General features: G+C 35.8%; 1 protein-coding gene across 1 annotated transcript; it reads right to left on the bottom strand.

Annotated features, from left to right (window-relative positions):
• Window positions 1-20267: 20267 nt before the first annotated feature.
• LOC129889330 (probable 1-deoxy-D-xylulose-5-phosphate synthase, chloroplastic) lies at window positions 20268-42530 on the bottom strand. Its single transcript, XM_055964588.1, has 10 exons — window positions 42010-42530; window positions 32828-32947; window positions 32582-32746; window positions 32270-32420; window positions 31736-32004; window positions 25847-26129; window positions 24303-24589; window positions 21872-22150; window positions 21254-21538; window positions 20268-20938 (listed from the first exon to the last, which is right to left on the bottom strand). The coding sequence occupies exons 1-10, from the start codon at window positions 42151-42153 to the stop codon at window positions 20789-20791; spliced, it is 2133 nt and encodes a 710-aa protein (XP_055820563.1). The 5' UTR covers window positions 42154-42530; the 3' UTR covers window positions 20268-20788.
• Window positions 42531-72089: the final 29559 nt, after the last annotated feature.

Below are 72089 nucleotides of genomic sequence, written 5' to 3'. Positions count from 1 at the left end.
ATCATGTTGAGACATTAAATGAAATGAATATTGAATATCTTGGTATTAGGGCTGTTCACAGTTTTGGTTAAAACCAAAACCAAACCGAAAATTTAACCAAACCGAATAAAAAAACCGACATTCAGTTTGGTTTGGTTTGGTTTGGTTTTAAATTTGAATAACCGATAATATTTGGTTTGGTTATGGTTATAGAAAAAAATAACCGAATAAATAACCGAACCAAACCGATAATTATATACTTAAAATTTATAATTATTTATATGTATAATATTAGTTTTTCATAAATAATTAAAGATATTTTATACGTTTTAATTATTAATTTAATATTAATATACTTATTTTTAAGGCCCAACAATCCAAACCCAACTCTCAAACCCAATTATAAATTCTAATAAACACTAAACAGCGGTCCAAGTCCAACAATCCAAGCCTAGGGCTGGGCGTTCGGTATTCGGTTCGGTATTTTCAAAATTTGGATTCGATAATTCGGTAATCGGTAATTCAAAATATATACCAAATACCGAACTTTCAAACTTCGGTTCGGTAATTCGGTAATCGGTAAATCAAAATTCGGTTCGGTACGGTATTCGGTAATACCAAAATTGAGCTTCCATAGTGCAAGATGCAACATACAACAACCTCCAACAACAAATATTGTTAGCTTTAAGTGCTTAATTATCACAAGATGGAACTAATTAAAGCTGCCGCCTACTTTAAAACACAGGCAACAATAATTTTAGAGGGGTTAAAACTTGCTGCTAGCAGTAAGTTTCAAAATTTGAAGCTCAGGAAAATCAATGAAGACAACAATCCAGTAACAGCATAGAAGTATGTATTTCATTCCTAGAAGTAATAACAAAAATGGAGGCACCAAGCTCACATTCCGGTAATAGTTTTTTTCCCGCCACCACCAGCACCAGCTCGAATCACCTTCAAGACATTGAACCACACGGTTTTGGATAAAGGCTTGCACTGTCCAATAGAACATGATCTCCCTCTTTCACACGGAAGCATGGTGATATGTGAGCTGGAATATTAGAGTGCCTCTTCTCGTATCTCTGATACTTCTTGGTACCGAATACCTGCACTTTCCCTTACCGATCTTCTTAGAGCTTAGAAAAACACCTGGCTACTTCAAAAATGCCTTCTCTGTCTGTTCCGCCATGACTTAGGGTTACCAAGGACGCAGAACTCAACGAGGATAGCTTCTCTAAAGCAAAAACCCTATTTCGCAATATATATGTTTACTTAGGGTTAGAAATTTGGGCTGGACAATTTAGGGATTTGGGCTGGACATTTTATTAATATGTTTATGGGCCTTTACTCCTTTAGGCCCTACAGAATTGAGAATACAATGGGCTGGACCAGCTGGTCATTTACCCATTTAATTTCGGTACCGAACGGTATATTTGTAAATACCGAATACCGAAATCGAAATACCAAAATATAAAATTTAGTACCGAATACCGAACCGAATTACCGAATACCGAAATACCGAAATAGCTGGTTCGGTTCGGTAATTCGGTTTTCGGTATTTTATGCCCAGCCCTATCCAAGCACATTAGCCCAACTCTCAAGCCCAATTCTAAATCCTAAATTCTAAATCCTAAATTTCTAATAAGCACTTGAGCAGCAGGCAGCAACATAAAATAAAAGTTAAAACTTTAAAACCCTAGTATCTGTTTTCCTTTTACATTTTTGTTCCTCTCACGTTGGTTTCTCACAAAGTTACAGACTCACAGTCATAGACTAACAATGAAGGCTCAAGAGCAACCTCAACTCCTCAACCCCAAGTATAAGATTGTCAAATTTTGAGAAGGTTTGTAAGGAGTTTTTCAAATTTTAAATTGATTTTAAGTTGTTTTCTTTTTTTTTCAGAATGTTTAAGTTATTTCATTTTCTGTTTTGAACCTCTGTGGGTCGTGAGGAAAAAAGAGCTTCATAAGAATTTGAAGAATGTAGAGAGAGAATATTTGAATTATCTCGGCTAGTCATAAACCGAATAACCGAATCAAACCGAACCAAACCGACAATAACCAAACCCGTGGTTATTATTTTACTTGGTTTGGTTACGGGTTTAGACATTTAATAACCGATTAAATTGGTTTGGTTATGGTTTTAATCAATAACCGACCCAAACCGAACCATGAACACCCCTACTTGGTATAACCAAGAGTGTCTCAGACTAGAGATATATTTTGGAAAAATTATCAACTCTGTCATCTGGCCTATATTATGCAAAAATTAGTGCAATTGAAGCAAATATGATCGTAAACCAGAAGTTTACTGATCCAAATACATTTATGTTATGGCATGATCGAATAGGTCATCCTGGATCAATAATGATGAGATGAATTTTTGAAAATTCAACTGGACATCCGTTAAAGAACCAGAAGATTCTTATAAATGATGAATTTTCATGTGTTGCTTGTTATCAAGACAAATTAATTGCCAGACCATCGACCCTGAAGGTTGGCATCGAATCTATTGGCTTTTTAGAGATTATACATGGAGATATATGTGGACCTATTCATCCACCTAGTGGATTGTTTAGATATTTTACGGTCTTAATAGATGCATCATCTAGATGGTCTCATGTGTGCTAATTATCATCTCGCAACCTGACATTTGCGAAGTTGTTAGCATAAATAATAAAATTGAGAGAGCAATTCCCAGATTATCCAATTAAGGCCATTCGCCTTGATAATCCTGGAGAATTTACATCCCAAGCTTTTAATGATTATTGCTTATCAATTGGGATAAAAATTGAATATTCTGTTGCTCATGTTCATACTCAAAATGGCCTTGCAGAGTCATTTATAAAGCGCCTACAATTGATAGCAAAACATCTACTAATGAAAACAAAATTGTCAATTACTGTTTGGGGTCATGCTATCTTACATGCAGCAGCACTTGTACGTCTCAGACCGACACATTATAATAAATATTCTCCGTCAAAATTAGTATTTGGTCATGAGCCAAATATAGCCCATCTATGAATTTTTGGTTGTGCAGTATATGTGCCTGTAGCACCACCACAACGTACAAAGATGGGCTCTCAACGAAGGTTGGGCATATATGTTGGGTTTGACTCATCCTCCATAATTTGATACCTTGAACCGTTGACTAGAGACTTATTCACTGCTCGATTTGTAGATTGTCGGTTTGATGAAACATTTTTCCTGCCATTAGGGGGAGAGAAAAAGGAACCCGAAAAAAGAAAAAGAAATTGCGTGGAAAGTTTTATCACTATCACATTTTGATCCACGCACCCGCACATGTGAACAAGAGGTCCAAAAGATCATCCACTTGCAGAAAATAGCAAATCAAATGCCAGATGCATTTACTGATTTAAAACGGATAACTAAGTCACATATCCTTGCAGTGAATGTACCTATCCGGATTGATGTCCCAAAAGGACCATCTACAAGTATCATAGCTTCTGAATCCCAAACACGCCAGAAGCGTGGTAGACCGTTGGGTTCAAAGGATAACAATCCTAGAAAGAGAAGAGTGAGAAACAATAAAGATGATACTACAATAGAACCTCCTGAAGAAGGTCAAGATTTGAGTAATCCTGATATTCTTGAAGAAATCAGTGAACCCGAGACTCAAGTGAATGAAGAACTTTCAATAAGTTCTTTCGGTGATGAGATAAAATTAGATCGATCTAAAATCACGGTTGATAATGTTTTTGCATATAATGTTGCACTTAACCTCATGCAAGATAGTGAAAGTCTTGAGCCTAAATCCGTCGAAGAATGTCGACGTAGATGTGATTGGCCAGAATGGCAAAAGGCAATTCAATTAGAATTAGACTCACTTGCTAAATGTGAGGTTTTTGGACCTGTAGTCCAAACCCCTGAAGGTGTAAAACCAGTTGGCTATAAATGGGTTTTTGTTAGAAAACGAAATGAGAGAAATGAAATTGTAAGATATAAGGCACGCCTTGTTGCACAAGGATTCTCTCAAAGATTCGGAGTCAACTATGAAGAAACATATTCACCAGTTATGGATGGAATAACTTTTCGATATCTCATCAGTTTAGCTATACATAAAAATCTTGAAATACATCTAATGGATGTAGTTACAGCTTACCTTTATGGTTCACTTGATAATGAAATTTACATGGAAATTCCAGATGGATTAAAATTGCCTGAAGCATGTAAAAAGTCTCGGGAAATGTACTCAATAAAACTGCAAAGATCATTATATGGTTTAAAACAATCAGGGCGTATGTGGTATAATCGCCTCAGTGAGTACTTGATAAATGAAGGCTATATAAATGATGTCATTTGTCCATGTGTTTTTATTAAGAAAACGAAATCAGAGTTTGTTATACTCGCCGTTTATGTTGATGACATAAATCTCATTGGAACCCCTGAAGAGGTCCAAAAGGCAATTGAATATCTAAAGAAAGAATTTAAAATGAAAGACCTTGGAAAGACAAAACTTTGTTTAGGTCTGCAAATTGAACATTTTGCAGACAGAGTTTTTGTCCATCAATCTGCCTACACTGAGAAAATCTTAAAAAGATTTTACATGGACAAAGCACATCCATTAAGTACTCCAATGGTTGTTCGATCACTTGAAGTGGAAAAGGATCAGTTTCGACCTCCAGAAGAGGATGAAGAAATTCTTGGTCCTGAAGTACCATATCTCAGTGCTATTGGTGCACTTATGTACCTTGCTAACGCAACTAGGCCTGATATAACATTTTCTGTCAATTTGCTAGCAAGGTATAGTTTATCCCCAACACGAAGGCATTAGAACGGTATCAAACATATTTTGCGATACCTGAAGGGTACTATTGATATAGGTTTGTTTTATACTAACAAAGGTTGCGCAGACCTTATTGGTTATGCAGATGTAGGTTATTTATCAGACCCACATAAAGCTCGATCTCAAATAGGTTATCTGTTTACATACGGAGGGACTACTATATCATGGCGATCTACAAAACAGTCCATTGTTGCTACTTCTTCAAATCATGCTGAAATAATAACAATTCATGAAGCAAGTAGAGAATGTGTGTGGTTGAGATCGATGATACAGTTCATCAAAAAAAGATGTGGTCTGGAAAATAATGTTAAAATACCCACAATTATATTCGAAGACAATGTCGCGTGCATAGCTCAATTGAAAGGTGGCTTCATAAAAGGAGACAGAACGAAACACATTTCACCAAAATTATTCTTCACACATGATCTTCAGAAGAATGGTGAAATTGATGTACAACAAGTTCGTTCAAGTGATTATCTTGCAGATTTATTCACAAAGGTATTACCAACATCAACTTTTGAGAAGCTAAGGCATAAGGTTGGAATGCGCCGTCTCCAAAATATCAAATGAAGTTTTCATCAGGGGGAGTAAAATACGCGCTGCACTCTTTTTCCCTTAACCACGGTTTTTGTCCCATTGGGTTTTCCTGGCAAGGTTTTTAATGAGGCAGCAATCAAGGCGTATTACCAGATCTGTGTACTCTTTTTCCTTAATTAGGCTTTTCCCACTGGGTTTTTTCCTAGTAAGGTTTTAACGAGGCACAACATCAGAATAACTATGTATCTTATTTCTTGTAAAGTGTTTTTATAGCGGCACATTACACGTGGACATCCAAGGGGGAGTGTTAAGTAGAATATGTGGAATGTCCACTAAACAAAATTATTTAAATAAGTGGGGCCCACTGAAAATGGGCAGCCCACTAAATTATGCCTATATATAGAGGTCATAATTGATATGGAAGGAACACACAGAAAACATATTAGTACAAAATATACATACGATAATTCTCTTTTGTTCTTTCTTCTCTCAGATTCTCTCCGTCTCAAATTGCTAGATTTAGTTTATTTTATAACAAAATAAATATTATCATTACATTTGTACTCGGCGACTTATCATGCTTTGAAAAAGATCAATGATAACCTTATTAAGTACATAATCAAATACTTCATCCTTTATATAACAAACCGAACAATTATTCAAAAAATCTTCACCAATTCTACTTCGCAAGTCATTTTAAATATATTTTATCAAAGAAAATATATTTTCCTATATTTAAATATAATTAAATGAAAAAATAAAACCCAATAAGTTAACTTCTAAAATAGAATATTGAAAATCAAAGAATCAAACCAACATATATCAATTTAGACCACAAGACGAAATTTTCTTCTCATTCTTATTATGTATCAAAATCATTCAAGAAAGGTAGTGTTAATTTTGTTTTTGTATAATATGTTTATGCATATATGTCACGACCCCAACTTACCGTGATTGGCGCCCACTCTAACTCTCCGGTGGGAGAACCATCCTAAACAGCCCAACAACAATAATCACAAAGTATTCACAATCTTAAAGATGCGAAATCAAGTTTGAATCAAGAATAAATATTGAGTTTCCATAAATTCAGAAAATGCCTAGTTATCAACCCAAAATATGCGGAAGTAATACATCCTAGGAACTGAAAGTCGTCCGTACCAAAACACTAACAAATGTCAATGTAAGAAAAGGGGAACACTTTCAAAAGAAGTCAAAATACTAAACAAAGTCTGAACATCTGAGTCCCAAAAGAAAGACTGAGACTAATGAGGAAGTCTCACGGGAGCATGACAGAATAGCTCACCCTTGGACTTTGAACAAGCTTTTACTCTTCTAACCGAGGTCTCTCCGCAGCCGGCTGAATATGCTTTGTACTCAACAAAATGGCAGAGCAAGAGTAGTATGTTAGCCAGTAAGCGGATCATAGACAAGTAAATTCAACATAATAGACATATATAGAATACGTCAACTAATCTCAAGTTGAACCATATTCATCAGCATCACAACTCAATACCTTTCATATGCTATAACTTCACAGAAGGGTCCTTTAAGGTGACCTACAAGCAATCAACTTTGTGTTGAAACGTGATTCGATCTAATTATGTGTTGGAACGTGACATTCGATCCAATTATGTGTCATAACGTGACACTCGATCCAAACATACTACAATCATAATTACATTCAGTATTTATAGCATTTATATCACCAAGAATAGATTTATCACAAATACAGACCAACAAGTGATCATTTCATACATAATCTAGCATGTTTTCCTATTTATATACACACGCATATCGTGAAGAAATTTAGCAAGTATATAAAATACATACGGAGAACTAGACCATCACCTACCTCAAATTCAAGCTTCAATAATTTTACAATGCAAGAGCCTTCCCTTTTCGAGTTCATTCTTCTCGTTCTTGATCTAGAAAACAGTAAATACTTATAAAGAATCAACACGATGGCCTAACTATCATGAAATATAACACAATTTACACCCTAGGCCAAACCCATGATCCTAACCCCACTCTAGGGTTATTTTCCCACCATTAGTTTTCAGTTCAAACCCTCTCCCAATGATTACCAACCATAATTTCTAGGTTCTAGAAATCTAAGAATGAATTTAGGGAGTAAAATTCTTACCTTACATTCAGTATTTCTAGTATGCCCTAGGTCGACTCCTGAAGCTTTAAGAACAGTTTTTGCAGAAAAAGACCGTTATGGGATTTTACCTCGATTTAAGTCACCTTTGCCCCGCTCTGGAGGGATCCATCAATAGATGAAGAAGTTTGGTTTGAAAAGCTTGAAATTTATGAAAAAGGACTTACCTTGATGAAGAACCTTGAAAGAGAACCCTAACTTGATGTTTTTTTTGAAAATTCTTGAGCGTTAAAGTTAAAGAGTGAATGAGAGGGTTTCTAATGAGGAAAAAGTGATCTTTATATGTGTAGGGACGTTAAAATAACTCCCCAATGTGTTATAGGACAAAAATACCCTTAAAAAATAAAAAGGAGTCGTTTGGCTTAGGTAGTGGAGTTTGCGTCCTCTCCACTTCGCGGAGCCATCGCGTACTTCTACCAAGATGGAGCGTCTCTAGTAAATCATTCATAACTCTTTACTCTAAACTCTAATGAGGCAAACTTGGTGTTGTTGGAAAGAGGACATGCATATATTTAATTTGATAGGTCATACGCCACCTAACTCTTAATATTCTGATAGATATGCTAATTTTAAGTTGACCCTTATAAGATCTTATATAAAAATTTAATCGGTAAAGGATCTGTCAACTCGACTTAGTACTAGAGTGTCCTTATGACCATAATTCACCTCTAATACACTTCAAATACTTAGAAATTGATCCTAACTCATATATATAATTAGAATGCATCAAGTTTGAGTCTACACATATGACGAATGGTTCGAGTTTTGGCGAAAGATTTTGGGGTGTTAGAAAACACCTCACACTTTACGCCTTACATATAATGTCTCCTGATTTTCAGTGCAAACACTACTGCTGCCAACTCTAAGTCATGAGTTTGGTTGTTCCTCTCATGCACCTTCAATTGACGCAAAGCATATGCTATAATATTCTTATCCTGCATCAATACAGCACCCAAACCAGAATGTGAAGCATTACAATAAATAATGAAGTCTTTATCTTCGATCGGCAGGGTCAGAATTGGTGCTGTGGTCAGAAAATTGAGCTTTTGGAAGCTTTCTTCACACTTATCAGTCCATTCGAATGAAACCTCCTTTTTAGTCAGCCTGGTCAAGTGATTAGCAATAGAAGCAAAGTTTTTCACGAACTGGTGATAGTAACTGGCCAGCCCCACAAAACTTCTAACCTCGGTCACAAAACTAGGCCTAGCCCAATTCTCAACTGCCTTAATTTTTTGTGGGTCCACCATTACCCCTTATTTTGAAATAACATAGCCTAAAAATACAACTGAACTGAAGGCAGTCAAAATTCACACTTATATAATTTTGCATATAACTTTGTCTTGCTAAAATACCTAACACAATTCGAACGTGATCTGCATGTTCCTGTTCGCTCTTTGAATACACCAATATATCATCTATAAATATTATCACGAACAAATCCAGAAATGATTTGAACATCTCATTCATTAAACTCATAAAGGCTACAAATGCATTGGTCAATCCAAAGGACATTACTAAAAATTCATAGTGTTCATACCTGGTCTTAAAAACTGTTTTGGGCACATCCTCAGGCTTAAGGTTCAACTGATGATATCCAGACCTGAGATCAATCTTTGAGAAGACTGAATCACCTTGCAACTGGTAAAAAAAGTCATCAATACGAGGTAGAGGGTATTTGTTTCTGATGGTGACCTTATTTAGTTATCGATAGTCAATGTACATTGTCATACTACCATTCTTTTTCTTGACAAACAACACCGAAGTGACCCAAAGGAAAGCACTAGGACGAATGAACCCCTTGTCAAGAAGCTCCTAAATCTGAGCCTTATCTCTCTCAATTCTGCTAGAGCCATACGGTAGGGAGGAATGAAAATTGGATGAGTACGCGGCTCTAGGTCAATGCAAAAATCTATATCGCGGTCATGAGGCAAACCGGACAAGTCTGACGGAAATACTTTCAAAAATTCACACACTACTAGAATAGACTCAATAGTAGGAGATTCTACCTCCATATCTCGAATATGGGCCAAATAAACCAAACAACCCCACCTCATCATTTTTCTAGCCTGGAGAAAGGATGTGACCTTAGTTGGCTCAGGCAACCTTTCCCTCCCCAGGATCTCTAGAGCTTCAGTTTTTGCATTGCAATTAAGTACAACAAAGTAGGAGGACAATCAAGTCATGCCTAAGATCATATCAAAATCTGTCATGTCTAAGATTACTAAGTCAACCCAAGTCTGGTATCCGATAAACACAACAGAACAAGCAAGATACACATGGGTGATTATGACTGACTCTCCAACAAGGGTAGAAATATGTACAGGGGCATTTGATATATCATAGTGCATTAAAATCCAAGGCATATTTTACAGACACATAAGAATAATAGGAACCCAGATCAAATAAAATAGAAGTCATCCAGTCACAGACAACTGGATTAGATGCCTCTGCCTCGGTCTTGCTTGGAAATGCATAAAATTGGGCCCGGTCATCCTTGAAATGATGCTCCCTAACCCTCATAGACCTAATGATGTTGTGGAATACCTAAAAAACTACCAATAGAAGCGGGAAGTGCTGACTGAATTGGTCAGACAACAATCACCGGCCTGCCTGACCCTCTAGAATGGGATCCCTAAAAGTTACCTGCACTCTTGGGCTTCTTAGCCAAAGCTTTGACTTGCCCATCTTTCCTCACACCTTCAATCTTCTTAACAAAGTCTTTGACTTCATTGAAACTTCTGCTAGATGAAATAATATGGACACAAAGTACCTGTAACTCAGGGTTCAACCCCTTCACGAACAACCCGATCCTCTCATTCTCTGTAGTGACCAGCTGGATAGCGTACCTGGACAATGCATGAAACTTGGCTTCATAAGCATCCACTGATAACCCTCCTTTCTCAAGGGCCATAAAATCATCCTTCTTTCTATCCCTCAAAGTACGGGGCACATACTTTTCTAGGAACAAATCATGAAACTGAACCCAAGTGAGTGGGGGCAACACAGGCGAACAGTAATCCACATAAGCCCTCTACCACTACTTGGCCTTATCCTGCAGCTGAAAAGTCACAAACTCCACTCCATACTGATGCACTATACCCAGCTTGTGCAACCTCTCATAGCAATCAAGAATAAATTCATAGGCATTTTCATTTTCTATACCTTGAAAGACTGGAGTTTAAGTTTGAGGAACTTGGTGAGCATGTCATGCTCAGTACCAGTCATCACAGGACCCATTAGTGGACTAAAAAATACATTTGTGCCTACCACCTCATCTGCTGGATGAGCTGCAGCAGCAAACGGATGAGCAACATGAGCAAGTGTTGTAGGCATGGTGGGGATGGCACCAGTGCCAGCCAACCCACTCAGAAAGGCCATGATCTACTGAGCAAATATTGGATCTAGAAGGGGAATATCAGCAGCCCCAGTTTGGTTGTCATCCTCCTGTTTAGCCTACTGCTCTTTTCCAACTTCCACCTCTCTCTCGAACTCATTCTAGGGAGCAAGAGAGGCCTCATCTACAAGCACCTCATTAATGGGGACCTCCACTCTGTCAGGTGCTGCTCTCCCTCTACCCTTACCTCGCCTCCCTCTCCCGCCTCTTCATCTATCACGCCCTCGAACGACTAGCTCTTTTTCTGGATCCACTGTAGCTATGAGCTTGACACCATTATAACGAGTGTTGACCATATGCGGACAAGAGAGTGAAAAAGGTTAGATATCAATTTAGATCGCCAGATACCAATTGGAATTAAGTTATAGCATGAAGGAAAAATGACAATGAAACTTTTTCTCAAATCCTGTAGCCTCTAGGAGAAAAGTACAGACGTCTCCATACAGTTCCGCAAGACTCTACTAGACTCATTTTGGTACTACGAGATCAACGAACCTAGTCTCTGATACCAACTTTGTCACGACCTCAATCCGCTGTGACTGACACCTACTCTAACTCTCCGATGGGAGAATATCCTAAATAGCTCAACAACAATAATCGTGAAGTATACACAGTCTTAAAGATGCGGAAGTAGGTTTAAATCAAAAATAAATTCTGTTTAAATCATTGACTCAGAAAATGCCTAGTTATCAACCTAAAATATGCGAAAGTAAATACATCATAGGAACTGAAAGTCGTTCGTACCAAAACTCTAACAACTATCAATGTAAAAAAAGGAGAACACTTCCAAAAGAAGTCAAAATACTAAATAAAGTCTGAACATCTGAGTCCCGAAAGCAGGACTGAGACTAATGAGGAAGTCTACGACAACATGACATAATAGCTCACTCTTAGACTTTGAACAAGGTTTTACTCTTCTAATCGAGGTCTCTCTGCAGCCGACTGAATATGCCATGTACTCAACAAAATGGAAGAGCAAGAGTAGTATCAGTACACAAAATAATGGTGTATTGGTAGGATCACACGGTTAGCCAGTAAACGGATCATAAACAAGTAAATTCAACATAATAGACATATACATATACAAAATAAGTCAACTAATCTCAAGTTGAACCATATTCAGCAACATCACAACTTAATACCTTCCATATGCTATAACTTCACACAAGGGTCCTCTCAAGGGACCTACAAACAATTAACTTTGTATCAGAATGTGACACCCGATCCAATTATGTGTCAAAATGTGACACCCAATCCAATTACGTGTCAGAACGTGATACCAAATTCAATTATGTATCAAAACGTGACACACAATCCAAACATACCCCAATCATAATTGCATTCAGTATTTACAACATTTATATCACCAAAAATAGGTTCATCAAAAATATAGGTCAGCAAGTGATCATTTCACACATAATCAAACATGTTTTCCTATTCATATACACACGCATATTGTGAAATTTTTTAGCAAGTATATGAAACACATACGGAGAACTAGACCATCATATACCTCAAATTCAAGCTTCAACAATTTTACAATACAAGAGCCTTCCCTTTTCGAGTTCATTCTTCTCGTTCTTGATCTAGAAAAAACAGTAAATACTTATAAAAAATCAACATGATGGCCTAACTATCATGAAATATAACACAATTTACACCTTAGGCCAAACCCATAATTCTAACCCCACCCTAGGGCTATTTCCCCACCATTAGTTTTCAGTTCAAACCCTCTCCCAATGATTACCAACCATAATTTCTAGGTTTTAGGAATCAAAAGATGAATTTAGGGAGTAAAATCCTTACCTTAATCGTGAAAATCCGTGGAAAATTGATAGAATTCGTCCTAGGTCGCCTCCTGAAGCTTTAAGAATAATTTTTGCAAAAAAAGACCGTTCTGGGTTTTTTTCCGACTTAAGTCACGTCTGCCCCTCTCTAGCGGGACTCATCCCGCTCTGGCGGATTTCACTGAAATAGAGAGCTCGGAGTTTGAGCTCCAAGCCCCCATTTCACAACACACTCCCTTCCCAAGTCATATTAAAATATACCCTTCACGCCAAATTCAATTCCGAGAGTTTTACTCACCCAAATGCTATTCCGCGAAGCCGTAAATGTTTCGTATCATCCTGGCTATCAGTATATCCAATTAAATCAGAGATTCACTCTCCCACCATTCACATGATCACCCTAGACTTCACCTGACTCAGAATTCGTCCAAGTCTGGCCAAGGCTAAATCTTTCCAGAGTTACTACCTGAAGTTTTCTGGCCCAAAATTCTTCTCCATTGACCTATTCCTAACGACGGGGTCAATTTGTTACAATATAATACTCACAGAACTATGTAATGTTGGGTTGCTCGTTTGATAGGAGGAATAAGGGAAAATTAATTCTGGAATTAATTTTAGTATCTTATATTTAGTTGAGATAAAATTACGTAATAACTTATCTCGAGATTAGTTATTCCACATTAAGAGTGAAATAATAATCTCAAGATAACTCCCCAACCAAATAAATGTATATTTTTAAGGTCACATGTTCTTATTTTGTGTTGTCCACTAGTTAAAGATAATAGAGTAAAGTGGCAATGACTGTATCCTGCACTATTTGCAGCTCTTTAAATTAAATGGAATTTCAGAACAGAAAATAAACACAAAAATAAGAAAAAAAACAAACAAAAAGAGAATGTGGGAGAAGAACCTGGTGGGACATTGGCTGGAAGAAGAATTAAAGCAACTTTAATTTTTAATCCTATCTTTTTCTTTTTTCTCAATTTTTTGGTTTCAAATTTGATTTGAAATATTGAAATTTGGGTAAAACAATTATTTTATTGGTTGATTTCTTTGCAGTTGAATTTGTTATTATTATTATTTTAAGAAAGGAGAAACTATCGTGAAGCACTGAGGCCAGCTTTTTACTTTTTGGAATTAAAAAAGCGAGTTGAGTATTTTTTTAAAATAATTTTGTTATATACTTAAAATATTTTTCAATATAATGACAAAATAGATCCGCCATTGTATAATATATAGTTGTATAATATAACACATACATTCATATTTGGATGAAAGTTTACTTATGTTTGAAAATTAAATTTCTATTATAGATACCAGATGTACAGTGCTTTCGGGCTAATTGTTTTATTATTTCTGGGAAAAAGGGTTTGATATGCCTCTCAACTTCGTTATTTAGAGCTGATATATCCTTTGTTATAAAAGTAGCTCATATATATAACTATTGTTACTCAGATGGCTCACATATACCCTTTTCGTCTAACGGAAGTAAAAATTTATCATATATGCGTCTAATTTTTTTTTATAGATTCAAAAAATAAATTATAATATATCCATAAAATAATTAGTTTTAAATTTTTTTCCTTACTTTTTTTTTCATTTGCATTTTTTTCCCTCATATTTTTACACTAAAGGATAAAAAAAAAAAATAAGAATAAGAAAAATCATTCAAATAATGATAATTAAAAAAGTCAAAAAAAAATCATGTGTGAAAAGAATCATATATACCCCTACATGTTTTTTTTTAAAAAAATTAAAAATCAAATAAATAAATTTAAAGTTAGTTTTTTTTTACTTCCGTAAGATAAAAGGATATATGTGAGCCACTTTTGTAACGGTAAGGATATATGTGAGTTATTTTGGTAACGATAAAAGTATATGTGAGTTACTTTTATAACGAATGATATATCAACTCTAAATAATAAAGTTGAGAAATATACCATGCCCTTTTTTTCCTTATTTCTATAAGTTTAACTGTGAAAAAAATAAAATAAAGGAAGGAAATGAAGGAGCAGTTGAGTTCCAACAAAAAGAATGAAAACCCTAGGCATCAGACATGAAGTCACGCCCCTCAAACCCCTTATTATGAGCTGGTGGCTTCGCAAGTACCGCACAGAAGCTCACAAACTTATCCTTCACTCCACCCCAATATTTATATGTTGGAATTTGTGGAAGAATAGATGCGCGAGCAAATACGGGGGGAAGAGTTCTAGCTTGGCGAGAGTGAAATTTGCAGTTTTCAAGGACATCTCTAATCTTCTTAGAATCGCATACCCCTATATCCATTGGCCTTCGAACTGGATCCACACTATCTCCTACATAGATAAGTGTAGTCATGAGATGAAGATTACCCAAGTCTCATGGATTAAGCCACAACTCGGTTTCGTTAAGCTAAATACTGACGGTAGCGCGTTGGGTAATCCGGGGGCTATTGGGGGGGGTGGCATTGTAAGAGATCACATGGGTAATTTCCTCTTCGCTTACGCCATACCACTAGGGGAGGGAACCAACAATCAAGCTGAACTAGAGGCGGCTACTTATGGGCTTAGATGGTGCATTCAACAGGGCTTCCATCATGTTATCCTAGAAGTTGACTCGGAGTTGCTCACTAAATGGATCAGTCACCAGATGAAACCTCCGTGGAGCCTTCACCAGGTAACTCATGACCTTGTTGATATTACCAAATTATTTGCCTTCTTTGCTTGCAAACATGTATACAGGGAGGCAAACTTCACTACGGATGCTCTCTCCAAGCACAGTCACACTCTTACCATTCCAGGCCACTACACTACCCTCCAGCAGCTACCTCGTGGTATTCGAGGATACTACATGCTAGATAGAATCGGCCTACCTAGCTTTAGGCGGAGGAAGACCAAACGGATTAAGAAGCCTCCATGATCTACTACTTTGTCTTGCATCCTTGGATTGATCACTCAATTGCAGTGTTTGTGATTCCCCATGTTATAATTTTAGCCATGTTCGTTGATGATTTTCGTTTACGCTAAAATTTTGTTGTATATATAGCTTTTATGAAGATTATCTCCTTTTATATTTAGATTTTTCCTTTACTATGTAAAGGGAGAGTCTCCCTTATTTATGTTTTTTCTAGTTTCTTTGTATCGAGAGGAGTCCTCTCCTTTAGGTGCATAGTTTCTAGGACCCTTTTTTGTGTGCTTGTATCGGGGATGAGCTGATTGACCTTATTAGGAATATCGGCTTATGAACCACCATAGGATTTGAGGTTAGGTTTATGCCCCCCTCCGTGTATCTTTCTATTTTTTATAATACAGCTTGGGGGTGAGCGGCTCAACCCCTGGCCGCGCATGAGAGGTGGGAGCCTCGTGTATGGTCTGTTCCCAAAAAAAAAAAAAAAAAAAAAAAAAAAACAAAAAGAATGAAAAGTAAATAGATAATAGAACATAAAATGTTGATTGTAAACCAAGAAAGGCCTTGTATCAACATGAGTTGTGGTGCAGTAGTGAGACTGATTCATCCTTAATTAGAGGTCTAGGATTCAAGTTCTGAGTATGAAAAAAATTATGTTAAGAGCGCTACTCCAAATGGACCCTGAAATGCGCAATCCGAATTTAGTCAAAGCTCCGAACACCGGGTGGAAAATCCAAAAAGAAAAAAAAAATCCTTGTAAGGGTAATAAAAGAAGTTTGTGTATTCAGATATTTTTGTTGGTGTATAAGTGCATTAAAAAATTAAAATATATGATAATTAGTAGGAATAACGCCGAAAAAAATGGTGTTACTGTTTTTTCTATAACTTATGTAACCATTATGATATGTTCTTCTATTAAATACTCCACTATTCCTCAAATAACTATTCATATTTTTGACATTTATTTGTAGGCGAAATTTTACATCAATATAAATAATGTTTTCTTTCTTGTGTTGTAATAGAGAAAAAATATGAGAAGGGGATGAGTAGTATTATATTGTGTTTATATTTTGAGATTAGTATAGCAAAATAAAGAATTGAGACAAAGAAAATACGCCGAGTCTCCAACTTATTAACTATACAAATAAGAAAGTAATTTACATGTTGATAGAATGTGTTCTTTTAGCGGAGTTTTGGACTCTTCAATTGATTCAGAGTTGTTTGAGTTGTACAATATTATGCAGGAGACAAATCAAAAATTATATTGTTGAATCAATAAATTAAAGATTATACCATAGTAGACTTAAATCTCCTTAAAAAAGTGAAATATTCACGCTCAACTTGAATATTTATATATTAAATTTTATTCTTTTTATTTCAACAGCAATTGTAGTATATACATCAAAATTTCAAGGAAATTCACTTTAGTTACAATTTAAAAAGTTGTAGATATCATGACAAGAATTGGGTCAAAATCATTCTTCCTTCCTAAGTTTGGTTTAAAAATCAAAGTCCCCCCTCCCCCCAAACTTTCAATAATAATCATCCCCTCCACCCCCCATTTCATGAAATATCTATTTTGCCCTTAATTTTTTATCTTCCATCAACTATTTGTACAAATAAAATTAATTGGTAATATAATAGTTTTTAAATATATTTCAAAAATAATACAAAAATATTAATAAAATAAAGGTATATCCTATCAAAAAAAATTAAAAGATTATCTATTTGTATTGTAAGTAATTTTTTATTTTTTTATTTAAAAAACACTTCATTATTGACAAACAAAAATTATTTATTTATTCAGACATTTAAGAATAAGAAAGAATTGAAACATGCATTTATATACATATACTTATTAAATGCATGTAATATTAAAATAATAATCATAAATAATAACATAAATTTTAATGATAAATTGATAAAAAAATTATTCTACTTATAATTTTAATGTGCTTAAATAAAAATCTATAAATACTTAGATTAAGAAAGATAAATAGTATACATTAGAGTTTTGATTATTATTAAAATATTCACCTTTTACTCTACTTATTTATTTCATTATAGAACGTCAATAATTTATATATTCAATTAGAATTTTTTTACTTTAGTTTTTTTCGAATAGAAAAAATAATTTTTGTTTTTAATAGAAAATTTGTTACCTAGAATGAAAAAAAATCATGATTTTAAAGAAGTTGAAAAAAAAGACAAAGATTGATAATACAAAGAATAAAATAGATATTTTGAAAAAATTAATTAGGATAAAGAAGGGGAGGGAGGGGGTGGGGGTGGGCGGAGAATAATTATTGTTGAAAGTTGAGGGAGGGGAGGAATTTGATTTTTAAACCGGGGGAATGATTTTGTCCGGACAAGAATTTCACATCACCCTGCTTTAAATGTTACTAGATCTCTTTTTTGAGAGATGATAGGATAAAATATTTTTTTACTTGCTCAACTCAAGTGGATGAGAGGTAAAAAAATTTACCTAGTATTTTTCATGAATAAGTGATATCACTTTTCATGAGCATTGCCTTTATTAAGTTCTAGAAATAGTGGGATGAAATAAGAAAAAATATTCATTGCGAAAAATGTGATTTATGCATATTTGATAATGCTTTAAATCAAAAGGAGTGTCAAAGAGATATTAATCTTGAGATAAATCACATTTTATTGTTTGTATATGATTTGATAATTTTTTACTCTAATATGATTGTTGTCAAAAAAGCTATGAAAAATAGGTTGAATAGCCATTTTTGCATAATATTTGAGTGACATATATTTCAGTCTTGAAATAAAAAAAGATATCATAAAATATGTGAATTTTTTTTTTCTTGACAAGTCATATTATGTTCAAAAATTGTGAAGTACAACCATTGATTGTATAGGTTTTATAACTCCTTTTAATTTAAATATATGAAAATGGTGTGATAAAAAGATATGCAGTATGTTAGTCCAATGAAAATATGAGATATCTAACTAATTGCATTTAGCCAAATATTGTGTATACTTTAGAAGTACTTAGTATATACAAACAATCAGGTGTATTTACTTGGTAAGTACAAAAATTTATGACTTGTTTTATAAAAGATATCTTATTATACTCAAAGATTTTTTTTTGATGCAGGTAAAAACATTTGGTGTAATATGTTGGAAACAAAATACTATTATTGCTAGCTCTATCTTGGAGGCTGAGTTGTTACTTCAACTTCAGCTAGCAAAGAAGAGGATTTGTTGAAAAATTTATTGTTTCAAAATATCTTATTTTGAAAATTATTTGTTTATATTTTAATTCACTGTCATATTACCAATATTATTGGTAGAGTACGAAATTGCTATTATGATGGTAAATTTAGTTTCATGAGGATAAAAAGTATTATATTGTGATATCATATTTGATAGTTGGTATTCTTAAAGTTAATTATGTCAAATTTTGTGATAATTGCAAACTAACTAAGTTAGGCATTGGCAAAATAAAGGGTCTAAAGTACATCAAGGAGGAATGAATTAAATCTCAAAAAATTTTAAGTCATATATGAGAAAACCCAAACGGTAACTAGAGAACCTATAATAGGTTCAATGGAAACATGAATTATACGATGACTTGTTATGAAATGCACAAATATATTTATTTTATTCTTTTTCTATTATGTGAGTGTATTTATCTCTTATAATGATTTGTGGAGGTTGAGTCTAAGAACTCTTAATGAAAGTTTTTATCTCATATGAGTGGAAAGTTGAAATTAAAGAAACATCCTTAACAAATTTCACCTATGTGAGTGTAAAAGTCGGTTGCTTCTTATATGAGTTAGACTGATTCTCAAAAAAGACTCATGAAATCGAGATAGTACAAGGTTGTAACGTGCTGGCTAGTAAAGCTTATGCCAATACCTTAATTATTGTGTGTAAGCAGTAAAACTTTATTTTCCATAAGCAGTCATAATTCAAGTCTGAGATCACTACTACTCTAGAATAAAGATTATTATTTTACTAAATGAAGGTTCAATGCAGAGCACACCTTCATTATGCCTAATAGTCTCTCTTCAATCAAATTGGTGAATTGATCTCTTATTTAAATATTAAAATTAGTAGGAGAATGTTGGTGTATAATTGCATTTTCATATTAAAGTTAAAATATTATATGTATGATATTAGTAGACATAAAGTAGAGAAAGTAGTGTTATTATATTATATTTTTGTAACTCATGTAACCATTCTCCTACTAATTGCCCTACTTCTCTTCAAATGACTATCTACATTCTTGACATTTATTTGTGCAACAAATTTTACACTTACATAAAGGATGTTTTCTTCTCCTTGTGTTGTAATATGAGAAAAAATAGAGAAGTGAATAAGAAGCATCATATTGTGTTTATATTTTGATGTTAGTATAAAGAATGAGAGAGTTAAGACGAAGGAAAATATTTTAAGTTTTCAACTTATTCACTATACAAAAGAGAGTAATTTTATGTTGTATGAAGGTGTTTTTTAGGTGAAGCTTTAGACTCTTCAGCTAATCCAAAGTTGTTTGAGTTGTAAACATTGTTGGACTATTATATTCTCAAAGGAACAAATCAAGAGTTATAATTTTGGATCAGTGAATATTATATCACAATGAATTTAAATCTTTTTTAAAAAATGAGATATCTACAGGAAATTTATATTTCAAATTCGAACTTATTTGAAATAAATTTGGATGTTAAAAATTTGAAAAACAACATAGTGAAATTTTGAAAATTTTAATTATAAAATTCTTCACATGTACACAAATTTGAGGGCATTGTAGGAGAACTCATACAGTAGCCTAGAAAATTACTTATGACGATTGCTCCAGCATTCTTTTAAATCTCCCAGTGTCTCAGTGACTAACTTTCTCAATAATGACAAACCACAAGAGATTATTGTTATGGCAGTAGCATTGTCAACTTTCTTTTCTTTTCTTTTTTCCATCCTTTCCTGGTATTACAGATATACCAATGGCCAATGGCCATTTGTCACTCAAGAAATGAGGAGTATTATAGTTGGAAGAGTGTGTGGGGGTGGGGGAACTCATACAGTGGATCACATTTTGTCTATGGTACATTGTTGCACCTATTCTCAGAAATAGACTGCTTCTTTCCTGTCACAAACTCTCTCGTCCTGTTTATTTCCTTTCCCCACTTCTTATTTTCCACTTCTACACTTCATAAGTAGGAATAGGAAGGCCTTAAATATTTACACTATAAAAGAACAAAGAAATAGAATTTAGCACATCAAAATAAGAGCTTCTCGAGTACGGCCAAGCAGACTTAGTGCAGTTGCAGCTATGTGATTTCCAGTCAACCCTGCAACAGCAAGCTGCTCTTTTGGTGATGCTTGCTCGATATAGTTGTCAGGTAAAGTGATTGGTCGCCACTAAGAACAGATCATCAAAAAAGAAGTTTAATCTTTAACCTCAGACCATATAATATTTAACATAATATAGAGGAAGCCATGAAGTTCGAAAACAGATTTTGTAATTTGGAAAGAAAGACTCTGCTTGGAAAGAGGGAGAGGGGAAGGAGATATCTAAGCTTAGCATTCTATCAAAAATTTCTAAACCACGAGTCAGAAGAATTAAAGTAAAATAGCTCATACTTCTAATGTGGAAATGTAACTTGTGTTTGAATTGAAGAAAATTCCTACGGCTATCATTGAACAAAATGATTCAGAAACGATTTGAAAGTTTACCTTAATTCCTGCATCAAGCTGCCCATCGAGTGAGAGGAACTGTGCTACATGTGATGCAAATCCTCCTATTGAGCCTTCCTCGACTGTAACTAGAAAGGAATGGTTCTTGCATAAGTGCCTAAGAAGTTTAATGTCAAGAGGCTTGCAGAATCTTGCATCAGCTACTGTCACTTCAACACCGAGCTTTGAAAGAAGCGATTGAGCTCTTAGACAATTCTGTACCATGGATCCATAGCCAAGTAAAGCAACATCTTTACCCTCTGTAAGTATTCTCCCTTTGCCAACCTTCTCCACAACAACAAAATAAAAGAGTATAAATGCAAATTCAAATATGAAGGGGCTTGAATGATTGTGTTATGTAGACCAATCACGTTACTAAACAAGTTATTGTTGGATGGGCGATTTAAATATATCACATCCCTTAAGTAATATATGGGTAATAATTCATAGTATTCTATAAAATAAACGCGGTATGCCAATTATATATTACAAAATTGATTTAGTAAAAGAAACTAATAATATTTGGTGATAATTCAAATCAAACCTGTTCTAAAATATTGAGTTACCAGTATCATGAATACATCAGAACATTTCTAGATTTATTTGCCAAAATATTACCTCAATGGGAATTCCACTACCAAATGAATGTTCCATAACTGAAAGGGCGCCACGAGGGTAGCGGAAGCAAACCGGCCTGTCATCAATAAGGGCGGCAGTTGCAACCATATGAGAAAGCTCAACTTCATCAGAAGGAGCCATCACAATCATGTTTGGCAAACAGGACATAAATGCTATATCAAATGCCCCACAATGTGCAGGACCATCAGATCCTACTAATCCAGCACTTGTAATAATGAAACGCACGGGAACCTTCTGACGATCTACATCATGGATGACCTAAGGAGCCAATAAAACACGAACAGAACTTTAGAAAATTGTGCTTTATCTTAACACTCTGACGCTCAAATTGAAAACATTTCTTTGGAACAAGATATCTTAGAAATCCCAAATAAAAGTCGTCTATTAATGTGCCTGGACAAAATTGAAGTTGGAAGCTATCAACCTGTAGACTCGTACAGAACAGGATCAATTTTGCCAAATTGCAGTGACTATCCATCGCATCGCGGACATTGAAATCTTAATTTATTCATTTGATGTAGTTAAGATACAAATCAACAACAATGACACAAGTTATAGACCAAAAATTTAATCAACACATCAACAATTTAATGTTGATCTCAAATACTTCAACAAGTTGGTCCTATATACTTTATGCCCAATTGACATTGTCAAAGTTATTGAACCACTTCTTTACTTTGTTTTATAAACAGAAGTCCAATTTACTTTGTAAGTTTGAAATAAGTTGGACATCTTGTTTTCCTCCTATTACTTTTCTTTTTTCTCTGGATAAGACCTGTCTTCTTCTTTGAAACGATTATTTGGACCTAAAACAACAAATCCCTAGCAAGTACTGGATTTCAGACTCACTAGCGAGGTTGACTGAAGACAGAGTGACCTACTGTTCAAAATATAACAACAATGAAGTTACTTTTCTGGACATGTTTCCAATACTAACACCTTGTTTGGATGGTTGTTACCCGTTGTATTGTATTGTTTGTTTAAATACAGTGTTTGTTTTTATTGTTACTTAAACTCTATTTTATCGTATCATTTTAATCCATCGTTAGGTAACGACGAAAAGACCCATTTTATGTAATGACCGATTTGGTGTGATCGCGTCGTTACCTTAATATTTTCTTCTCATTTTGTCTTTATTTTTTATTTAATAATTATATTTCATCTTTTATTCTGGAATTTCGACTGCATCTTTGCGTCTGGAATGCCGAATTTGGTAGAGTATCATGGTTTGTTTGCGTGCACGGGGTTCCATATTAATATCGAGCACCCAATCGGAGAATTTTGGGACTTAGCTAAAATTTCATGTGCTGCTGCCGCCGCTTACGTAGCCCTGGCTTCGCTTTAGCGGACCTCTCTTAAGCGACAAGGCAACACTTAAGTGATACCTTTTCATAGAAGCTATAGCTCGTACCTTACTTTTCTTGTAAGTTTATCATTCAAATCATGAATGTGTGACATTATGTAACGACGGAGAACGATACAATCTTTCCAAACACTGTATTCATTAAAACAATACAGTATGATACAATACAACACAATACAACACAATGAAATACATTATGAAACAATACGTAACAACCATCCAAACAAAGTGTAAGGAACATGATGCATGGAAGTCAAAGACACAGGACAAAAAGAACACAACCAATCTGACATATATAAGGAAAAGTAAACTAATCATATTTTTAGATGTTCGGGACTTTTAGGTTGCATTTGCTTGAGATTTCAGAAAACTTGTACAAAATATTTGCAGGCACAACCATCGATCTTGCTTCAGTTGCTCATTTTTTGATCTAAATTGAATTGCTAAGTCGGATAAACGAGGGACCAGAAAGATATCATGAATATTGAAAGAGAATTATAAGGTGAACTGCAACCACCATTAGGAAACCTAAGTATTGCTTACAGTAAAGAAATGTTAACCCTTCCCAGAAGAGGGCATAAACCACCCCCTTCAGTAGTTCAGTATGATATATGTGAAACTTCTAGAAAAATGTCCGAGTGAAATTTTTTCCTATTGACTAGCTTGTTAGTAGAACTTAATTAATTCTCCATCTCCTCTTCCAACAGTACGAAGTCTCAATTAAGATAAAGAAAATGAGAATTGTGAAGTCTATGACTCAATGACTAGACCTACAATTCAATGATTTTCAATCCACTGAACAAATTCTGAACCAACTACTTAGTGTGTTTCTTATATCCATTGATTCTTTACTTGCTACAGTTAAAAGGTGCACAGCTAAATAAAAGTGATAGTTGGTTGTTGATGCATAAGACCCTTCCTCTTATTTTGTGGGAGGTGGGGACAGAACTAGGTCATTTATAAGACATTTGCACTAGCTGCCTTGTGTATTTCTTATCCTCTGTGTCCGTCTCTGTGTGTGTGTGTGTGAGAGAGAGAGAGAGAGACCTGGTCATAGGCTCTTTGCAGGAAAGCTGAAGGAATTATGCAGAACGGCTTCAGCCCTCCACTTGCCAATCCAGCTGCAAATGTCACCGCATGTTGTTCGGCCATCCCAACATCAAAAAACTTCTCTGCAAAGACATTCTTCAGCAAGTGAAGTGATGGCTCCATTCCCATGCCTGCATGAATGGCTACAATATCTTTGTGTCTCTCTGCCTCTGATATTAGGGACTCTACAAAGCAATCACTATATGTTCGAGTGCCACAAGGTATAGTGTCTGAGCTAGATATACCTGCTTTGACCATAAAAAGAAGGTGAACCATTAGTAGCATTTACAGTAATAATACATAGCTTTGCCATTCAGGATAACTTTGCTACTACATTTTTAACACTTCTTGTGTTCCATCTGAAAACTATCAGCTTCCACTCAGACCTGCTTCCTGAGCCAGAAACAGCTTACCACAAATCATCTATACCCAGTTTTTAATTTTTTCATGAACTTCACTCAGGAAAAACTTATTGAAAGGTCAAGGTAGGGCAGCTAGTATTCATTAAGTGCTATAGCATCACCTCGCAATACTCACAACACTTCCAAATATATGGAAAGGTAGAGATTCAAATTACTTTTGATAGAAACAAGGATCAGTTTATCAGGATTAGATCTTACCTGACCTTTAGTAGAAATCTACTCTATAATTGATCTGAATGGTGATGATAATCAGGATTTCATTCAACCCTTATTTGGAAAATCAATTGATCGAAATTAGTTTTCCAAAGCCAGATGGAAAGATGCTTTTAATTATACAAGTATGCCTCAATCCCAAGAAAGTTGGGGTCCGCTATATGAATCCTCACAAACCAAGCCGTTCATTTAAGTTCATCCATGTCTTCTAAATTATTTAGTATTAAAATAGAGCAATATAAGACAATTGATGAATGGGATATACATATGCATATAAAGCCATAAAATATGAAATATAGATGAAGAACTTTTAAGAGCAAACCCAAAACTGAACTTGTTATGAGTACCCTTGGAGCAAAACTTAGTCTAAAAGCTAAGCACCTTTTTGAACAAAATTTATCCAGAAAAAACATGTAACATCCAACTTCAAATGTTATATTAATTTTGCTACTACATCTGCATTAGAGGAGTTCCCCAGCAGGTTTAATATACCCTGTCGTTTGGTAGGATGCATTAGTTTTGTGTATTACTAATACCTTGTCTGATACACTTTTTCAACATATGTATAACTAATGCAAGCATTGTTTATACACTAGATTTGGTATTATGCTATGTATAACTAATACATGACAAGCCATGGTGTTAGCAATGCAAGGGTTTTAAATGCATGTGCATGGTTAAAGACACAATTGCCCCTCAAAACCTTTTCTACATCCTTCCTATTGTATTTTAGGAGGGTATTTTTGTAATTAATACCATCATTACTAATGTTAGGATTACTATTTACTATTAAACACTTTTTTATACAGCCTACCAAAAGGCCTTTAGTGTGAAAGAAAGGAAAAGGATAGGAGATCAGGATTACACCTTCCATAATTTTATTTGCAACTGCATTCATTTGATTGTCTCCTACTTCCATTTCTTCCTTGGTTATAACATGAACTAAAACAGGACCCATTGAATCCAAAGATGCCACTTCATTCAGAACACATACTAGATCTTCAATATTGTGTCCATCAACAGGCCCAATGTAGTAAAGGCCAAGCTCTTCAAAGAGGGTTGATCCTGGTGGGCCAATCATACCACGTGCATACTCATCAACCTTGGCTGCCCATTCATACATGCCTTTCCCGATTTTCTTAGTTAATTCCTATAAAAAGCAGCAGATATTCGGAATATGACAATAGTAGAAATACATGATAAGACAAGAATTTCACCACTATAACTTTACAGAGATAACAAAAATTTATCACTATTTGGTACAATGATGATAATCCATGTCCAAGAGACTTGCCTACATGTTCCTTCTAAAAAAAATAGACTCGTCTACAAGTACTTATCTGGTATATGTGTACGCAACCACACAGGTGCATCTAGTTTTTTGCCAAGTTTTAGTGTACTTCCAAAAATTCCGCACGAAATACTATTGTACAGTTCAATATTGGCACATCAAAAACAAATGAAAAATTCAAGTAACATAGCAATAAACAGAACTATAACGACAACCTGTTAAACACCTCTCAATGAAGTAACATAATTCTGTTTTAAATCATCTCATTAATATACCGCACATAAACAGCTAGCACAAGGGCCCAAAATCCTATCAGACACTTCATAAAAGGTCTTTCACAGTGCGAGTATGGAGACAATTTACATTCAAAAAGAAACTGCAAATGAATTACCATCTTTAAGTTGTTCTAATAAAGTATGTGAGATCATTTACCATCTTTAAGTTACAAAGAGAAAAAGGGAAAACTGAAGAGAATATTCCCAAGAAAATATTGCTGTTGACACAAAGGATTGGCTCCAGATAGATTGCTCGGTCATCAAAAAGAAAAATCCCGAGAAAATGTTCTGTCAGAGAATCAGTAGATCAATATAACTACCATCAACTCTCAGATTTAATGGCACAGAGCTAGGCCACTGGGATTTGACTTGGCCATCGAAGACATTGTGGAAACCATGAGCACCTCCTAAAGTAGCTTGTTTTGGCTGGATTGTAGCTAAAAATGCAAGTTTAACTCGAGATATGTTGCAAAGAAGAGGAATTCCTTTATGCAGTAGATGCTTTTTCTGTGAAAATTCTCAGGAATCTGCAGAGCATCTTTTCTTGAATTGGAATCATACAAAGCAGCTATGGGATCTGTTCCTAATTAACTCTCAGTGTGGTGCAATGGGTGATGCCAAAGAAGGAGAAAGATGTATTAGTTTGCTGGCAGAATGAGAAAGTCAGGAAAAATAAAAAGCAAATCTGAAAAACGATACATCTTTGCATCTTTTGGATCATTTGGTTGGAAAGGAGTACGGCATGTTGAGAATAGATGTCTTCAAAAATTTACTTTTTTTTAGGACAAGGGAAACCGGCAGCCGCTATCCTTTGGGTGCGCACAGGGTAAAACCCTCGCTCCTATGCAATAGCTCGCAAACTACACAGGAGAGGTAACCCACACTAGGCAAGCTCCGTGCGACGAGCTCGACCCAGAAGGCAAACCCTTTGCTTTTGCTGGGAAGGGGTTTCCAGCTTGAGACCTCCAATTTGGAAGTCCCAAGCCCAAACTACTGGGACACCCCTGAAGAGAATATTCCCAAGAAAATATTTACTTTTGGTGAAGGGAAGTATGGCAGAAAATCTAGATCAGTACATGGCTTTTAAAGAAGTTTCGAGAATGCAGATGTTCTGTAATTTGTATGCTATTAGTACCTTCCTAGTACTTTGGTATTGATGAAATTTACAACAACAACAACATACTCGGTGTAATCTCACAAGTAGGGTCTGGAGAGGGTGGTGTTTACACAGCCTTGTCCTTACCTTGTGAAGGTAGAGAGACCATTTCCAATAGACCCTTGACTCAAGTTAATCAGAAAAGAAAATAAAGTAGTGAAGGGACCATATAGAAAATAATGGAGAAAGGAACAGTAGCAGGCAGCAACAAACAGTATGATAACCGAAGCAAAATAAAAAAAAACCAGATAATAGTAAAACCGAAGAATAAGATAGTAGGAAAGTACTTATAATAATACTAGGAAACTAGACCACACTCAATCATTTACTAACCCTCTACTCTAATCTGAGACCTCTGAATCCTCTTATCTAAGGTCATGTCCTCGGTAAGCTGCAAGAGTGTCATGTGTTGTCTAATCACCTCTGGCCATACTTCTTCGGCCTATCTTCTAAGACCCACCATAGTTAACCTCTCACACCTCCTCACTAGGGCATCTGCGCAACTCCTCTTCACATGCACGAACTATAACAGTCTCGCCTCCCTCATCTTATCCACTACAGAACTCCCACCTTAATCTTACTCTCCTAGTATGCCCACACATTCATCTCAACATCCTCATCTCCGCTACTTGCACCTTCAAGACGTGCGAGTTCTTGATCGGCCAACACTCCACTCCATACAGCATATCTGGCCTAACAACCACTTGATAAAACTTACCTTTAAATCTTGGCTCATTCTTATCACACAAAATACCAGATGCAAACCTCTATTTCATCCATTCCACTCCAGTACGATGTGCAATATCATCATCAATCTCCCTATTTCCTTGGATTATTGACCCAAGATACTTGACACTCTCTCTTGGAGATGACTTGTGTATCAACCTTCACTTCCACCTCTGTCTCATGAGTCACGTTATTGAACTTACACTCCAAAAACTTTGTCTTAGTCCTGCTTAACCTGAACCTTTTGGACTCCAAGGACTGTCTCCAAACCTCCAACCTATCGTTAACTCAGTTGTATCCGCATTACAACAAAACAATGCTCTCTAAAGCGATATATTATTCTAAATATGTCTCATCAATCAATACTATGTCATCTACAACTAACATATACCATGACACCTCCCTTTGGATATGCCACATAAGTTCATCCATAACCAAGTCAAATAAAAATGGCCTAAGAGTTGATCCTTGGTGTAACCCATCACAACAGGGAAGTGCTTTGAGTCTCCTCCCACTATTCTCATCCGGGTCTTAGCTCCATCATACATGCCTTCAATCGCCCCAATGTACGCTATAGGTACATTTTTAGCCTTCAAACATCTCCATAGAACTCCTTTAGGAACTTTGTCGTATGTTTTTTCTAGGTTGATGAAAACCATATGTAAGTTTGTCTTTCTCTCCCTATACAACTCCATAAATCTCCATACGAGATGAATGACTTCTGTAGTTGAACACCCCGAAATAAATCCAAATTGGTTCTTGGTAATAGACACACCCCTCCTCACCGCATCTTTACCACCCTCTCCCAAACTTACATAGTGTGGTTTAGAAGCTTGAACCTTATAGTTTTTGCAATTCTAAATATTACTCCTAATTATTGTACAATGGGATCATTGTACTCCACCTAGCGGTGACAATTGGGTGGGATGGATCAATTTTTTTTTTTTTTTGGGGGGGGGGTTCATAATGAGTCAAGACAACAAACAAGTCAAGACCCAACCCAACCCAAGTTTGCATGGGTCAAAATGGGTTGGGTCAAAACGAGTTGAGTAATGGGTTATAGAACGGGTCAAGACCCAACCCAACCAGATTTTTACTTATTTTATTTGTTCTTTTACAATATTTTAGTACTTAATAAAATTATTTTTTTCTTTATTATGGCTATATATAATATATCGAATATTTTTTTAAAAAAAATTAAAAAATATTTTGACAAGATTTCTCTTGAGTCAATTTGAGTTACATATCAACTCAATCTTTAATGGGTTAAGCTAATAAATGGCGGGTCAATAACCTATCCAAACTTAAATGGGTTGGTCGGGTGGAGTTTGATTTTGCCACCCCTAACTCCATCTCTATTCTTCGGGCATTTTTAACATCCTAAAAATGACGTTAAACAACCCAATTAACCACTCCATACTTGCTTGATCCGCACACTTCCAAAATTTCGTCTGGCGCAATCGCCCTCCACTTCTCATCCTACAGATAATCTCCTTAACCTCCTCAAACTTTATATCCCTACAATACTCGAAATCTCGACTACTCTCAAAGTGCTCTAAATTGCCCAACAATATTCATGTCTCCCTCTTTTCAAGAGTTTAGGGAAGCTAAGTTGCTCGGACTCTTACTTTCAGTACCTCACCTGTGTCGACACCACATTGGTGTGGGTGTGCGTGTGGGATCCATACCAGATTTGGTCAACCGATTATGAGTACTTTGACCAAAATCAAAGGAGAAATTCGGGACAAATACAATGATTTTTATAATTAAAACAAAAGCTAAGGTGAAATTGAAGAAAACGGAGTACCTTGTATATAGAAATTTTTATATCAACCTTTTTTCTTTTATTACCTAATGGGATTCTCCTTTTGATCAATATTTTTTCCTCATAATACCTTGTAAGCTTTCCACATAATGTCTCATAATTTAGACATCCTCACACCCACATTCGTATCCTCGAATCTTAAAATTTAGATCATAAAGGATTTGACCTCTAGATCTGTACCCCCATATCGGACACCAGAGTTCGAGCAACTTAGTATAAAAGTAATTTTGTGGTATTTGTCAAACTTGTACCTTTTCCACCAATACTTTGCCTTCCCCGTCTTTGATGCACTTCACTTGGTTTTAGGTCGGGAGCCTTCCTCTCTCTTGCCTTGGAGAGCCTATACAACTTCCTATTCCCACCTTTGTCTTGTAGTTCTTCATACAAGTGTTCAAACACTATTGTTTTAGTCATTGTAACTGCTAACTTCACTACCATCTTCGTCGCCTTATACTTCTCCATATTAGCCCTCTTTTCCTCCTCGACTTTGCTCTCCACCAACTTCATATAAGCAACCTTCTTGGCATCCACTTTCTATTGGACTGCTCCATTCCACAACCAATCACCTTGACGATCACCGGTGTTACCTCTTGAGACCAGTGGCAGATCCAGGATTTGAAGATTATGTGTGCTCATTTCTTTTAACGTAAATTTGCTAGCCAAGAAGAGTTTTTTTTCTAGAAGTTTACTAATATTTTTATAGTTAAGTTAGTAAATAAAATACTAAAAATAGAAAATTGAAAAAATAATAAAGAAAAAAAAAGCAAATAGCAGTGAAAAAGGATAAAAAAAAGAGTAAAAAAACCGTAAGAAAACATTGTAGTCACCAAGATTCGAACCCTCGCTAGAGGGCATTAGAACACTATAACTTCAGCTTCAGATCAAAGCACCCATCAGACCTTTTGGTTTATGGGTGCTCACAAATAGCTTATATCAATTTTTCAGTATTTTCTATATACGTATACCAAGTTTCTGTTGGGGTCAATGGGTGCTCGAGCACCCGATACGCTATACGTGGGTCCGCCCTGCTCAAGAGCCCCAACTCCTCTCTAGCTACTTACTAATGCAATTAGCTTTCTTATCCCACATATTGTGGTGGGATGATGAAATTTACTTTACCTTACTAAAAAATGGCACAACGATGCCAGATTGACCTCGGTGAGTACACGTGGTGGAAATCGAAAAGCTTTTGCTGTAGATTTTGTGAGTTTAATAGGTGACGTATAACCTATTTTAAAACCTTAACTGCAAGCCACAATAGGTTCATCTTGCTCTCTTTTTGAAAATTAAGTTCGATGAAGAAAAGCAGAACATAACATTTCTGTTTTATTTAATTTCTGAATTCTTCTTTTTGGTGCTTGAAATAGGCCTAATACTTGTGCAACATGTATATCAAATTAGGATTTTGCATTTAAACCAACTCTTTACTGGTTAATGTGGATAGGAGTATTTTTTTACTTTTGTAAATATAGCAGGGGCATACCTTAGCAAGTTCTCTAAACCTCCGGAAAAGTTTACTTGACTGAAGTTTGCTGAGAGTACTTGACAAAGCATTAATAGGTGTTTTAGAGGCCTCCTCAACCTTTGGATGTAAAGAATGCCGACTATCATTTAATAGCACAATCATATTTGAGTCCAAAGAGCCTGAATTTCTCATTGCCTCATAAACTTGGCCGGCCATAATTGTTTCATTGTTGATCACTGCCACTACACGATCACGCTTCCCCTTAAAATCTCGGGCAATGGCCATTCCTATTGAAGGTGACACTACAATCTAAGTATCTCTATCACATGATTGATGAAAATATTATATAAATCTAGACTGGACAAACATTTTAAATTTTTGATGGATTTAGCAGGCAGCTTTTTATGGAATAATTTGTAACAGAAATTAAATTATAAAACAAGTAATCACTTCCTATAGTAACCTTCCATGGTGAATTTTGAAAAATAATTGAAGAAGCACAAGTAGGATATCCTCAGATGAGAAAGGGAAAAACAGAAGCATGGTTTCTACCAAGTCCAGCAGATATGCTGTTGCATCCATGCCCTGCTCCGAAGGGGTCAAATTCGCTCTCAAAATCTGGCGCTGCCACAGGATTGCCATTTGGTTTTCCAAGTGTTTGCATAATTTGCCTCCTTCCAGTGAGAAGTTTATGTGCATATGTCTGTCCAAAATGTCAAAATACAAATTTTTACCATGAGAAAAATTTCTCAAATTGGAACCTGAATTGGGAGTTGCATAGCTAAGCTAGCTTCACATGTTATTTAGTATACTCATTTAATTGGAAATCTACCATTTTCTAGTATATTACCAAGTGGATCTTACTTGTTCAGCCACATCCCACAATATTTTGTCCACAGGGGCATGAAATACATGGTGAATAGCAACAGTCAGCTCCACCACGGTCAGACTGGATCTCGAAGGTTTTTGAGCTTTTGCCATGATAAAAGATAATTCTGATCGAATTTCATTAGCTAGTTGTTTCAGTTCCTGCACCAAGTTGGTCATAGTCAGCCAATATGGCCCCGTGACTTTCAAGACTCAAATGAGGAGAAGTGCTAATTATTGGACCTTAGTTGATAAATTCTTTAGGTTCATGGGACTTTCAATTGCATCAAGAATTGGTGTTGGCTCATTTTCACCAGTGAAATCACCGGCATGTGGCAAAGAATGTATTTCAGCAACGTGACCCTGCAATAAGAAGAGTTGAAGACCATTGGCATTGAATATTAAAATTGTGTAGGCCATTGGCATAGGCAGATGATTGTTATTATTGTGTTGCACACATTAGCATTACAGACACTGACAGATTTTCATTGATTCCTAGAAAATCCAATACATGAATTCATATGTAGACATACATCTCCATGGATTATCTTGAATAGTGGGAATAAGTGTGAGATAACACACTATAGCACTAACTTTTTTCTTTTCTTTTTTCTGACAATCTTCTCAATTCTGATATAGTACGTAAAAGCATGCCACTAGGCACCAAACATGATCCTATTCTCTGATTCCTGACTACAATCACCAACCACTTTGATCTATCACTTCACTTAACAAAGTACTCATCCTAATTTTTATTGAAGGGAAGTGTACCAGCTCCAAACGTCAAGCTGCATCAACTAAAGTAGCCTCATTATGCTTACTTGAGAAGTCTTCTCACACATAACTACACAAATTTACCATCCAAACTAGAGATAAACCCACTTGAATCATGCAATGAGATACATTCAGCTTGAGGTTAGGGCAAACAACTAGGAGTAGACTATAAGAACAAGGACCTGTCGATGCATTTGTTAAGTAGTTTGTAGTATGTGGGAGTTCACACATAGGTGGCCAAAGGGCACTTTTGTGCCCATATAAGGCCAAGCCCACTTAGTCTAAATAATTGAGTAAGCATTTCTATATATATATATATTAATTATATATCTAAATGACTTGGACTTGGGGCTTGGGGGCGGGCCGGGTCGGATCTTTAATTAAATTAAAGATTTTACTTCGTAATTTATTTTAACCAATTTGTTTATTTAAAATTTGAAATAATATTTAAATTTTAATTAAACAGAAAGGTAGAAAGGTTGCGTTTTGTTTAGAAAAGGAGCGACTCTTCTGAAAGGTCTCCTTAACAGACTTTATAAATACGATGAATTCCCTATTGTAGCGTAATTCGATTGCATATATTGTTTAGGCTTTGTTGTATCCTCATAGAGCTTTGCTTGTAATCCCTCAAAGTAATACAGGTAATAACTCTTGAAAGATACTGATCTTTCACGCCTCAAAGCTTTACTCTCTGTAATTTTTCTAACAATTTTCATGAGTTACTGAGTTATGGAGAAATTATTGTCTGCTGTTGAGAATCCGAAAGAATTGATCAAACTAGATCGTTTTGATGGATCGAACTTCACTCGCTGGAAGGACAAGATGATTTTTTTGCTCACTGCATTGAAAGTATTTTATGTTCTTGATCCATTGCTTTCCTGTATCTCTGAATATAACCCAGATGAGACTGTTGAAGCCAAAGCAGAGAGGAAGAAACGTGAAGAAGATGAATTGCTCTGTCGAGATCACATTTTGAACACATTGACCGATCGTTTGTATGATCTATACTCAAATCTAAAGTCTCCAAGGGAAATCTGGACATCATTGCAAACCGCATATGAAAACGCAAAACGAGGTATCGATAAATTCTTATCTATGCAATAGTTCGAATTTAAGATGATTGATACAAAGCCTATCATGGATCAAATTCATGAATTACAAATTTTAGTTTCGAAACTAAGTGATCTTGAAGTGAAAATTCCTGTTGCACTTCAAATAGGTGCAATTCTCTCGAAACTGCCTTCTTCATGGAACAATAATAGAAAGAAAATTCTACATTCTACTGACAAATTGACTGTGGAACAGTTTCAAACTCACCTTCAAATTGAAAGTGAGACTCGTGTTAGAGATGCTTTAGTTCAAGCCTCTAGTTCCACAGTTAATAATGTTAGTCAGAATAATGTCGGAAACGAATAAAAGTTTGAACGTTTCCCAGAAGTCTCCTAACAAAAAAAACATGGATTGTTATCATTGTGGAAAAAAAGTCCATAAGATTCGAGATTGCAGGTTTAAGAAAGCAGGAATAAAATTTCATTCAAAGGACACTGGAAAATCTGAAAAATCAGAGAAGGTAAACGATGTGGAAAGTTCTTTCACAAGGGCTGGTTGCTATGATTTATGTTAAAGAGTTGAATATGGTTGCTACAACCACAAAGAACCAAGACTGGTGGTTGGATTCTGGTGCAACAATTCACATCTGTCATGACAAGAATATGTTCAAGACTTATTCAGAAGTGAAAGATTTTGAAAAGGTTTTAATGGGCAACCATATAGCAGCCAAAGTTTCACGAAAAGGAACAATTGAAATCAATTTCACATCTGAACAGAAGCTGACTCTTCTGAATGTGTTCCATATTACAGAAATAATGAAGAACTTAGTTTCTGCTAGTTTACTTTCTAAGAAAGGTTTTATGATTGTAATTGAGTCTGATCATGTAATTGTGTCAAGGAGTGGTTTGTTTGGAGGAAAAGGATATCACTGTGATGGCATGTTGAAGTTAAGTATTAATGCAATAAATGATGCTTCTGCTTATATCTTTATGTCTAATTCTTATTTATGGCAAGCTAGATTAGGACATTTAAATTTTGGTTCTTTGAATTATATGTCCAAGAATGGTTATATTAACTGTAAATCTGAACATGAAGGAAAGTGTGAAATATGTATACAAGCAAAAAGGAAAAAGAAACCTTTTCGTAAAGTTGAAAGATTTATAAAAATGTTAAATTTAGTGCATTCTGACGTATGTGAATTAAATGGAGAATTAACTAGAGGAGGCAAGAGAGACTTCATTACTTTTATAGATGATTTCTCTAGATTTACACATGTTTATCTCCTTAGAACAAAAGATGAAGCCTTTCAAAAGTTTAAGGAGTACAAGTCAGTTGTGGAAAATCAAAAGAATAAGAAATTAAAAAATTTCGAAGTGATAGAGGAGGAGAATACTTTTCTAGTGAGTTTAATAAGTTCCGTGAAGATCAAGGTATTATACATCAAACTAGTGCTCTTTATACACCTCAACAAAATGGGTTGACTGAAAGGAAAAATAGATCTTTAGTAGATATGGTTAATTCTATGTTATTGGATTCTCATTTACCACACAATTTGTAGGGTGAAAGCTCTACTTACTGCTTGTCATATGTTAAATAGAGTACCTTCAATAAGTATGCATGCTTTACCTTATGAACTTTGGAATGGTAGAAAACCAAATGTAAGTTATTTTGGGTGTATATATTTTTATAGAGTTCCTGTCGTCAAAGGACAAAATTACGTCCTAGAGGGATAAAAGTATTTTTGTAGGATATGGACAACACTCTAAAGCATATAGATTACTTGATCTAGAATCTAATGTTGTTGTTGAATCTGTTTATGTTGAATTCTTAGAAAATAAATTTTTGAATGACATTGTTACTGAGAAGTTAACTGAAGCAAATCAAAATAGTCTTGATGAACAAACAATGTCACATTCCAAACTATTTCTAGTAAAAGGAAAAGTGACAATACTCATCTAGAGCCAAGAAAAAGTCAAAGAGTTAGGAAAGAACAAACTCTTGCCCCTGATTTTAGCTCCCCAGAATCAATAAGGGGTCGTTTGGTAGAGTGTATTAGCAAAAATTATGCATGCATTAATTAGGTGTATTGGTAGTACTTTGTTTGGAACACTTTTTCATATTATGTATCACTACATTCTATTGTGTATTAAGGTGTGTATTACTAATACCATGGATTTCTAAGTATTATTAATGCAAGGGATTTAATGCATGCATTAATATGATTAAAGACCCAATTACCCCTCAAAATCTTTTTTACATTTTTTCCACCATAATTGTTGAGGATATTTTTCTAAATAAATATTTTTATACAATGAATGCTATTTTAAATATACTAAATCAAACAATGCATAAGAAATATTCCATCTATAATTAATTCAAGCATAACTAATACAAGCATTACAAATGCAATCATTACTAATACATTCTATTTAGCATTATTTTTATACACTCTACCAAACGACTCCTAACTTTTCTGGTCGAGGGAGATAGAACTAAAGTCTGTAATCAAATGCCTATTTTGCTTAATATTGAAGAAGATCCTAGAATATTTCAAGAAACTATGTCTTCAAGAGATGTTGCTTTTTGGAAAGAGGCGATTAATGATGAAATTGATTCATTAATGTCCAATAATACTTGGACTTTAGTTGATTTGCCTCGTGGATCTAAACCTATAGGTTAGTAAATGGGTATTTAAGAGAAAATATAATACAGACAGTACTATACAAACCTTCAAAGCAAGATTAGTTGCAAATGGTTTTACTCAAAAGGAAGGAATAGACTATTTTGATAAATATGCTCCGGTAGCAAGGATAACATCTATTAGAGTACTTTTATCCTTGGCATCTATATATGATTTGTATGTGCATCAAATAGATGTTAAAACTACTTTCTTAAATAGATATTTAAGTGAGGAAATCTATATGAAACAACCTGAAGGTTTTGTTCTTCCCGGTAATGAACATAAAGTTTGTAAGCTTATAAAGTCTCTCAATGGTTTGAAACAAGCACCAAAACAATGGCATGAAAAGTTTGATGTTGTGAAATTGTCAAATGGGTTCGTACATAATAATGTTGATAAATGTATCTACTCTGAATTCTCAAATGATTATGGAGTTTTCATTTGTCTTTATGTAGATAACATGTTGATTTTTGGTACGAACATGCTTGGCATTTCTGAGACTAAGAAGTATCTAATTTCAGTCTTTAAAATGAAAGATTTGAATGAAGTAGATACTATCTTAGGTATCAAAGTCAAAAGACATAATAAGAGAGTGACTTTATCACAAGCCTATTATATTGATAAGATACTCAACAAGTTCAATCATCTGGGCATAGAGGAGTCTAAAACTCCATATGATTCAAGTATAAAGCTTACTGAATATACTGGAATAACCATGGCTCAATTAGAGTATGCAAGTGTAATTGACAACTTAATGTATGCAATGCACTGTACTAGGCCTGATATAGCATTTGCCATTTTGGTAAACTTTCAAGGTTTACAAGCAATCCAAGTAACTTTCATTGGAAAGCTATAATTAGAGTACTTGCACATTTAAAGAAAACAAAATTTTTGGGCATTTGTTATAGTGGTTATCCTACAGTATTAGAAGGATATTCTGATGCAAGCTGGATCACAAATATAAATGATAATAAGACTATTTCAAGTTGGATATTCACTTTGGGGGGTGGTTCCATTAGTTGGGCATCCAAGAAACAAACTTGTATTTCCCATTCCACAATGGAATCTTAATTCATTGCATTATCAGCTGCTGGAAAGGAAGCGGAATGGCTAAGAAATGCCAGCCATTTCGATATTCTATGATAGTGAGACTACTTTGTGCGTAGCTCACAATAAAATATATAATGGGAAATCAAGACATTTAAGTTTAAGACATGCTTATATAAGAGAGTTAGTTACCAGCAGAACTATAACTATAGTGTATGTGAGATCAAATAAGAATCTGGCTGATCCACTTATAAAAGCATTAAATAGAGATGCAGTACAACAAAGTAGCGAAGGAATGAGGCTGAAACTCTTACATTAAACACAAATAATGGAAACCCAACTTTGAGTTAGTATACACTCTAACAATATAAGTTCAATGTGTAATAAAAAGTTATTTGTGTCGTTTAAGCACGAAACTCCTCGTTTAAAACCCTTGATTCCAATGTACTGTGTACTGTTATGGAAGGAATTTAGAAGTTGTTAAATGCTTGTAATAACAAGGGCATAATAACAAACTTCAAAGTGCATGCTGTTACAAGAAAGAGGGTGAGTTAACTCTTAATGAAATTAGAAAATGTTTGTAGTAACAGAGACATGCACCTGTATGAATATTGAGGTGGTGCCGCTTCAAACAAATACTTAAAGAGTTGGTCTTGTTAATATTCATGAATTTGAATTAGCACACAGCCAAAAACGTGCTAAAGCATAATATTGAATCGTTTCGCTACTTAATAATATCATGTGTGTGATACTTTCGGTTTGACAAAAGGAGTTTTGGTTCAAATCTTAGGATGCCAAAATCTTCATCAAGCTTTAAGGTATTTACACTAATGGAAAGTTCAAATCTAGCAAAGATACTTTTTGATATGCGTGATATTATGAGACATATTACAAACTAGTGAGGGATTGTTAAGTAGTTTGTAGTATTTGGGAGTTCCCACATCGATGGCCAAAGGCACTTTTGTGCCCATATAAGGCCAAACCCACTTAGTCTAAATAATTGAGTAAGCATTTACCTTATCTTCCCGGAACGGGAAAAGGCTCTCTTGGCTTGCTTCTTTTCTTAGTTCCCAGCGCCTACTCTAAGTCGATGATCGAACACGATAACCGGCACCGCCTAATCGTTGAAGTACGCTCAGTTGAACTGTTCTCTTATAGAACGGGTAAACCGCAAAAGAATGTTCCTTGCTTCTAGCTATCCTCATGAGTCATTTAAAACGAGCTAGAAGGCTTCTCTTAAAGCAGAAAAATAGGAGTTAGTTCCTTCGTAGATCTTCGAATTTCACCCTAACCCAAGAATTAGAACATTCTTGATCCTTCCTTTTACGGAATGATATGATCGGCTAGCCGTAGCCGCATATCAGCTACGCTCAATGTGGAATTTCTGTTGGATCAGAGTTGATGTGTTCTGACAATACAGATGAATGTCTCTTTCTCCCCCGTTGGTCGAGTTACTTCATTCCTTTTAGTTGAGTGTCTAAAGACCCTATAACTTATTCTACTACAACGGCTGAGAACTATCTGGTGCGGGAGTAATCCATCGAGCTGAATGCTTGGTTGAGTATTCTATCGCGCCTAGTAAAACAGTCTCCTCGCCAAGAGCTCCCCGGCGACCTATGAATGTGCGCTTGTCGGAAATCATCTTCAATCTTCGATTCATTTACTTTGTACCGCCCGGAGGTCATATAGATCGAAATTCGTGAACGAACTGCATCAAAGATGTGAAAGCAGTAAATTCATAGGCTAAAACATTGAAGCAGAACTTAGTACCTGTGTCTATGTCCTTTGACAAATCTACCTCTGAATCTGTTGACCTATCTCCGCTCAAACTCCTCCCTGGCGAATTAATAATGATTGTGGTTGGACCCTTATTTTTATGTAAAGGATCTAGTAGGTTGGGTAGCGATTCGCTACGCTTGCCTGCGCCTATCGGCTGATTCTATTCATCCATAGTAACCTAACGATTGTCCGGTTAAGAAGGCAATCTCACTCACCCTCTTGACCATCGGAGGGACGATCAAGAAAGTGTTGAGACCCAAGAAACTGTTGACTATTGATGAACGATAGTTGTTTAGAAATTGAAAAAAAATTGAGACTCTAATGGCCGGCCGTCGGAATCAAATGAAGGTTGAAGGACCATTCGATTCATTAAGGGGAAAAGCGGCGCCCTCGCCTGACGCCATTTCCGATCCCTTGCGATTGGGGCTGTCGAGCCCAACAAAAGAGGCTCTTGAAAGAGAGCTTTCGACCTTTCTTTCTTCCTTTGGTAATAGGGAAGTTAGAAGGGATGTCTTGGAAGGGATGCTCCATCAGCTTTTTGTTGACTTTATAGACCCACTTGTTGTCAATGGCTTCTTTCCCTAGAGGAATCTCGGTTCTTGGTCACTCTTCTCTATGAGGTCAAATGAGTTTCACTTTCACATAGTGAAACCAGGTGTAACGTGTCAAAGGTCACCGAGTCGTCGTAAAGGGGAATAGGTTGTTTTGCGCATCCAACAACTGAAAGAGTTTGAGGAGAAGGGTTGAGTTGAAGAGGGCGTAGCTTTGATTGCTCAAGTTGCTTGAAAGCATACACAACACACAGTAGGAGAGTTTGAGTGTGAGGCATTCTGGCAGACGCATGCGTGTAGGAAGTTCATGAGAAGATTGAACTGAGATGAGGTAAGCTCTCCAAGCATAAAGATTGAATCAATAGGACCCTCTTCTTCTTCGATTCCTTTCCATTAAGAAAGGAGGAAATATTTCTATCTGGAAGCTGCGAATCCTTAGCCTGCAAAGAGCCTCCGTTACAGCTTCGTTCATGCGCCAATCAATTGACAGTGAAGTCTTTCATTCGGGCCCTATTAGGGCACCCTGTGGGCCAATGCGTGGACTTGGACTTGGGGCTTGGGAGCGGGCCGGGGATCTTTAATTAAATTAAAGATTTTATTTCGTAATTTATTTTAACCAAGTTGTTTATTTAAAATTTGAAATAATATTTGAATTTTAATTAAACAGAAAGGTTGCATCATTTTAGAAAAGGAGACTCTTCTGAAAGGTCTCCTTAACAAACTCTATAAATATGATGAATTTTCTATTGAAGCATAATTTGATTGCATATATTGTTTTAAGCTTTGTTGTATCCTCATAAAGCGTTGCTTGTAATCCCTTAAAGTTATACAAGCAATAACTCTTGATAAATAGTGATCTTTCACGCCTCAAAGCTTTAGACTTTCTTTGTAAATTTTCTAACAGCATTCCCACTCTAGGACCAAACTGTGATCTTCCCGTCAAAGATGTAATGCCTCTCCTATAATGATTCAACCCGACCATCACCTGAGAGTGTGGCATAGCGGTTAATTGAAAACCATAGGAGGCCAAGATTAAAATCCTAGCAGAGGCAAAAAATGTTAGGTGATGTCTTTGTTGGAAATCTTGGGGAAAATATTTGATTACGAACATTGTAGAAGAGTATTCAAAGCTTGAGGCGCATCAAAGACATTGCCTTAAGGATATTTCATTGATTACGAACATTGTAGAAAAGTATTCAAAGCTTGAGGGCATCAAAGACACTATCCTTAAGGATATTTCAGCCGCTATAGGTATATCCCAAGAATTTAACAAGCTCTTATAATATAAAACTAGCACTCAAAGCTAACAAAGATTAAATAAATGAAAATCCAGCACTACAAGATATAGGAAGAAGAATCCAGAGAAAAAAATTATTCTTCTTGTTCCATGAGCTCAACATGAAGCGGAAGACTTGAATTATTGTTGAGGAAATGGACAGAGTTATTAGGTATCTGTGTTAGTGGGAGGTAACAGCAATGGTGTAATAGTTGACATGCCCTGGACTATTACATGTGAAAAGATAAAAGAAGGAAAAAGAAAGTACCTTTGGTTGAAGATTTAATCTTGAATATCCATGTCTGGAAGGAAAATTGAGAGCGGAGAAGTCCGTTTCTGGGGAAAGTAACTTCGAATTTCCATGGAATTGAGGGCAGATACCAAATGGGTACCGAGCAGTAACAGCAACCATCCACTCAATTCGGGAAAAAACGAAGAACAAATCAAGAGTTAGGACTCTAAATTTTTATGTTTGAAGGAGCTTTGGAGTATGAGATTCAGAGCTTGCGGACTGGAAGATGGCGCATACTACGACAAACAGAGCATTTCTGGAATGTTGTGATGGTGAATGAAAAGTATATATATATATATGGGTCAAGTATCACTTTTTTGTTTTGTTTTTACACGTGGTCCGTATCCGCATTAAAATGTTATTAAATTCAAATTCACAACCAAAAATTGATATTGAAGGGCAAATAGCTTACGATTTCATATCCAAGAAGAAGAAGTCAATTTCTAGATCTGTGATTAAACATAAAGTAGTACTGTTTCCAAGTATCACTTTGCTTGGTTGGAAAAGGGACTTGGTGCGGCGGGCTAGCCACTTTTCACGTGCTAATACAGAAAATAGTCAATATCTTACATAGTTGAGCGAAAATTACTTTTTCGATTTGATCCAGAAACAGTTGTATCATAGGAGATAAAAGTAACAAGAGAAGATATTAGGACGTTCTTGATCATAGTTAATTATGTTGATTGGCACACCCTTTTTTCGTCTTGTCAGATTTTTTTAAATTTAAGTGATTGTATTAATTAGAATTTTTTTTTTTAAGTTGCCATTTGAAATTGAGTTACGGTGTATTTTAAGTTATCTTTTTGAATCTCTAATCAAAATAAAATGAATCTTTATTTTAGTCTATAAAAATAGGTGATCGGGTAAAGAATTATGTTGACCAAGAAAAAGGTATGAGGCATTCCCTGAATCCCGTGGTTCTACCATTGTCAAGCCCCGAGAGGGTAATCTAGACGTGGCCGACACTCGGAGACCATTGTTGGCCCCAAGCAAACCACTTGATCTGATCACTCATTCAATCACATCAGCGGAAGACTTAAAATACTTAAAGGAGTCACTCAAGTGGGGTATCGAATCAATACTCAATGAAGGGATAGTTAAATAAGACAGCTTAAAAGTCAATTCAATCTCAGAAGTAATAGTTCCATTTTTTTTAAAAAAAACAGACTCAAAGAGACATTAACTTCACTCTACTCAATCTATGTCTGTGAAGCCTCTATCAACTATCAAGAAGGTGTCGAGACAAGTCCACAGCTACCTCAAAAGAAACTACTCAAAACAATGAATGAAATAAATGATTTCCCCTAGAAGCAAAGAGGTCTTATGTAATGACCTTGAGGGTCATTTTTGAAAATTTACGAAAATTATCATTTTACCCCGATCATTAGTGCCCCTGAGTGTTATTTGTTATGTTTGTGTAGTTGAATGTGTTAAAATCTTAATGATTTGTGAATTGGGCAAGTTTTTGAGTTTTATAGAGTTAAGAGGAGAAAAAGTGGTTTTCGGGACCGATCGGAGCTATGGGTCTCGAAATGGGATTTCGTTAGTTCCATCAGCTCCAAAATGTGGAAATTGGTCTAAGAGAGTTGTTGGAATCATATTTGGGATTGTTATGTGAATTTGAGGTCTCAAGTTGAAAAGTTTGGTTTTAAATGAACTAAGTTTGACTTTGGTCAACAAATCAAGTTTGAAGACTCGAATTAAATTTCTTATGATTCCAATAGTTTCAAAGGGTGATTCTAATGCTAGAAATGACTTTGTTGTAATTTTTAGAGGTTCCGAGGGTATTTTGGGTATTTCAAGTGCCAAAACTAGTTTAGTTGCGACTTATCAAATTCGGGGTCAAGGAGACCTCAAATTCGAAATTTGATGATTCCTTGAGTTTGAAACGTTGAATTTAGTAGGAGTGCATATACGATTTGTGTATACGGGATTCCAAACAAATCCTGAGGGTCTGATCAGAGGTTAGGAATATGGATTTTGAGCTGGTGTTTGTTGTTGGTGCACGGCCTCGCTAAAGCGAGCCTTGATCGCTTGAGCGACCATCGCTAAAGCGAACTAGGTTCGCTAAAGCGACCATTGCTCCGCTAAGGCGAAACCCGTGTTTTGGAGGAGGTCGCTTTAGCGACACCTGAGAGGTCGATAAACGAGATTTGGGTCATTTCTTCCATATTTGATTTCAAAAAGCTTGGAGGGGCAATTTGTGAAGTAGATTTTCAGAGAATTTTGTTTGGATAAGTATTTATAACCTAAATCCTTCGATTTCCTTCTATTTTTTTTGTGATTTCACCTTGAAATTCATGGTTTTGAACTCAAACTTTGGAGGTATTTCATGAAACTTTAAATGGTGATTTCTACCTCAAATCTTACTCCATTTTTATGGGGTTTTCACCCGTGAACTCCAATTTTCGTGTAGAAGCTGTTTTTGAAATAAAATTCCAAATTTGACCCTTTTTGAAAATGATCAATTTTTGAACTATTTTACCCCACTTCTAAAACCTATCAATATGGGTGTCATTAGACTCTTTATGATGCATATGTTTCATTCTTGATAGTGGGTTATCATTTGGGGTATTGAATTCAAAGGTTGTTCGTCTGGTATAGCGTTCGAGTGCGGTTTCAGCAATTGAGATAGATTTGGCTATCCTCCTTGGGGCTGAGTTGGGGTGATTGGTCAAATTATATGTTCTAGACTTTGGAATGTGGTCGTAGTGTAGTTTGGGACTGATAATTTATATTGTTATGCCCGCGTGGGGGCTTATTTTATCTGTTATTTGAGGTTGTGTAATTCATGACTTAACTGAGTTAGAGATGTGAAGAGGTTATTTGATTTGTAACGCCCTCTTGAGGGGTTGAGTTGGGGGTTTTGAGCGTGCCCGAGTATTAAAATATTGTTGAGAAAGGGGTGAACATTTAAATTAAAGTATTTCCTTCCAATTATTGTTTATTGAGGGTGAATATCATGTTTAGGTGAAGTTTTGAGATCTTTAAACTTGGTACTAAATGTTGAATTGAATATTACCTCCATGCCTTATATGTTGTAAATGTATTCATCCTCATTCATATTATCATTGATAATTGGAAAGTTGAGAACTGTGGAAATTATTTTCGAGGAAGAAAATATGACATCTTTTGTATCCTTGACCACAAATAGGTAGCAAGCGGATGAGATATTAGTATCATGAGTCCTAGGCCATGAGATGGGTGGCGAGATAGTTGATACATTGAGATTGTGATGAGGTATATGGTCTGCGAGATCCCCATGGGTCTTATTTGGTAGCACAGCTCGGCAGGTGTATACGATAGGTTGTGCGATATGACAACCTTGATTCCACCATACCATTATATTATTGCACCATCATAATGTATTGCATTGCATTGATACCTTTGATATTTGTTCTATCTGGTAATTGTGATATTGAACTATATTTATATGTGTACTTTATTCACGCCGTTCTATATAAATTGGTGGCAGCATAGCCGGAGTGGGACTTTTCTGCGTGCAGATGGAAGCGTTTCTTAGTTTATTTCATAGCTTTTGATTAATTCCTTATACTTAGTTGGTTAAACCTACTAAGTACATATGGAATGTACTCACACCTACTTCTATGTCCCTTTTTGATGTAGATCCTAGTCAGGATATCCCGCGTGACAGTTGATCCTCTTCTCTCACAGCTATTTCATCATCATCAGATCAGTGGTGAGATTTTGGGATCCAGATCACCGCTAGTCCATCTTTCATTTATAATTTTTTTTATAGTTGGAGACTTAAACTATGTAAGACTTAGATTTGCATTTAGATGCTCTTAAATTTATGACACCGGGTTTTAGGATAATTTCGTTGTTATCCTTTATTTTGTGTTTATTCGTGGCCTGACTTTTCTTTGGGAGTCTCATATGGTTTTACTTTTCGGCTTACACATCAGAATGTGAATTGGGAATGTGTACATTTTTTTAGGCCCCTTTGATATCTTATTAGTCAAGCGCTAGCGCCCCTTTAGACATCATAACCTCAGTTTTTGGGTCATGACATCTCACCACTAACAAGAAGGAAATAGATCTTCAATGGAACGTCTGTTGATGATCTCTAACACCTGTATCTGCATCATAAAAGGATGCAAGCCAAATGACGTCAGTACATGGAATGTACGAGTATGTAAAATAGTTGGAAAGGAATATAATCAATAATACTTAACCTCATACAACTCAACTCAAGGGAGTCACTTTGAAATGACTAAACTCAACAAGCATACAATTTAAAAGTAATAAACAATGCTTTGAAAATAGACTCAATGACATGCAACTCAATCAAATCAAACCGTTCATTTTAGGGGAGTTTCTCTAGCCGACAACCATAACTTGTGAGCTAGTGATGAGACAATGTTTTGCACTGTCGTTGCCACAACCGTCCAATACCTTGCCAGGGTAAGAGAAGATCAATCTCGTTTGATCCACAATCAATCAAAGTCCTCTTTTTGGGACTAGAGAGACATAGTCTTTATCCTACGCTAGCGACGCAGTTTATGCGGATCGAATTGTTATTTACTCTTACCCAAATAGGTGTTCAATACTACTCCCAAAAGACTCAATATGATTAATCAAACTATTATGATCAAATCATATCATTTAGTCTCATTGGACACCCATCAAACTCAATCATCAAATCTTTCATTTAAAACATGCTTTCTAACTTGTTCATAACTCCTAAAAACTCTATCTCAAACATTCATTTAACTTAATACATAAACGCATTTAAACTCAATACTCATGCTCTTTCAAAACTCAATTAAATATGCATAAACTTAGTTAAAAATCATACTTCATTTAATGCATAGAAAATCTTTCTCATCAACTCAAAATAAATGCAGATTTATACAAAAATCATCAACTCAATTGGGGTTCATGGAAATAAAAACCATGAACAACAATTCAAGAGCTCAAATCGTAAGAATTATCACAATATACTTATATGTATAAGGAACTCAGTAAGGAACCCAATTAAATAGGATCTAACCTCAAACTCAAACTCAATATTGAATGAATGAAGATGTAAGGCACACAGATGAACTCAATCCAATGTTGTGATTAGCCTTACATACCTGAAAATCGAAGGAATGATCAAAAGTCGAATAAATTGCTTGAAAACCTTGAACCCTAGCTCTTCTCCTTCTCTTTAGTCTCTTCTCTCAGAAGTTCTAAGGTTAATGAGAGAAAAAACCTTATTGGATATGATAAGGAACTAATTTTTAGTCCCTAAACGTGCATGTTTCAGTTGGGAAAAAGTGAAAAAAGATTGGAATAGCCCTCATTAAAATTGAATTAGAGCAGGTTCATGAGGGACTCTTCATGGGCCGTATAGCTTTCCACGGTCCGTGAAAAGGCACTGGAAAAAGGGCCCCTAAGGTTCAGGTCCACGGAACACTTCCATGGTCTTTGGACACTTCTACGGCTCGTGGAGGGTTCCGTGAAGATGAAGAGGACTTGACTCCTGAAGGCCTGGAAATGGAAAGGTTCACAGGTCAACTCCATGACTCGTGGAAGTCACCACGGTCCGTGGACCCTCCCTTGGAATTTTCCAACTAGGCCTCAACTCCACAACCCCTCCCTTCACGGCTTGTTGCCCACCACAATCCTTGAAGGGTCTCATGAAATGGCCCTGGTCTGAAATCTTTAATTTTTCTGATCTTTTCAGAATTAGATTAGGCTAGGAACTTCAGGGGTGTTACAAGCATGGTTGTTTTTATTAGCTTATTGTCATGACCTAACACCCCAAGCCATGAAAGCACCTACTCTAACATCTAAGTAGGAGAACCCTCAATCTCATAAATAGAAATAATATACGAAAGTTTAACAAAATATAAATAATAGGCTAAAAGAGTTATGAAATCACTTTATATTAACTTGAAAACTCCAAGGTTTATAATTAGGAAAAATCTAACATCCCAAGGATACTAGTCTAAACAGGTACAAGAACTTCTAAATATACAATATATAATAAAATAATGACACAACTCCCACCATAAAGAAGAAAGAGTAGAAGCTGTTGGAGAATAATCCTCGTTTTCAATTAAGAAACATCACTGACCCTCCAATCAGACTATGCCAAGTGGCATAGCAAGAGTAGTATCAGTAAAAACAACATGTACTGGTAGGCATCCTTGTTCAATTGATACCCACCGCATAATATAAATAAATCAACAAGAAAAAAATATGCTCTTGTCAAGACCCAAAATGAGCCATGAGCGGCATCTACACTTAACCTCCTAGGTGGAAGGACCAACGCTAGAAACCCAACTAATAAATATTACAATAACGCGGAAGCTCAATTAAATAAAATTTTCCAAAATCTGAAAGTTATCACTTCAAGGACATCTAATTCTAAAATACTAAGTATGGAAATATCAAACACCAAAATAAATAAATAACATAATGTATCCAAAAACTAAGGACATCATGCCATGTTCGAGAAAATCCAACATGAGATAGAATGAATAGCTCACCCTGGAACCTGACGTGTTGGACACTGACTAGATCTGAGGTCGAGTCGAAGTCGATGGAACATTCACTGCACTCCACAAAATAAAACAAAGAAAAATACAAATAGGGATCAGTACAGGACAATATGTATTGAGTAGGTATCATCGGCCAACTCAAAATAGAAATCAATATGCATAAAGTAATAGAGGTAAATAAACCATAACAATTTATAGGTGATAACCAATAAGATCAAGATCAAGTGACAACACAATGAAAAATTACATAACCAATCAAAAATATTAAGATCACACATGAGGACTCAGGCCTCCACATCACGCTCTTTTGAGAAATGAGTTATTGGAGATTGGATAATATTAAGTCATTTTATTTTGTTTTCTTTTAATATTACTGTGCCAGAATGTGACACCCGATCCAAATATACCATGCTGGAACGTAACACTCGATCCAAATGTACTGTGTCGGAACATGACACTCGATTCAAATATATCATGTCGGCTCGTGACATCTGATCCAAATATAATTACTTTATCATTCTTTATTAATATATTCCACTTCATTAACAATATTTCATCAAGCCTTTTTTATTCATGGCACCATTTTTGATAGGGCAAGTCCAGGATTATGGATTTTACGGTCTCGAGATTTTAGACCAATCACAACAACATATCAACCATCCAAACCACAAAAATTAAATGCATAGTGAACTTCACACATTACTCAATGACTATCAATCGCTATTAAGAGTCTATCTATGATATAGAATAAATCATAACCTACCTCAATCGAAGAATCGAAAGTCAAACAAGCTAATCCACCAATATCTTTCTTTTCTTCGATGCCTTAGAACGTTTTCAATCTATCAAATATATAATATTCATAAGTACACGAGACACTGCATATCTAGCCTAGACTCAATAACCCATCCAAATCTATAATCAAATTCCTAAATTTTGATATCAACTAATATCTCAAGTCTCATAGTCCTAAATCTTAAGCAACGCTTAAGTCTCAATTCTTCCAACATCATAAATTTAATGATATTCATACAATATAAATACATCTAATATTTAATTACCTGACTTAATGTATCAAAACTTAATTTGTAACATGATAATCAAAATCAAGGAAATCTAAATTGAAGATGAATTGCACTAACCGAAATGTTGTTCGAGAAACTGCACACTACATCACTATATTAATATAATTTTTTTTGCAATTACTTTCTGTTCTCTTTCTTCCAAAATCAAATATTATAATAACAATAGTATGACATCCTGAATCCATGTACAAAACACATAAATTTAAGCATGAGTGATGAAGTACCTGAAGAAATTTGGTTCTTTTTTTTGTTCTGTGTTCTACGTTGTGCTGCACAGGTAAGTTCCTAGTTGTTCTCCCTTTTTATTTCTTTAGGTATTAAAAGTTCTAAAACCCCACTAACAGATTTTAATAAATAAAGAACAAGTGGTATAATATTTTAACTAAATCATCACTCTAGCCCACCAATTAAATGGGTATCCTAAAGTTACCCCTCAATCAAATAATCATAGTTATCGAATAGCCAAAATACCCACTAAAATTTACGGAATGACTCTTTTATGAAATAAGAGCTTTAGTTCTCAAACTCCTATCATTTCCATTAGCCTTTATTTCATGATTCGCATTAATCAAATAATTCATAGGGAATAATAAGCATAAACACATATAATTATTGTATAATCCTATCCCTATATACATCAATAACCCATAATACCTAAGTCTCAGGGTTCCGTTATGACCCAGTTATTGTCTACACTTAATCTCACAAGAGTCATTAGTCTTCTAACAGTTTCACCAAGGTTAACATTCAAAGATTAGACCTTTATCACTAGTCACATGATAATCATGATCCATAACATACATTCCCACTCTAAGCAATAAGTGACAATCATTTAACCATCCAAACTATGTGCTAGACGGCCTAGACATGAAATCTTTTGTCAATCTACATTTATATTAAGCAATGAAAACAAATTTATAACTACTTAATTGAGAAAACCTAGCCTACCTAGACGTCAAACAATTATAGAAGGATTATAGCATGATCCCTGACTTCCGAAAGGAGAAAGTATGGAGACGGGCTTGAATTATGTGGGTTGTAGCCTTCCTTGCGCTAGGAATCTCTTCTTCCCTTCTCTCCAAGCCTAGAGAAGATTTTTGGGGGTTTCTAGGGTAAGCTTCATCTATTTTGGCACTTTAGGGGAAGAATGAGATAATAAAATATGCCACTTTTTGAATCTGTCTCATCGAATTCTGCTCTGGCGGCCTAATTCCCCCCACAGCGGCCCAACACGGACAATACTCAGTAAAATGGGCATAACTTTTTACTCTAAACTCAAAATGAGGTAAACTCGGTGGCATTGAAAAGAATACTCATAGAACTTTAATTTGATAGTCGTGGTCCATCTAATTCATCATAGGCTGAGAGATATAGTTATTTGAAGTTGACCCTAGTTTAAACTCAAGCCTAAAACTAAATCGAATAGATACTTTCAACTTAACTTTGAGATAGGGGCATCATACGACTTTAATTCACAACTAATGCACTCATATCAATGAATTGATCCTAATCTTATGACGAATGAGATTCGTATATCTTACCGCATATATATTTAGTAAGGATGGGCTAGGTCATTACACTTATACTCAACATAAATTATTTTTTGGATATATTGTTACAGACCATGATTTTCTCACATTATTATTGTTAAATTTTTATTGGTCTTAACCTATATGCGTCACCGCATTCTTGGTCTTGAAATTTAGAGGCATAACCGTCTTCTTTGCATCACACCTAATACTTTTGTCTATAAGACTTAATCTTAACTAATAAAAGCTATTATTAGAACAATTTGGTCAAGGTGTGTCACCACATTCTTGAATTTTTTAAAGTATTTAAAAAATATATGTAACCACATTCTTAATTGAGACAAAAATTCATTATATTTATACTCGTTTAATATTTAACGAATCCTAATATTTGCCTATAATTATGTTAAAAGAGTCAAAAAAAATATAAACATCAAATTATTACAACGTCCAAAAGCCTCTATGTATTTTAATTACCACCACACGATCTATTAAATTCAATTAGTTAAACCTTATCACTTTAACACAATTCTGCTTCCAGATATTAACAAAAAAGATCATGATTAATTCATAATTTATTTTTTTAACTATTCTAACTCTAAACATTAATTTTCAATGAAGCATAACAAAAATAAATTAATTAATTAAGAGAACAATTTAACTAATAATGAATGACATGTGTATCTTATTTAACAATGATTTTGCTTAAATAAAGAAATGACTTTATTATTAATTTATTAAACCAAAATCTAATGTCATGATAAATGAACTCATAACAGGTCATTATTTTTTAAGATATTTTTTTTGAAAAATCTTTAGTATTTACACCAAATTGATACTAGTATTAGATCCATGTCATATAGAATATCAAGAGCCTTAGTACTTTAGATGAAAGACAAATTCTATTTAGAAATGCACTTAGCTAATGAATGATGATTTACTTAATCTATTTTTAAATTATGCTCACAACGAATAGCTCAAACCCATGTGAATTAAACAATTTAATTCATATAATTCACGAGTCATGTCTCAGCTTGATAGAGTAGAATGAAAGAAGAAAACTATCGGATCCTAAGCGAACAAGCAACATTTATATGTTATATCATATTTTTTGCTAATGTTCAAATATATTTTAATATTATTGTGTCAAAATTAAACATACATAGAATTTGAATAATTTCATAACATTGAAATCACGTTGTACATAATTATATATGAAATTAAATAATACAATAAAGATCAAGTGTTACCTTTTGTGAAAATTAATTCACGAGAAGAAAAGACCACATTCAAAAACCTTGAACTGAAAACATCGAAAGTAAACCTTAAACTTCACCACATTGTGCAAGTGATTTTCTGTCTTTTTTTGTTTTTTGTGCATGTGTATTTTTTATTGTGCAGGTAATGAGTCCTTTTTTTTTGTATTATGAAGGTGTGTGTCTTAATGTAGTATAGTGTAGGGGCATAATATGTTAGATGGGTGGAGTGTTGTTGGATAATGGTGAGTGAAAATGTGAGGGAGAGTGGATAGATTAATGGGGTTATATCATGACCTCGACTCAACGTGACTGACACCCACACCAACCCTTCGGTGGGAGAACCATTAATACAGTCCAACTATCAATATTCGCGAGACTTAAGAAGTGTAAAGATTTTAAAAGAAGCTTAATTTAGGAAAATAAGGCTAAGTCCCCATAAACTCAGCAAAGTCTAATCAACAACCAAAAATATGTGGAAAATACCTAGGAACTGAAAGTCATCGTACCAAAATATTCTATCAACAAATCTTAACGAGTATGCAACCTCGAAGAAACATAACAAAATATTATTGAAAGTCTAAGTCCTGAAAAAAGGAATCCAAGTAGGAAGAGCTCATCGTAGCCCGTAAGAAGTGGTTCACTCTGAACTCTCGCATCTAGTGATCTTCTAGGAGAGGTCTCTGCTCAACCGAATGAATATGCCTTGTACTCAACAAAATAGAGCAAGTGTAGTATTAATACACCAACTCAATTATGTACTAGTAGGATCATGCGGCTAGCCAGTAAGCGAGTCATGAACAAGAAAATCCAACACAATAAGCACATATATGCAGAATAAACTTAACTATTTTCATCTCAATCAATACTCAACAAGATCACAGTTTGTTAGTCTGAATATCATGCAATTTCACATAAGGGTCCTCTTATGGGACCTGTAAATATATATTTATATGTTAGGATGTGACACTCGATCCAAGGTTTGCGTCGGAATGTGACACCTGATCCAATTGTGTATCGGTATGTTAAACCCGATCTAAATGTGTGTCGGAATTGGACACCCGATCCAAACATACAAAACAACCACAAATACAAACAATAGTCAACCGTCAAATCATCAAGAATAGGTCCATCATAAGTCAGTCCAGTAAGTGATCATTTAACATACTTCATAGCATGCTTCTCTATTCATATGCATATATGCATACAATGGAGTAATTTAGCAAGTACATGATTCACATATGAGAAACAAACAAAACCATCACCTATCTCAAATTCGAACTTCAACATATCTAAAGTGCAGAAGTTTTCCCTTTTCGGGTTCGTTCCATTTGTTCTTGGTCTAAAATAGTAAATACATATAAAGGATCAACAAAATAGCCGAATTAATATGAATTATAACACAATTCTCATCCTAAGAAAAGCCCATGATTCTAACCCCATTCTAGGGCTATTCTCCATCGTTAGTTGTAAGACAAAACCCTTCCTCAAAGATCACCCGCTATAGATTATAGGTTCTAGAAATCAATTTACAAGTTTAGGGAGTAATTTACTTACCTTGGAACAAATTGGGGTGGAAACCAGTAGAAAATTGCCCTAGGTTGCTTCTGATCCTTTAATAACGAAGTGGGAATAAAATAAATCCTTTTGAGGTTTTTCCCGACTTAAGTCCCGTCTGTCTCACCACAGCGGGACCATCCTACTCTGGCGACCCTGCTCTAGTGGGTTGCATGGAAATAGAGAGCTCGAAACTTGAGCTCTAAACTCCTATTTCACAACACACCCTTATCTCATGGCTTCTTAAATTATACCCTTCACGCCAAATCTAATTTCGGGAGTTTTACTCACCCAAACGCAATTCTATAAAGTCATAAAGGCTCCTATCATCTTGGCTATCATCTGACTTCATTAGATTGCAGATTCGAGTGCTCAACTATTACAGAGTCACCCTTGACCTCACTTGACTCAGAATTCGTCCAAGACTTACCTAGGCTCAAATTTCTCAAAGTTATTACTCAAACTTTTTTGGCCCAAATTCCTTCCCTATTGGCTTACTCATAACGATGGAGACAGGTTGTTACATTAGATACCAATTTATCCATCACTCATCTCCTAGTGACTAACTAGGAAAATAGGCTAAGACAGAGAGGTTTAAATGAGTTAAGTTTGACTTTGGTCCACAATTTGAGTTCAAAGACTTAGATTTAATTTCTCATAATTCCATTGGTTTCCATGGGTGATTTTAGGCCTATGAGAGGCTTTAGTATATTTTTCAAAAGTTTTGAGAGCATTTTGATCTTTAAGTTAGTTTAGTTGCGACTTATTGAGTTTTGGGTCAAAGAGACGTCAAATTTGAATTTTGATGGTTCCATTGAGTTCGAAATGTCAAATTCAGTAGGAGTGCATATATATTTTGTATGTATGTGATTCCAAACAAATCTCGAGGGTCCAATTGAAGTCATTTTAAATTGGGTCTCAAATGCTGTTTCTGAGTTTTGGTGCAGCCTGTAATGCTTTTCGCTATTGTAGCCTGAGGTTACGCTATAGCGATGTGTTGGTTCTTTGTGCTTCACACTAATAAGAAAGAGTCTGATATCGCGATGCATAGCTTCCAGTGCTTCGCGATCGCGCAAGTTAGTGGCTCGCGATCGCGATGCACAAATTCATCATGAACAGTAAAATATTGGGGAAAACCCCATTTTTATCATTTTTGGAGTTCTTGAGCTCGATGGGGCAATTTTTGAGAGAGATTTTCATGGAACAACGTGGGATAAGTGATTTTCTTATTAAAACCCATTATTTCCATTTAATATTTTATGATTTTAATTTCCAATTTCTTTTTTTTGAACCCAAACTCCTTCATTTTCCCTAAACTCGAAATGGTGAATTTGACTACTCTTCTTTGAGATTGGGATGAGGTAATTAGTTATTCTTATGTTTTAGACTTTGTGATAGGGTTGTAATGTGGCTGAGGATTATTGATTATATTTGTGATTCTCATGTGGGGGCTTATTTGTATTGCATAGCCCGTATGGGGGCATTAATTACTATCTTATTTGCTTTGAGAGCATATGATTAATGATTTGCCTGTGAGAGAGGCTTGAGGATATTATTATTTGACTTGTGATGCCTGCCTGAGATGTTGAGTTGGGGTTTTGAGCACAATTGAGTATCGAAATGATTCTAAAAGGGGTAAACATTTATTTCAAGTACATTTCTTTCCCATGCTTATCTATTGAGGGTGTAAATCATGCTTATGTTAAGTTTTGAGAACTTGTAATCTTATATTACATATTGAGTCCAATATTGCCTCCATGTTATATGTGTTTTGATGCATTCATCCACATTCATCATATCATGAAATATGGGAAGTTGAGAAATATGGAAATTCTTTTTGAAAAAGAAAATGAAACACTTTTACAAAATCCTTGACCATGAGAAGGTGGCAAGGAGGATGAGATATTGATATTGTGATCCCTTGACCACGAGGAGGTGGCAAGGATGATGAGATTATGATTGAGGTATATAGTCTGTGGGGCCCCCATAGGTCCTGCTTCGTACCACAGCTCGGTAGGTGTATATGAGAAACTGTGTGACAGTCTTGATTTCACCATACCACCATATCATGGCATTATTTCATTGTATTGTATTGCATTGCATTGTATCTTGGATTATTTTCTTTATCTGATATTATGTGATATTAAACTATCCTTATGTGTCTACTTTACTCACGCCATTCTATATAAACTGGCGGTACTGATATCGGAGTGGGAATTTTCTGCGTGCAAGTAGTGAAGCATTCCTTAGTTTATTGCATAGGTTTGATTAATTCCTTATACTTAGTCGGTCCAACCTACTGAGTACATATGGATTGTACTCACCCTTACTTCTGTATTCCTTTTTGATGCAGATCGTAGTTAGTGTTTTCAATATAGTAACTGATGTTTTTAGCGGACTTCATATCCCCAATTTAGTGGTGAGATTTTGAAATCCGAATTGCCACTAGTTCTATCTTTCATTTTATAGTCTTTATTTATAATCAGAGACTTATGATGTATTTCAGATTCATACCTTATATTAGATATTCTTTATATGTATGACACAAGGTTTTGGGATAATTTCGTTATGGTTTTTCTTTTTGTTTAATTTGTGGCCTGGCTTTCTCTTGAGAGTCTCATATAAGTTTTACTTTTTAGGCTTGCACATCGGTTGGGTTTTGAATGTGTGCATTATGACCTCGGTTTTTGGGTCATGACAAATTGATATCAGAATGCTAGGTTTATTAGTCTTATAAGATAAAAAGTATGGTGTCTAGTAGAGTCATGCGGATCGGTATGTAGACATCCATATTTATCATTAAGAGGCTACAAGATACTTAATAGGATAAATTCCTTTCATTGATTCCTATCATACGAGTTGTTTATATCAAGTTTTGTGAACCTCCAATCTAGTCTTTATGTATTAAAGGTGATGGTTGGGTTCGAAAGGGTAGCTCTTGTTCGAGGATGATCTGGTGAGACCCCACCCGAGCCTTTTTATGAGTATGAAAATGTGGAGCATTAGACTGAAGTAGTGGGGAAGTGATCAGTTAGACCTTGAGTGTTTGAATTTCAGAATTTTGGGTATCAATTTAGGCCCACTTTTCATTCTTCTAAGATCTATATCTTTCCCTATTTTTCTGCGAGTATTGCTATGTCTTCATCGAAGCAAAAGAGTTTTGAGAGATTCATCAGATCTTTGCCTCCCAAGTTTGATGGTATGACTGGTAAGGAAGCTTTTGGCTTTTTAATAGAGTGCCAGGACAGGTTGTTCAATATGGGAATTTTGGAGGCACATTGAATGTGTTACACCTCTTACTGAAGTGTCCTCAAGAGGTTTGTGTCATATTGTCTTCATGATCGGCATAAAGATGAGTTCGACAGATTGGAGTAGGGTTCTTTATTGGTATCTCAGTACGAGGCTTATTTTCATGAGTTGTCTTATTATGTTATGTCGAGTATCCTATAGAGCTTGAGCAGATTCGCAAGTTGGTGAAGGGATTCGCCGGATATCTTCAGGAAACCATCCTATTTTGTATTATCGAGCGGTACATTTTAGAGTATTATCAACCACGTCTAGATAATCAAAACATTTGACATACTAAATATGTTAGCGCCAAGAGGTTTCATCATTAGGGTCATTTTAATGGCCATTCATCTAGAGGTAGAGAGTATTTGGGTTTGGGCACCCAAGGTTATCAAAGTAAGCCAGTGCATGCGGCGATTTAGAGTACAAATAATGTTGGTAGATCTTCTATTTATCCTCAGTGAGGTTTCAATCCTCGAGGTGGTTTTGCTATGATGAGTTTGAGCATGAGGTAAAGAACTGCCCCGGAGGTAATTTTTCTTCTATTCATCCAGGGTCAAAGGCCATTTATGATATACTAGTTTCAGATATTTGAGGTACTTTATAGGGTACTGGAGATGGTACTACGAGTACCAAGGGTGGAGCTCAGGGAGCTTGAGGTAGTGCAATGGTGGTTTTTAGACTAGTAGGGGTTGGAGGCTATGTTATGCTATACCACAGGATCTAGGCAAAGGCCTACAATGCAGTGATCATATGTAGCGTCCTAGTTTGCCATCTCTCTACTTCAATGTTATTGGATCCCGGGTCTACCGGTTCTTATATTTTGACTTATTTTGTTGTGGATATTAATTGTGTGTGTGAGCTCCTTATAGTACCTATTGTGTCTCTACCCCAGTAGCCGAGTCTTAAGTGGTGGATCGGGTGTACTGGGGATGTGTAGTGATATCTATGGGTAGAGAGGCTCGGGAAGACTTAGTGTTATTAGATATTCTTGATTTGGATGTTATATTGGGTATGGATTGGTTATCTCCCTATCATGAGGTTCTAGATTATTATGTCAAGACCGTGACCTTAACTTATCCTAGTTTGCCTCGGTTAGTTTGGACAGGTAATCCGAGTTCTTATCATAAGGGAATGATATCTTATATTTCATGTGCGTCGTATGTTGGAGAAAGGTTGCTTGTCTTAATTGGCCAGTGTTTATGATACTACTAAGGAATCATATCCTTTGGAGACCATGAGGGTGGTGAGAGAGTTTATGGATATATTTCCTATAGACTTATTGGGTGTTCCTCCGGATCATGATATTAACTTTGATATTGATTTGGAGTCGGGTACCAAGCCCATTTCTTCTTCTCCCTATCAGATGGCTTCGGTCGAGCTGAAGGAGATGAAGGAACAATTATAAGATTAGTTGAAGGAAAGGTTTATTCAGCCTAGTATTTCACTAGGGGTGTGCAGTGTTGTTTGTGAAGAAGGATGGTACTATGAGGATGTGTATTGACTATTGACAGTTGAACAAAGTCACTATCAAGAACAAGTATCCTCGTCCTCACATTAATGATCTATCTAATCAGCTTTAGGGTGCATCGATATTTTTAACATTTACTTGAGGTTGAATTACCACTATTTGAAAGTTCGGGAATTTGATATCTCGAAGATCGCCTTCAGGACTCATTATGGGCACTATGAGTTGGTGGTCATGTCTTTTAGGCTGACTAATGCCCTGACTGCTTTTATGGAATTGATGAATCGAGTATTTTGACCCTATCTAGACTCTTTTGTGATTGAATTCATCGATGATATCTTGGTTTACTTTAAGAATGAAGCTGACCATGTTAAGCACTTGAGGGTTGTGCTTCAAAGATTTAGAGAAGAGGAATTGTATGCAAAATTCTCTCAATGTGAGTTTTGGCACGAGTTCGTGACACTCTTGGGTCATATGGTGACCAAATATGGTATTATGGTTGATCCAGCCAAGGTTGCAACGATTCATGATTGGATTAGACCTACTTTGATTATCGAGATTTAGAACTGTCACGCCCCGAGAGGGTAACCTAGACGTAACCGGCACTCAGAAACTATTTCTGGCTCCTAAGCGAACCACATAACCATATTTTTGGTTAGCCTTACATACCTTGTTTTAAGACTTTGAAGAAACCTTGATGTTGGGTCTTCAATGGAGGACTCAAATCTTGAAGCTCTTGGACTCTTTTTGTTGGAAATGGAGAAGAAGAAGAAGAAGAGAGAGAGAGAGAGAAGATAGAAGCTCCTAGGGCTTTTAGAGAGAGAGTGAGGGATTGAAAATGATCCCAAAATGTGTTAGGGCTGATACATATATAATTTGGGGCAATTCCCAAATTGCCCCTTTTCAAAAGTTTTGAAAAATAGGCAAATTACAGAGCCAGGCCAATTACGCCTAAAACCTGCACACCTCGCAGTGGCGCGCCACGCCAGAGACCAAACTACTGAGGCATGTTTCTGGCGCGATAGTGGCGCATCGCGCCCTTACAGCGCCAAGGCCAAAATTTCTGGGTTCTGGAAAATTGGCCTGAAAAACCCTACACAACTTTTAGCGGCGCGTCGCGCCAGGGGCCAAACTACTGAGGCATGTTCCTGGCGCGATAGTGGCGCATCGCGCCCTTACAGCGCCAAGGCCATTTCCCCAGTAGTTGCAACCCAGTCCAAAAAATGAAATTCCTGTCGTGCTAGTTCCTCTTAGGATCGTCATATCTTTCGACCACGAACTCCAAAATTTACATTCTTGGTGGCTTTGGAAAGAAGACTCGACAACCTTTGATTTAATAGATCGTGGGCCACCTAGATCGTCATTTATCAAAAGATAGAGTTGTTAGAAGTCAACCCCTAATGCAAACTCATCCTCAAACTTAGCCACGACGAACCTTTTGGCTTGATTTGGTCTTAGGGGACCTTCATGACCCCACATCACCTCTAACGCTCTTTAATTACTTAGGAATGCATCCTAACTCATGTGCAAAATTTCAAGTCCTCCGGTCCGAGTCTACACTCACGTGAAGAAATATTCGAATCTTAGCGAAAAAAATTCCGAGGTGTCACAAGAACTTTATTGGGTTGGCAGACTATTATCATTATTTTGTTTTGAGTTTTTCTTTTATTGTAACCCTATTGACTAGGCTAACTCAAAAGACCGTAGTATTTTAGTGGACTGATGAGTGTGAGGTGAGCTTTTAAAAACCAAAGGAGTTATTGCCTTCAACATCTATTCTAGCATTACTCGAGGAGGGGGTGGACTTTATTGCATTTTGTGATGCCTCAAGAGTCAATTTGGGCGGTGTATCGATGAAAAAAGTGAGAGTTATAACTTATGCTTCTGGACAGCTAAAAGTACATGAGAAGAACTACCCTACTCACAACTTAGAGTTAGCGACGGTGGCATTTGTTTTGAAGTTGTGGATGCACTATCTCTGTGGAGTGCATTGTGAAGTCTTTAGTGACCATCATAGCCTCAAGTATATCTTCTCTTGGACAAGCCTGAACATAAGGTAGCGTAGGTAGTTGGAGCTATTAAAGTTCTATGACATCATTATTCTTTATCATCCGAGCCAAGCTAATGTGGTAGCATATTTCTTGAGTCAAAAAGGTCCTAGCGTGGGTAGTTTGACCTTTCTTAAGGCTGATGAGAGGCCTTTGGCTTTGGAGGTTTAATCATTGGCTAGATAGTTGGTCCAACTTGATATTTCTACACCTTATAGCATTTTAGCCTTTGTGGAGGCTAGGTCTACTCCGATGGATCATATTTGTGCGTACCAGCCTGATGATGACAAGTTGAGGACTATTCGAGACAAAGTATTGAGAGGTGAATCTAAATCAGCATCTCTCAATCTTGAGGGAGTTTTGAGGATTAGCAATCGCATTTGTGTGCCCAAGGTTGGTGATTGGGTATGTATGTTATTGGAGAAGGCTCTTTGTTCTAAGTATTCCATTCACCCAAGAATGACAAAGATGTTTCATGACTTGAAACAACACTATTGGTGTTGTGTCATGAAGAAGGACATTGTTGATTTTATGGCTAATTATTTAAATTGCCAACAAGTGAAGTATGAGCATCAAAACCTGGATGGTCTTATGCAAAGGAAGCCCATTACTAAGTGAAAGTGGGAGCGCATTACCATGGACTTCATTATGGGATTACCCTTGATTTTGGGTAAGCATGATTCAGTTTGGGTGATTGTGGATCGGTTGACCATATCATCTCATTTTATTTCGGTGAATACTAGCTATAATATGAAGCAGTTGGCTAAGATTTACATCCCTGAGATAGCATGGAGTGCCTATTTCTATTGAGTCTGATAGAGGGACACAGTTTACCTCTCATTTATGGAGTTCTATATAAGAGAAGATGGGTACCCAGCTTGAGTTGAGTATAACTTTTCATCTTCAAATAGATGGTCAGTCGAAGTGGACTATTCAGGTGCTTGAGGACATACTTCGAGCTGGTGTCAAAGAGTTCGGTAGTCATTGGGATTAGTTTTTTCCTTTTGCGAAGTTCCCATGTAACAAGAGTTACCATTCCACCATTCAGATAGCGCCATTTAAGGCCTTATATAGGAAGAGGTGTAGATCTCTCATGGGATGGTTTGATTCTGTTGGGATACGACCTTGGGGTACCGATTTGTGGAGAGATGCCATGGATGGGGTGAATTTGATTCAACAACACCTTGTGACTCCCAGAGTAGGCAAATGAGTTATACGGGTAGGCATTTTCGTGATGTGTCTTTTGCTATTAGTAAGCGGGTGTTACTCAAGGTATTTCCACTAAGGGTGTGATGAGATTTGGGAGAAAGGGAAAGCTTAGTACGAGAATTATTAGTCCTTTTGAGGTGTTAAAAAATATGGGGAGGTGGCATATATATTGTCCTTACCCCTAAGACTTTCAATTGTCCATCCCGTGTTTCATGTATCGATACTTAAACGATACCGACACGATGACTCTTATGTGATTCAGTGGGATTCTGTTGCTTTGGATCAAGACTTGTCATTTAAGGAGGAGCCTGTTTCTATCTTGGATAAACAGACCAAATAGTTGAGATCAAGCATATCGATTCAGTGAAGATGCAGTAGAGGCACCAGCCTATTGAAGAGGCTACTTGAGAGGTAAAGTCCGACATGCGCCCGAGATACCCTTAGCTTTTTGAGACTCTAAGTACTTTTCTTTATCTTATGTTTGAGGATGAACATTATTTTTAGTTGTAGATGATGTAATGACCTTGAAATTCATTTTTGGAAATTTTCAGAAATTACCATTTTACCCCTCTCGTTAGTGTTTTCGAGTGTTATTTGATCAGTTTGTATACTTGGTTTTCTCAAATTCTTAGAAGTTTGTGATTTGAGTGAGTTTTTGAGTTTTCGAGGTTTATGTGGCTCAAAAGTAATTTTCGATACCAATCAGAGCTATAGATCTCAAAATGAGATTCCATCCGCTTTGGAACTTGGAAATTGGTCTAGGAGAGTTGTTGAAATCATACTTGGGGTTGATATGTAGATTTGGGGTTCTAAGTTGGAAAGTTTGGTTTTAAATGAGTTAAGTTTGACTTTGGTCAACAATTCGAGTTCAGAGACTCGGATTGGATTTTTGATAATTCTATTGATTTTCTTGGGTGATTTTAGGCCTAATAGAGGCTTCATTATATTGTTTTGAAAGTTTCGAGGACATTTTGGTCTTGTTGATGTTCAAGTTAGTTTAGTTGCGAATTATCGAGTTACGGGTCAAGAAGACCTCAAATTCAAATTCCGATAGTTTTATTTATTCCGAAACATCGAATTTAGTAGGAGTGCATATATGGTTTGTTTGTATGGAATTTCTAACGAATCTCGAGGGTCTAATCAGAGTCATTTTGAATTAGGTCTCAACTGTTGTCTCTGAGTTCTGGCGCAACCTATAATGCTTTTCGCGATCGCGACTTGAGGTCACGCGATCGCGATGTGTTAGTTCTTTGAGCTTCGCAATTGCGATGCACAGCTTCCCAGCGCTTCGCGATCGCGAGAGTTAGTGGCTCGCGATCACGATGTAGAAAATTTTCATGAACTGTAAAATATTAGGGGAAAGACTATTTTCACCATTTTTGGAGTTCTTGAGCTCGGTGGGGTAATTTTTGAGATAGATTTTGAGGAAAACGTGGGGTAAGTGATTTTCTAACTAAAACGCATGATTCCCATTTAATATTTTATGATTTTAGTTTCCAATTTATTGTTTTTGAACCCCAAACTCCTTTATTTTTCGTAAACCCAAAGTAGTGAATTTGAACTCAATTTTTGGTCAAATTTTATGGGTTTTTCAGCCATGAGCTCTATTTTACACATAGAACCCAATTCTAAAGTCAATTTCTAATTTTACCCTTCTTCGATATTAATTGATATTTAGACTATTTATCCCCTGATTTCGAATCCTTGCAATATGAGTGTTATTGAATTTCTTGTGATGTGTATGTTTTATTCTTGATAGTGGGTTGCCATTTTGGATGTTGAACTTTATTTTGTAGTCTTATTTATATTCAGAGACTTATGATGTATTTCAGATTTAGACCTTGTATTGGATGCCCTTTATACTTATGACACCAGGTTTTGAGATAATTTCTTCGTGGACTTTTTTTCATTTAATTTGTTGGTTGACTTCCTCTTGGGAGTATCGTATAAGTTTTACTTTTTTGTCTTGCACATAGGGTTGGGTTTTGGATGTGTGCTATCATGATCTCAGTTTTTGGGTCATGACATCTCATACCTATGGTTTAGCTTTAATGAGAGGCTTACAATTTCTGCTAAACCAACTAGCATTATCAGCATATTTTCGTAGTTTGGAACTGTGCTCTTAATTTAATAATTCGAGCAAACGACCTTACAAAAATCAATTTGTAAATTGACAACAAAGCACATGTGACCATTTCATAGATGTAACTATCTTATAGTTGCAAATGGTCCACATGTCAGGTGAACTGGCCCACATTCACCCTTTTATAAGTTTCAAAATCTCAGGGAATATAATCCCAACCTTAGCGGGTACAATGATATAATGATCATTTTATCATGACAACAAGAAACATAAGAGAATTCTTGAAGAATCTTTTATTTCTTCATCATATAGTCACGTGAATTCTCCATTACTTTTGCATCACATTTGAACTGGAAGGGCCAACCGATCATGCCAACTGATCTTTATTCCAATAAATTTTTAGTTTATTTTTGCATGTGATTTCATCTTCATGTTCATGTTTGTATACAACAAATAAGAGGAAAAGACGAGTAACCTTTTATATAAATATTTATAACCCGCTTCGATTATAGTAATCTGAAGATATTAAATCTTCCAATAATTTATTGTCTTAATTATAATAATTTTTTATTTTCCATTTCTTCGAAATTTAAAAAGTCTCTTTTGAGACTTACTTATAACCCAATATTCCTCCGATAGTACAATAACTCTTTTGAAGCTCACAATTAATTGTGTACTATTTCATAATACCATCCGTATGGTGAACATCTCCTTTAAGGAGAAAATTTTATTATTATTATCATGGTCAAAATTATTACAGACAAGACAAGTTTCTTGCTTTACTTTTGTCGTACCATAGGTACACAACCAATGATTATTTATGCCTAAATAAAATTTATTTATCTCTCTCAAACCTATTATAGAGGTGAGTTGTGGTATATATCCAACCCATAATATTTTTATTTATTTCTCTCAAACCTCTCGTAGAGGTGAGTTGTGGCATATATCCAATCCATAATATTTTTATCACATCTTGACTCATTCATTTTCAGAATGGTCGAGCATATATGATGCTTATCACAAGTCACATTCTCTTCAGAGAATGGACTAATCATGTGTATATGCTTCATAAATTTGCATTATAAGTTCATTTTCATACCTTAAAAATTTATTATTTTTGCATGACCCACCTCAACATCATTTTGAAAGGTCAAGGGAACCACCACTTTATCTTCCGTTCTTTTGATAGAGGATTTATAAATTTATCAAATTATTCGGTTCCACAACGACCACTGGTCCAATGACCTTTCATGCCATTATGATGATAAAACTTATCTTCATATTTTGAAAAACTATTTGGAGAACCCACAATGTTCTTCTTTTTATAATTACCATAATGATGACTATTGTAATTCTGTCCCTCCACGCCCTTATTTACATATTCAATCACTTGTTATATTTCAGACTTATTATTCACTACTACCACATTCATACAATATGATTGAGAAAATAAATTGGGCGGATTCAAACTTATCATATATTGCTACCACATTCTCTTCAAGGAATTGAGCAAATTCAATGGGACGAATTTTATGACTTTTCATCAAAAATATATTATGTTTGCCTTAGTCATCATTGTATCACCACTATGGTGCATTGACACTCAAATTGAATGTCTTACCCATATAAGGCACGTTAGACCATAATTATATGGGACTCGAACCCAATACCTTATCATCACAGTGCATCAAAACTCAAATTGACCATCTAGGTGTGATAGAACTTTAATCTACCATCAAACATTTTTTATTAGGGTGCATCCAGACTTTAACCTGATGTCTTACATTTTTGGTGCAATGGGACTTGAATCCACCGTCTAACCCTACCGAAATACAACATGACTCACCCTTTGAGTCTTTCAAAATATTTAAATAAAATTCATAAAATATAATCACTTATGTGAAATAATGCCATCGAAAATATAAGTAATTGTAATAAGATAAATATGAAACTCACCCTCAAGATTAGTGTAATAAAAATAATATTCAAATTCATGCTATCAAAACTCTATACTTTCTTTCATTTAAGAAAATTTTTAGAGTAGAGAATATTCAACTAGTAGGAGTATATGCCTTTGGTTCCTGATTTTATGCATATAATATTCTTGATTGCAATAACTATCATTTTTCCTTCTCGATTCCTATAACGAGATCAACTAGAACATGAGTTGAAGAAAAGCTAAAACTCAGTCTCAGTTATTTAGAGTCTTGTACTGATAACGTATTGTAAATCAAGTTCAGAATAATATAAATATAAAGAGAAGAAGACAAGAAATATAGATGAGGGAGAGAACTTTTTTTATATTCAAGTGTCATACAATAGTAAATGTCAAACATATTTATAGGTTGAAAAATCACTCCAAAAGTCATTATATTAATGCCCAATTAATGGATACATTCTCCAAAATGGTTCATAAAACCTAGAAAATATGTATACATGAATGTAAGAGGTTCATGTATTAACTAAATGGACAATCCACATATTCAATATATTTTATAACACTTACCTCATACTCCATAAATTTTCAATTATCACCAAACAACACCTGTATAACCACTTCAATGAACAAACTCATTTTTATCATATACCACCATTATAGTGTAATTTTGATTTTCAATTTATGTGACATTATTAGAATTTTAAGGGTCATGAAGGGCAAGGCAAAAAATGCTAACCAAATTTTCTTTGGTTAATTTTTGTTATATGCTTTTTAAAAAATTAGTTTAATGTAATGACCCTAAAGGCTATTTTTGGAAATTTTCATAAAAAGATAATTTTACCCCTTTTGGTAGTTTTCTCAGGTCATATTTGATTGATATTTGATGTTGGTTTCGTAGTTTTCTTGAAAAGTTGAGATTTTTGGTAAACTTTGAGTTTTAAAGATTTAAAATGACTCAAAAGTGGTATTTAAGGTTATTTTGAGTTTCGGATTTTGAAATAGAATTCCGTCAATTCTATCAGTTCTGAAATATTGAAATTGGTCTAGAAGAGTTGACGGGATCACATTCGGGGTTGTATTATGGATTTGAGGTGTTGACTTTGGTCAATGTTTGGGGATTGGATGCTCGGAATTGAATTTCGATGAGTTTGTTGGATTCGGAGGGTAATTTTAGAACTAGGAAGAGTTTCTGTGTATTTTTTCGGAAGCTTCAAGGGCATTTTGGTCTTTTTGAGGTTTGGATTAGTCTAGTTACAACTTTTTGGATTTTAAGTTAAGGAGACCTTAACATCATATTCTGATGGTTCTGTTGAGTTTAAATAACAGGGTTGCATATATAATTTGTGTGTACAAGATTTCAATAGAATCTCGAGGTTCTATTCGGGGGTTTGAGAAAGAAAGGAAATTTGAATAATTGTCTTCTAGTGCAGGCCTCACTTTAACAAAGAGGTGTCTCTAAAGTGACATCCGCTTTAGTGACAAGCCTATCACTTTTACGACATGGGTTACTTAGGCGGAGTTCGCTTAAGCGAACCCTGGTTGCTTAAGCGATGAAGCAAAGGTCACTAAAGTAACTAAGTGTCTGAGATAACGAGCCTCTCTTAAGCGAACCCAAGTCACTTAAGCGATATCTGAGAGGGGTGTTGGCCGATATTTAAGCCTTTTTCACCATTTTTGAACTTTGGAGCTCGGTAGGGGCGATTCAGAGACGTATGTACTTATCCTTGAGAGGTTATGAAGACTATTAGGAAACTTCCTTTATTTAATCTTTCTTATCGTGTCAAATCATTATCGCTAGTATTAAGTATCACGTGTTGTTTTAGCAAATGCCGAGGACCAAATTTACGTCTATTGGTAGAGGGAAGGCAGTCCCCGAGGTAGTTGTTGAGACCGCAACTAGGGGTAGAGATAGGGACCGAGTGAGAGAGCGAGGCCGTGGAGCAGGTTTGGTAGAGGCCATGCCCCAGGATCGATACCTGCCCGAGGTCATGCTAGAGTGGCCTCCCCAGAGCCACATGTTGAGATTATTGAGGACCAGGATCTTCCAGAGCCCACGACATCTTTACTTTAGAAGACCTTATTGAGGATACTGTGTATGTTGGAGAGTTTTACATAGGGTGCGGTAGGCATGCCCCATGGTTCACAAACTAGAGTTGGTGTACAGACTCTTGAGCAGCATCATATCCCAATAGTTCAGGAATAGGTGGGCCAACCACTATTAGTTCCCACACCAAATGTCAGTACGCTGATTGCTCCAACTATGGTTATGACTATAGCAGATTAATAGTGCAATTAGAGGTTTTAGAAGATGAAACCACCCCAGTTCCATGGTGGTAAGAGCGAGGATGCTTACGAGTTCTTGACACTGTGTCGTGAGATGTTGGAGGTAGTGAGCATGACTGATGGCCGATGTGTTTGATTTATTGCACTCTAGCTCCGTTGGTCGGCCAGAGTTACGTCTTTTTGAGGTTTGGATTAGTCTAGTTACAACTTTTTGGATTTTAAGTTAAGGAGACCTTAACATCATATTCTGATGGTTCTGTTGAGTTTAAATAACAGGGTTGCATATATAATTTGTGTGTACAAGATTTCAATAGAATCTCGAGGTTCTATTCGGGGGTTTGAGAAAGAAAGGAAATTTGAATAATTGTCTTCTAGTGTAGGCCTCACTTTAACAAAGAGGTGTCTCTAAAGCGACATCCGCTTTAGTGACAAGCCTATCACTTTTACGACATGGGTTACTTAGGCGGAGTTCGCTTAAGCGAACCCTGGTTGCTTAAGCGATGAAGCAAAGGTCACTAAAGTAACTAAGTGTCTGAGATAACGAGCCTCTCTTAAGCGAACCCAAGTCACTTAAGCGATATCTGAGAGGGGTGTTGGCCGATATTTAAGCCTTTTTCACCATTTTTGAACTTTGGAGCTCGGTAGGGGCGATTCAGAGACGTATGTACTTATCCTTGAGAGGTTATGAAGACTATTAGGAAACTTCCTTTATTTAATCTTTCTTATCGTGTCAAATCATTATCGCTAGTATTAAGTATCACGTGTTGTTTTGGCAAATGCCGAGGACCAAATTTACGTCTATTGGTAGAGGGAAGGCAGTCCCCGAGGTAGTTGTTGAGACCGCAACTAGGGGTAGAGATAGGGACCGAGTGAGAGAGCGAGGCCGTGGAGCAGGTTTGGTAGAGGCCATGCCCCAGGATCGATACCTGCCCGAGGTCATGCTAGAGTGGCCTCCCCAGAGCCACATGTTGAGATTATTGAGGACCAGGATCTTCCAGAGCCCACGACATCTTTACTTTAGAAGACCTTATTGAGGATACTGTGTATGTTGGAGAGTTTTACATAGGGTGCGGTAGGCATGCCCCATGGTTCACAAACTAGAGTTGGTGTACAGACTCTTGAGTAGCATCATATCCCAATAGTTCAGGAATAGGTGGGCCAACCACTATTAGATCCCATACCAAATGTCAGTACGCTGATTGCTCCAACTATGGTTATGACTATAGCAGATTAATAGTGCAATTAGAGGTTTTAGAAGATGAAACCACCCCAGTTCCATGGTGGTAAGAGCGAGGATGCTTACGAGTTCTTGACACTGTGTCGTGAGATGTTGGAGGTAGTGAGCATGACTGATGGCCGATGTGTTTGATTTATTGCACTCTAGCTCCGTTGGTCGGCCAGAGAGTAGTGGAGGACATTCATGAGGTACAGACCAGTTGGATCCCCTCCAGTAGAGTGGGGAGTATTTGCAAGTGCTTTTGAGAATACCACTTCTGTCACGACCCAACCCCGTAGGCTATGACTGGTGCCCGTACTGGACACACGTACACATATCTATTATCTATAACCAATTCACAACTAAACATGATATGGGACTTAAGGAAATAGGATGTCATATCAAAACTGTCCCATATTTATATATTAATGCGACCTATCTTCTGAGGAGTTATAATATCAAAGGTAATGTGGTACGTAAGCCGACAAGGTTGCCACTACATATCATATTCCAAAATATACATGTATATACGCAAGCTGACAAGGCTGCCACTATGAATAGGAATGTTCCAAAATATAAGTCATACTAATACAACTAGATAACATCTATATACCACCGACATATATGTTTACAGACCTCTAAGAATATCAACAGTAACGTATGATGGGACAGGGCCCCGCCGTACTCATGGATACATAAATATATACATCAAAGTATCTATACCGAATTCTAGGCTCCAAAACAATAGAGCACTTCCAAAATAATTGAGTGGAAATCCTAAGCTAGCGGATCCCTGAAATAAATATCTGTACCTGCGGGCATGAAACGCAGCCCTCCAAAGAGAGGGGGTCAGTACGAAATATGTACCGAGTATATAAAGCATAACATACCATAAATGAGACCACATCTAAAGCAGAGATTTAAGAGACACGCATGTAAATCAAGAAATCAATATACTTGCATTTTATAATGAAGTTATACCTATCATTGTCATATGTCGTACCTAGCCCATCATGGGACTTGGTGAATAAAGTCGCATCATCATATTATTATATCATCACATCATTATATCATCATATACATATACCGTATCCGACCCTCTAGTAAGGGATTCGGTGAATAAAGTTGTGTACACATATACCATACCCGACCCATCATGGGACTCGGTGCCATAATCATATCATTGCATCATCATCTACCGTACCTGGCCCTAGTGAGAGACTCGATAAATAATATAGTAAAATATACGTACCCAGCCCTAGCGAGGGACTCGGTGGATAATACAAAAATAATATGAACAAATAGGGTATCATAGCAACCATATGTAATTTGATCATCAGAGACTTAATGGAATAATCAAAACGAACCATCATTTAAAAACCAAGACAATAGTCATTTCAAGTACTCTTCTATTGTCATTATGAATTATACCAACTATGGTTTATACCGAAATATGAATTATATCAAAATACGAGGTATACCAAATAGGTCGGCTGGAAGCATACACATGAGTCAAGACATAACGATATAAGTTATGGAAATCAAGAACATTAGCCATCCGAGTGTATCTATGAATGAGAGTTTCCTTGGAATTTAAGCATGCGTCTTCCATTTGTTTCATATGGATCATGCCAAAAGAAAGAAAAGATAGGATTTACATACCTTTAACGTTTATCCGTACACAACATATATATGCTGCCCCATACCTATGTTAATACGTTAAGCATTATGGTTAGGCTATGGAAAGGCATAAAACGTACTCTATCGTTAGTAGGTTATTTCTAAAAATTTAGACAGCACCTCCCCTGAACTTCATTACCATGTTTCGAGTATATAAAAGCAAAACTAGGTTTTAGAGTCTAAATGGAAGTTTTAGATCTATGAAATAGCTTTCCATGACATCTTTAATCACTCAAAATGGATCTTTACACAAGGAGTTATGCTAATATTACTAAAAGCAGTCCCATCCCAAAAACGGGTTTGCCAAACAAAAGTCTAGACAACAACTCCCTTAATATTTTAGGCCACAATACTAACTACAACATTACTCGAAATTAATCCATCATTCTTAGCTTAGAACAACCCCAATATGTCCCAAACATTAACATATACAATTTCTTCACTTTTAACACATAATTCATGACAATAATAGCAACAACGACAATCAACCCAATCCAATTCAAACAACTCCAAATTTATCCAGTTTAATATCAACACTAATCATGGGGTTTTATTGCTTCCAATTCCATTTAATACAAGTGAATATCTTCACTATAACATTATTGATAAGTTCAGGCATCCCACATTCATAACACTCGACACCAATTCCAATCCACATACAACTACTACATCTTCCAATTATCCTTAATGACCCATAGTCTTGACGTTTTATTGAAACAATCCTAAAACAGCCTAACCAACATATAATGCAACATAAGACCTTAATTATCATTAATCTTTCAAGCTAAACAAGAACAACAATAACATGTCAAAACAGCCCCTAATTAACAACATAAGGAGAGTAAAAACCTTGCGACGACTTGTGAACACACCAAGGAGACTACATACGATTTTACACCTTAT

Source organism: Solanum dulcamara, chromosome 5, assembly GCF_947179165.1.
Source record: "Solanum dulcamara chromosome 5, daSolDulc1.2, whole genome shotgun sequence".
NCBI lineage: Eukaryota > Viridiplantae > Streptophyta > Magnoliopsida > Solanales > Solanaceae > Solanum > Solanum dulcamara.
This window is presented reverse-complemented; position numbering and strand designations above follow the sequence as displayed.

Excerpts from the sequence above, each read along its gene's own strand:
- LOC129889330 (XM_055964588.1), bottom strand. The coding sequence starts at position 42,153 with ATGGTTGCTGTTACTGCTCGGTACCCATTTGGTATCTGCCCTCAATTC. Across the intron at positions 32,005-32,269 it reads CAGCATATCTGCTGGACTTG|GAATGGCCATTGCCCGAGAT; the intron begins GTAGAAACCATG and ends CACCTTCAATAG. Across the intron at positions 24,590-25,846 it reads TGCAAATAAAATTATGGAAG|GTATATCTAGCTCAGACACT; the intron begins GTGTAATCCTGA and ends TGGTCAAAGCAG.